Source organism: Mustela nivalis (assembly GCF_964662115.1).
Source record: "Mustela nivalis genome assembly, chromosome: 18".
Lineage (NCBI taxonomy): Eukaryota > Metazoa > Chordata > Mammalia > Carnivora > Mustelidae > Mustela > Mustela nivalis.
This window is the reverse complement of record NC_139037.1, coordinates 37,203,633-37,275,721: the sequence shown is the minus strand read 5'-3', so window position 1 is coordinate 37,275,721 and position 72,089 is coordinate 37,203,633. Positions and strand designations below refer to the sequence as shown.

At 44.2% G+C, this 72,089-nt stretch overlaps 1 protein-coding gene and 1 long non-coding RNA gene across 2 annotated transcripts; both read left to right on the top strand.

Annotated features, from left to right (window-relative positions):
• The first annotated feature begins 24,201 nt into the window (after positions 1-24,201).
• Positions 24,202-28,359, top strand: LOC309853195. Its single transcript, XR_014305561.1, has 2 exons — positions 24,202-24,521; positions 28,260-28,359. It is a non-coding gene; the product is annotated as an uncharacterized lncRNA (long non-coding RNA).
• A 20,447-nt stretch (positions 28,360-48,806) lies between these two features.
• Positions 48,807-58,171, top strand: LOC309853849 (uncharacterized protein). Its single transcript, XM_082712360.1, has 2 exons — positions 48,807-49,274; positions 57,171-58,171. The coding sequence occupies exons 1-2, from the start codon at positions 48,868-48,870 to the stop codon at positions 57,193-57,195; spliced, it is 432 nt and encodes a 143-aa protein (XP_082568486.1). The 5' UTR covers positions 48,807-48,867; the 3' UTR covers positions 57,196-58,171.
• The last annotated feature ends 13,918 nt before the right edge of the window (positions 58,172-72,089 follow it).

Below are 72,089 nucleotides of genomic sequence, written 5' to 3'. Positions count from 1 at the left end.
CCCTCTATAATACCCATCACCTGGTACCCCAACCTCCCACCTCCCCACCACTTCAAACCCCTCAGATTGTTTTTCAGAGTCCATAGTCTCTCATGATTCACCTCCCCTTCCAATTTACCCCAACTCCCTTCTTCTCTCTAACACCCCCTGTCCTCCATGATATTTGTTATGCTCCACAAATAAGTGAAACCATGTGATAATTGACTCTCTCTGCTTGACTTCTTTCACTCAGTATAATCTCTTCCAGTCCCATCCATGTTGCTACAAAAGTTGGGTATTCATCCTTTCTGATGGAGGCATAATACTCCATAGTGTATATGGACCACATCTTGCTTATCCATTCGTCCGTTGAAGGGTATCTTGGTTCTTTCCATAGTTGGCGACCGTGGGCATTGCTGCTATAAACATTGGGGTACAAATGGCCCTTCTTTTCACGACATCTTTGGGGTAAATACCCAGGAGTGAAATGGCAGGGTCATAGGGAAGCTCTATTTTTAATTTCTTGAGGAATGTCCACACTGTTCTCCAAAGAGGCTGCACCAACTTGCATTCCCACCAACAGTGCAAGAGGGTTCCCCTTTCTCCACATCTTCTCCAACACGTTTCCTGTTTTGTTAATTTTGGCCATTCTAACTGGTGTAAGGTGATATCTCAATGTGGTTTTAATTTGAATTTCCCTGAGGGCTAGTGATGATGAACATTTTTTCATGTGTCTGATAGCCATTTGTATGTCTTGATTGGAGAAGTATCTGTTCATATCTTCTGCCCATTTTTTGATACGTTTGCCTATTTCGTGTGTGTTGAATTTGAGGAGTTCATTATAGATCCTGGATATCAACCTTTTGTCTGTACTGTCATTTGCAAATATCTTCTCCCAATCCGTAGGTTGCTTCTTTGTTTTTTTGACTGTTTCCTTTGCTGTGCAGAAGATTTTGATTTTGATGAAGTCCCAAAAGTTTATCTTCTCTTTTGTTTCCTTTGCCTTTGGAGACATATCTTGAAAGAAGTTGCTGTGGCTGATATCGAAGAGATTACTGCCTATGTTCTCCTCTAGGATTCTGATGGATTCCTGTCTCACGTTGAGGTCTTTTATCCATTTTGAGTTTATCTTTGTGTACGGTGTAAGAGAATGGTCGAGTTTCGTTCTTCTACATATAGCTGTCCAGTTTTCCCAGCACCATTTATTGAAGAGACTTTCTTTTTTCCACTGTATATTTTTTCCTGTTTTGTCGAAGATTATTTGCCCGTAGAGTTGAGGGTCCATATCTGGGCTCTCTACTCTGTTCCAGTGGTCTATGTGTCTGTTTTTATGCCAGTACCATGCTGTCTTGGTGATCACAGCTTTGTAATAAAGCTTGAAATCAGGTAACGTGATGCCCCCAGCTTTATTTTTGTTTTTCAACATTTCCTTAGCGATTCTGGGTCTTTTCTGATTCCATACAAATTTTAGGATTATTTGCTCCAGCTCTTTGAAGAATACCGGTGGAATTTTGATCGGAATGGCATTAAAAGTATATATTGCTCTAGGCAGTATAGACATTTTAACAATGTTTATTCTTCCTATCCAAGAGCATGTACTGGTCTTCCATCTATTTGTGTCTTCTTCAATTTCTTTCATGAGTGTTCTGTAGTTCCTCGAGTACAGATCCTTTACCTCTTTGGTTAGGTTTATTCCCAGGTATCTTATGGCTCTTGGTGCTATAGTAAATGGAATCGATTCTCTAATTTCCTTTTCTGTATTTTCATTGTTAGTGTATAAGAAAGCCACTGATTTCTGTACATTGACTTTGTATCCTGCCATGTTGCTGAATTGCTGTATGAGTTCTAGTAGTTTGGGGGTAGAGTCTTTTGGGTTTTCCATATAAAGTATCATGTCATCTGCGAAGAAAGAGAGTTTGACTTCTTCATTGGCAATTTGGATACCTTTTATTTTTCTTTGTTGTCTGATTGCTGTTGCTAGGACTTCTAATACTATGTTGAACAAGAGTGGTGAGAGTGGGCATCCTTGTCGTGTTCCTGATCTCAACGGGAAGGATGCAAGCTTTTTCCCATTGAGGATGACATTTGCTGTGGGTCTTTCATAGATAGATTTGATGAAGTTCAGGAATGTTCCCCCTATCCCTATACTTTGAAGCATTTTAATCAGGAACGGATGCTGGATTTTGTCAAATGCATTTTCTGCATCGATTGAGAGGACCATGTGGTTCTTCTCTGTTTTAATATTAATTTGTTGTATCACATTGATTGATTTGCGAGTGCTGGACCATCCTTGTAGCCCAGGGATGAATCCCACCTGGTCATGGTGGATAATCTTTTTAATGTGCTGTTGGATCCTGTTTGCCAGGATCTTGTTGAGAATCTTAGCATCCACATTCATCAGTGATATTGGTCTGAAATTCTCCTTTTTGGTAGGGTCTTTGTTTTTTGGGGGGATCAGGGTAATTCTGGCTTCATAGAAAGAGTCTGGAAGTTTTCCTTCTGCTTCAATTTTTTGAAACAGCTTCTGGAGAACAGGTGTTATTTCTTCTTTGAAAGTTTGGTAGAATGCCACAAACCCACCAGCATTTGAATCTCAATTTTGCCACTGAGTAAGTATATGATTCTCAAAACCTTCTTTCTTCTGTAAAATGAAAATAATAATAGAGATGCTAAAGGATTATGTGAATGAAATTATCTAATAAACATAAAGTGCCTGGCACTTATGCATTTTATTATCTCCAGTTCTTGCTTTCTCTCTGGTATTCTGTGCTAACAAAATAGTCTGAAATATGAAAAAGTTATATCATCAAATGTTTTCATTGCTCTAGTATTCATAATATTGAAAAACAGGAAATAACCTGAATGTCCAGCCATAGGAGAATGGCTAAGAAACCAGAGGAGGAGAGAATACTAAACATCCATTAAAACTTAAAAAAATAATGAATACTGTTATGCTGAAAATAAATTTAATTAAAAAAACTTATGGTTGCAAAGTATTCTCAATACTATAGAAAAATACACATGGAAAACAACAGAATCAGGATGTAAGGGTCAGATACATTGTATATTCTCGACTGTATAAAAAGGGGGCAATGAAATATTAAAAGAAAATACTCAAAAAAAAAAAAAAAGAGTACCAACAAATTACGGGCCCTTGCTGTCAAACATTTAGATTTCAGTCATAGTTTGATCCAGGGGATTAAACAATATTGACAGGAATCTTTCTTGCTTTGTCTCTAGTTTTGTCTTTGCTGACTTCATTCTCAGGTAGAAGGTCCCCATGTTGTGGAAGAGATGCCATCAGCACTTTCAGACTTAACTTCCTGTTAGCTGAGGAAAGGTCTTTGCCCAGATGAGACTCCTTCTGGGAGTCCCAGAGGTAAGCCAGACCAAGAAAGAGGTGCTGTGGCTGAATTTGGGGATGTCCCTTTTGCTCACTGTCCTCTTTCCTTTAGACTAGGCAGTAGCTTCTGACAGAGCTCTGGAGACCACACCTGCAGTCCCTGCTTTCTCCACCCACCCCCCACCAAGGGGTACCCCCGTCTATTCTGGTTCTTTCTGCTAATGACCATACAGACCCTTGCCCAGAACCCCCTGCCACTCTGAGGGCCTGGCCAGTGTGGCTTCTGGGCATCCAGCACACACCCTGCCTGGGGAGCTGGCCCTGGGAACATGACATGCTCCTGTCTCACTGGGGACCAAGATTGTGTCAAGGCGCTCACAGTCCCACAGTAGAGGAGGTGTAATGTGGGGAAGTCACTTTATACACATACCCTAGCCTCTGTCCTACTTCTGCACTCCAGATTCTAGAAGCCATAGTGCTCTTTTGAGTCAGACCAGCATGCTCATCTAGAATGCAGGCTCTGGAGACAGATGACCCGAGGTGCTCGCTGTGTGACACTTTCTGTGCCACAGTATCCTCATCAGTGATGTGGGGCTACTGGTAGGGCTTCTGTGAAGACTAACTGAAGTAACTCATCAGGTGCCTGGGATGTAACGGGTGCTCCCCACACATAAGGTGTGACGAAGCGAGGGGCATACTGGGCTGAGGTTTGGTGACAGCTTATAGTAACGAACTCCACCATCCTAAAACATGTAAAACATGTACCAATTGGGGATTGGGACCAGGCTTTGAGCTGTGAGATTGTCTGAGTTCCTGGGGTCAAATCAACATCACACCTGGGGTCCCGGATCCACCTCCTCATCCTTCGCTGAGCTCCAGGCTCCAGGCTGAGCACATCCTTGCCCTTGATGAAGGCACACCGCTTAAGGAGTACGCCCACACGAGGAAGGGGAGAACACCCACCTTTCTCCTGGAGCATTTAGCCTCTGGGGCACATGGCACTTAGGGTGACCCCCATTTCCACTTGCACACTGGGAATGCAACAGCAGTTGGATGATGTGGGGGCCCCACACCATGAGTTCCAAGCATCATTGGAAAAGTCCCCAGGGACACTGTAAGTGATATCACTATTACGATTGACGCTAAAATTCTTGACAAATGACTGTGGATCTGCAGGTGAGGAGGAGTCTTCCTTCCTGAGGAGAGATTTGAGGGCTGGTTTAAGAGCCTTTAGGAGCCACTAGGCCCAACAGAGGGAGCAGGCTCTGCAGAAGCCTTCAGGAGCAGAGCAGTTGGGGCTGGGAAGTCTTTTGATTACCTACATCTGTTTGTATGGAAAATTCTGAGAGCTGCAGAGGGGAGAGGGAAGTGTAAACAGCCAGAGGCAGTGGCCTCCTCACCAGATTGTTGGTCAAGCATGGGCCACACAGACTTGGCCTGGGCTCTGCAGCAGGGGGTGCTAAGAGATCTGAGAGCAGAGAGCAGAGAGCAGGATGGGACCCAGGAGAGGAATCAGGACTTTATGCCCTTGCTTGTGCACAGCAATAGAAAATAACCCTGGGAAGTGTGAATTGATTGGCTTGGTCATTGTGCTTGGGACTGCCCCGGCCTCCTGGTGGGCTGGGGGATCCAAGGCCTGTCCACAGCAGCAGAGGCCATAGTCCTGTGGGCAGGGTGGAATTCCACGCAGGCCCACTCTACTGATGAAGCCCTTCCTGCTGTTCTGCACCCAGGGTGCTCTAAGCAGTGCTCTCTTTTGGCAGGTCCTGTCTGTAGCTGGCTGGGCTATCTGCCTGCCTGGCTCTAGGCTTCTCACCCTCTGTGGTTGGGGTGGGTGTGTCCTTGCTTCCATTGCATCTTGTTGCTGCTTCCTGCTGCAGGAGGCTGGGTCTTAGTGAGGGCTGTGGGACATGCACAAACCCATTTGCAACTGCCCCTAAGAACAGTGTACTACTTAAAATAAGACCCCTGGGAGCTTTTACTAGTTACCAAGCACATTTAGATACAGCCTTAAGAAAAGCACATACTGGCAACAGGCCTTTAGGGGAGAGGATGATATATGGCCTTGAAGCTGAGCACCTGGGGATGCCTAATTCACTCAGGGTGGAATGCCACCTGCTTTTTGGAAGCCCAGCAGCTGGGAATGCCTGGCCCACTCAGGGTAGAAAACTGCCTGCTTCATTTTTTCTGTTGTATCCCCTTTCTCCTCCCCAAAGCACCTATAGCTCATTAGATAAGTCCTTTGGATGTGCTTGTTTAACTATAAACTTTGCCCTCCTTCTTTTTTATCTACAAGGCTTATGATTAATGTTTGACCTTCAATGGCTCTTCTGTTGGTCATTGTTTCTAGCTAATAAAAGAGAGACTGAGGCCTTGTTCGGGCAACAGTCTTTTCTACTGTTGTCCCCTGCTCCCTTTCTCTTGCAGCTGACTTGTTTGTGCCTCACTCATTTCCCATTCACTGACTGGAAGTGGCAAGTGGCACCAGAACAGGGACCTGAAATGAAACCAGAGAAGAAGCCCCAAGGTGAGTTTTTGCACAGCTGTGCCTTTTTCCTGCTGGTGACTTGTGGGTACTTATTGCAGGGTATGGGTAATCTAGAGAGCACAAATGATTATTGCCCTTATGTTTGCTTACTGAGACAGCTCCTAACGGCAGAAGGAGCAAAAGTCAGCGAAGGCCAACTCATGGAGCTTTTAAAGGTAATTAAAGAACATTGTTCCTGGTTCCCCATATCAGGGACTTTAGATTTACAAACATGGGAAAAGGTAGGTCATGAGTTAAAACTTTTGTATACTGATGGAAAACCAATTCCAATTACTATATGGCCTACTTGGACCCTCATTCACTCCGTTTTGGAGTCTTTATGAACTCGATTCAGAGAGCGATAATGAATGTTCAGGAGAAACTAAAAAAGAAGAACCTGAACATGCCATCCAGGAGGAGAAAGAAATTACTAAGGCCATCATAAAGGAATATATAAAGGAGGAATCTCCTCCTCCTCCAACAACAGAACAAAAGGTGCAAATGGCAATGCCACCATCGGCTTCATCATTCTATAAGAAGGCACCATTTAATGAAAAAGATGAAAAATACATGCTATCAGCCATTCAAAAGACTTCCTTGAAGCACAGTGAGTGGGAGACCTGGATGCCTTACATTTTAATTCCTGGTTATTATTAAAGTACATGTCCTTCCAGGACATGATCCTATCAACCATAATGGTATCTATGAGGCCAAGCATGAGCCTTTTCCGTTCAAATTATTGAAGGAACTAAAACAAGCAGTACAAAACTATGGAGTTAATTCTCCATTTACAATGGGAATCATTCAAGGAATCACAGAAGGCAATCAACTTATTCCGACTGATTGGTCATTGTTAGCAGAAACAGTTCTATCTTCAAGTGAGTTCTTACAATTTAAAACATGGTGGCAAGATCATGCAGAAACAGCAGTTGCCCATAACAAGGCTAGTAATGTTCCTATTTCCATGGAACAACTCATGGGTGTTGGGCTGTGGGCCTGGGTGCAAGACCAGGTACTAATGAATGATCAAGCTATTGAGCAGCTCCAGTGTTGCTGTTTGAGAGCCTGGGAGAGAATAAAATACCACGGAGAGAAGTGCTCTTCTTTCCAAAAGGTGATACAAGGTCTAAAAGAACCCTATACTTATTTTATTGCAAGATTACAAGAGGCTATCAAAAGACAGATAAACAATCTGGAGACTGCTGATATCATTCTTTAGCTGTTGGCTTATGAGAATGCTAATTCTGATTGTAAGAAATTGACAGCACCCTTTAAAGGCAAGGGAACATTGACAGATTATATTAAGCTAGCCAAGGAGTAGGAACAGAGACCTATAAAGCTGATTTGTTAGCTCAAGCAATGACTGCTCTGACCACAGGAAAATTTAAAGGACAATGTTTCAACTGTGGGCAAGTAGGGCATCCTAAAGCTCAATGTAGGCAAAAAGGGAAATTCCTTCTGCAAAATGTAAAAAAGTAAAACACCTGGTTTCTGTCCCAAATATAAAAAGGGAAATCATAGGGCAAGTCAGTGCTATTCCAGATTTAGCAAGGATGTATCCCCCCTTTACAGAAACTTATTTTGGGGCAAACCCTCAGCCCCCAAAAACAAGGGGGCCAATTCTCCCATAACACCCAGCTTGTGGACAAATGTACTACTTTAAATTTATTACATGCCACAACTGGTAGTGCTGGATTAGATACCCCCATTCCCAAAGATTATCTTTTAATGCGTACCAAGCTTCCCATTAAAATTTCAACATATTTATGGCCATTTACCAAAGGGGGCCACTGGGTTACTTTTGGGGAGATCTAGTCTTACTTCAAAGGGAGTACTAGTTCACACTGGCATTATTGGTTCAGGTTATACTGGTGAAATTTCAGTGATCTTAACTACTGTGGCTCCATTCCATTTTCAGAAAGGAGACTGCATTGCCCAGTTGTTACTTTTACCCTATCTCCAGGGTCAATCTAAAAACAAAGAAACTCCAGTGTGTTTGGAAGTACTGGAAAAACTGGAGCATATTTAACTGAGAAAATTTATGAAGATAGACCAATTTGTCATCTTAAAATACAAGTAAGGGAATTTTCAGGTCTAATTGATACGGGAGCTGATGTCTCTATCATAAGCTCATTACATTGGGCTAAAAAATGGCCACATAATTTCTCTTCTGTTACTGTTACTGGATTAGGACAGGCTGGCAATGTGCGTCAAAGCTCCAATATTCTTTTCTGTGAAAGACCTGAGGGTCAAAAGGGTTATTTACAGCCATATATTGTAGACTTACCCATTAACCTTTGGGGGCGAGATTTACTAAGTCAATGGGAAGCCTCTCTGGTTATACCTTCTCCTAAGGAGGATTTCCAAATTTTTCACTGAGGGCCATGGCTCCTGAGCCCATTAAGTTAAATTGGAAGAATGACAAACCCATTTGGGTGGAACAGTGGCCCTTAACACAGGAGAAATTACTTACTTTGCTAACTCTAGTAGAGGAACAGATAAAAAGGGGACATATTGAAGAATCTCACAGTCCTTGAAATTTACCAGTTTTTGTTATTAAAAAAAAAAATCAGGAAAATGGAGACTTGTAACAGACCTGTGTGCAGTTAATTCTGCCATCCAACCCATGGGGTCTCTCCAACCTGGATTGCCTTTGCCTAATCTAGTCCCACGCAAATGGCGAATAATTATCATAGATTTATAGGATTCCCTTTATACTATACCACTTGCTAAGGAAACTGTCCCCATTTTGCTTTCACTATTCCAAGTGTAAATTTAAAAGAACCAGCTATAAGGGCCTACTAAGCCAGAGCAAGCCATTTTGTTGTTTATGCTGTAAACTTAGATTGACTCTGCCCTTCCTCCCCTCAGAGGAATTTACTTAGAAACAAGTCTGGGAAACCAGTAAAATATGACTGACCAGCCCCTGATAACAGAGCCCATATACCAGGACGTGTCAGGTCAGGGGGAGATAACAGAGCCTAGAATACAAGGATGAGTCAAGCCAGGTGGAGACATCCAATCAGGAAAGGCCCTGCCTTTTGGGTGCTTTTTTGGGTGCCAATTCTGACCAGAGTGATAGGCTAGGTCCAATAACTACTATAGGGTGAATTGTAATTCAATTGGCCACCTGTGTGTGTGGCCAGGCTCAACCACATGGCCTTTGCTCTATAAAATTTAGTCTGTGAGGCTGGGAGGGGTCACCTCTTTGCAAGAGATGGCCGTGGCCTGTCAGTTTGATTCTCGATGCTTGGTGCAAAATAAAGTTTTGCTTGACCTTTGCTTTGTATCAGTGTTGCTTCTTTGACCAGGGACCCAACACCAGCCAAACGATATCAATGGAAACTTCTTCCACAAGGAATGTTGAATAGCTCCACTATCTGTCAGGAGTATGTGGCAAGTAGAGACAAGATGGTGGGGAAGTAGGAGGAGGCGCTGCTTCAACCTGTACCCTAAGGTGAGCTGATTACCTACCAAAGAACTCCAATCACCCATGAAACCAGCCTGAGATCAGAATTTTACACGTCTGGATCTCTATGGAGGCAGAAGACACCAATGGGCAGGTAGAGTGGAGTGGGAATGTCGGACTGATATCGGAAGATAAACAAAAGGGGGAGGGAGCCACCAGAGGTGACTGAGTGGGAAGTAATACCCCTAATATGAGAGTGCCCAGCATCTGGGGACCAGCATTAACTTGGAGTCTGGTTGAAAGCACTCAAAAAGAGCAAAGGATTGTGGGGGGAAATTGTGGGAATTGGGAAGCTAGGGACAGGGGCTTAAGTCCTCGGACCCAGGAGAGCCTCCCCTGGCGCTGAGCCAGAGAGAATGTGGCAGAGAAACCAGGTCTTGGTCCTGAGCCACCAGCACGCCTGAGAACATGTGGAGTCCGGCTTTCATGAGGGGCTGGGAGCCGTGCCAGATGGCAGAACACCTCAACGTGCTATCAGCCTGAGGCGCACATACCCCACACCCTCCCCTGAGAGAAGTGCAAGAAGGCCCAGCCAGGCAATCTTAGACCCGCGCCGCACTATCAGAGCCTGAGACACGCACGACCCACACGCTCCCCTGAGAGAGGTGCATGAAGGCCCAGCCTGGTGCTCTCAGACCCCCGCTATCAGAGCCTGAGACGCACGCACCCCACACACGCCCCTGGGAGAGGTGCGCGCAAGCCCAGCTCTCTTAGACCTATAAAGACCAGGCATTCCAGCCCAGGCCAGTGGGAAAATCTCAGTGTGCAATCACTGCTTGGAACCTCTCTGGCAGTCTGGAGCTGACCAGACAGCCACCACTGCCGTGGTTCTAGATACAAGCAGGAGATCCTTGTGTCCCCAGGGACCGCGACTTAAAACCCGCCCTGCTAGGGACCAAAGGGGAATTTAGATGGGCTCTGCAGCACCAAGAGGGGAGCAGACTGAGGCCATTCTCTGAAAGGGAGGTCGGGGTGCAGTTTGCTTTCCTCTAAACCTCCGAAACCCATCAAAAGCTGTCATGGTGAGAGAAAAGAAGTGAACAAACATAAAAACCTCCAGAGAACAAAAGCCTGAAAAACTGGTTTCCTCAGAGCCCACCCCCAGAGGCAGGGGGGGGGGGGCAGGAGGACTTAACTCAGGGAACATCATTGACTGAAAACACACTTGGAAGGCCCCTTCCCCAGAAAACCAACCAGGAAAGGAAAAAAAAAAAAAAAAGACTCCAAGAGAACAACCACCACTGCTTCATAGATACAACATTTATTTTTAACTCGATCCCACTATTCTGGTTCATTTTCCCCCCTTTTTTTATATAGATAATTTTTTAACCTATTTACCATCACAGTGAGATGTCCAGTACATCAAATTCCATATTAACCTTCTAACCTGAACTATTTGATACATACACCTGTGTTTTTCTTTAAGTTTTCTATTTTTTTAGGCTTAAATAATGTATTTATTTATTTATTTATTTAATTTATTTTGATTTTTTTTCAGCATAACAGTATTCATTGTTTTTGCACCACAGCCAGTGCTCCATGCAATCCATGCCCTCTCTAATACCCACCACCTGGTTCCCCCAACCCCCCCACCCCCGCCCCTTCAAAACCGTCAGATTGTTTTTCAGAGTCCATAGTCTCTCATGGTTCACCTCCCCTTCCAATATCCCTCAACTCCCTTCTCCTCTCCTCCTCTTGTCCTCCATGCTATTTGCTATGCTCCACAAATAAGTGAAACCATATGATAATTGACTCTCTCTGCATGTCTATTCTATTTTTTTTTAATTTTAGTTTTGTTTGGTCTAGTTTATTCCTTTTTTATTTTTACTTTCTAATATTCATATAGAGTTAAACTTAAAGTAACCAACCCCCTTTCCCCAGTCAATGCTACCATTATAGGTAGCATTGGTGCTATAGTAAATGGAATCAATTCTCTAATTTCCCTTTCTGTATTTTCATTGTTGGTGTATAAGAAAGCCACTGATTTCTGTACATTGACTTTGTATCCTGCCACGTTACTGAATTGCTGTATGAGTTATAGAAGTTTGGGGGTGGAGTCTTTTGGGTTTTCCATATAAAGAATCATGTCATCTGCGAAGAAAGAGAGTTTGACTACTTCATTGCCAATTTGGATACATTTTATTTCTCTTTGTTGTCTGATTGCTGTTGCTAGGACTTCTAATACTATGTTGAACAAGAGTGGTGAGAGTGGGCATCATTGTCATGTTCCCAATCTCAATGGGAAGGCTGCAAGCTTTTTCCCATTGAGGATATTTGCTGTGGGTCTTTCATAGACTATATAAAGTTCAGCAATATTCCCTCTATCACTATACTTTGAAGCGTTTTAATCAGGAACCAATGCTGGATTTTGTCAAATGCTTCTTCTGCATCGATTGAGAGGACCATGTGGTTCTTCTCTCTTCTCTTATTAATTTCTTCTATCACATTGATTGATTTGCGAATGTTGAACCATCCTTGTAGCCCAGGGATGAATCCCACCTGATCATGGTGGATAATCTTTTTAATGTGCTGTTGGATCCTATTTGCTAGGAATTTGTTGAGAATCTTAGCATCCATATTCATCAGTGATGTTGGTCTGAAATTCTCCATTTTGGTAGGGTCTTTTCCTGGTTTGGGGATCAGGGTAATGCTGGCTTCAAAGAAAGAGTCTGGAAGTTTTCCTTCTGCTTCAATATTTTGAAACAGCTTCAGGAGAATAGGTGTTATTTCTTCTTTGAAAGTTTGATAGAATTCCCAGGGAATCCATCAGGTCAGGCTACCTGATTTCAAGCTTTACTACAAAGCTGTGATCACCAAGACAGCATGGTACTGGCATAAAAACAGACACATAGACCAGTGGAACAGAGGAGAGAGACCAGATATGGACCCTCAATTCTATGGTCAAATAATCTTTGACAAAACAGGAAAAAAATATACAGTGGAAAAAAGACAGTCTCTTTAATAAATGGTGCTGGGAAAACTAGACAGCTATATGCAGAAAAATGAAACTCGACCATTCTCTTACATCGTACACAAAGATAAACTCAAAATGGATAAAAGACCTCAATGTGAGACAGGAATCCATCAGAATCCTAGAGGAAAACATAGGCAGTAATCTCTTCGATATCAGCCACAGCAAGTTCTTTCAAGATATGTCCCCAAAGGCAAAAAGAGAACCCTCTTACGCTGTTGGTGGGAATGCAAGTTGGTGCAGCCTCCTTGGAGAACAGTGTGGAGATTCCTCAAGAAATTAAAAATAGAACTTCCCGGGGCGCCTGGGTGGCTCAGTGGGTTAAGCCGCTGCCTTCGGCTCAGGTCATGATCTCAGGGTCCTGGGATCGAGTCCTGCATCGGGCTCTCTGCTCGGCAGGGAGCCGGCTTCCTCCTCTTTCTCTCTGCCTGCCTCTCTGCCTCCTTGTGATCTCTCTCTATCAAATAAATAAATAAAATCTTAAAAAAAAATAGAACTTCCCTATGACCCCCCAATTGCACTCCTGGGTATTTACCCCAAAGATACAAATATAGTGAAAAGAAGGGCCATCTCTACCCCAATGTTTATAGCAGCAATGCCCATGGTCGCCAAACTATGGAAAGAACCAAGATGCCCTTCAACGGATGAATGGATAAGGAAGATGTTGTCCATAGACACGATGGAGTATTATGCCTCCATCAGAAAGAATGAATACCCAACTTTTGTAGCAACATGGATGGGACTGGAAGAGATTATGCTGAGTGAAAGAAGTCAAGCAGAGAGAGTCAATTATCCTATGGTTTCACTTATTTGTGGAGCATAACAAATATCATGGAGGACAAGGGGTATTAGAGAGGAGAAGGGAGTTGGGGTAAATTGGAAGGGGAGGTGAATCATGGAGACTATGGACTCTGAAAAACAATTTGAGTGGTTTGAAGTGGCGGGGGTGTGGGAGGTTGGAGTACCAGGTGGTGGATATTATAGAGGGCACGGATTGCATGGAGCTCTGGGTGTGGTGAAAAAATAATGAATACTGTTTTTCTGAAAATAAATAAATTGAAAAAATTAAAAAAATATATGTCTCCAAAGGCAAAGGAAACAAAAGCGAAGATGAACTTTTGGGACTTCATCAAAATCAAAAGCTTCTGTACAGCAAAGGAAACAGTCAACAAAGCAAAGCAAATAAGCACCCATGGTATGGGAGAAGATATTTTCAAATGACAGTACAGACAAAAGGTTGATATCCAGGATCTATAATGAACTCCTCAAACTCAACACACACAAAACAGACAATCATATCAAAAAATGGGCAGAAGGTATGAACAGATACTTCTCCAATGAAGACATACAAATGGCTATCAGACACATGAAAAAAATGTTCATCATCACTAGCCATCAGGGAGATTAAAATTAAAAACACATTGAGATATCACCTTACATCAGTTATAATGGCCAAAATTAGCAAGACAAGTACCAATATGTGTTGGAGGGGATGTGAAGAAAGGGGAACCCTCTTCCACTGTTGGTGGGAATGCAGGTTGTGCAGCCTCTTTGGAGAACAGTGTGCAGATTCTTCAAGAAATTAAAAATAGAGCTTCCCTATGACACTGCAATTGCACTATTGAGTATTTACTCCAAGGATACAGATGTAGTGACAGAAAGGGCCATCTGTACCCCAATGTTTATAGCAGCAATGGCCACGGTCGCCAAACTGTGGAAAGAACCAAGATGCCCTTCAACAGACAAATGGATAAGGAAACTGTGGTCCATATACACTATGGAGTATTATGCCTCCATCAGAGTGGATGAATACCCAAATTTGTAGCAACATGGACGGGACTGGAAGAGATTATGCTAAGTGAAATAAGTCAAGTAGAGAGAGTCCATTATCATATGGTTTCACTTATTTGTGGAGCATAACAAATAGCATGGAGGACATGGGGAGCTATGAGAAGGGAACTGAGGGAAATTGGAAGGGGAGGTGAACCATGAGAGACTATGGATTCTGAAAAACAATCTGAGGGGTTTGAAGTGGCGGGGAGGTAGGAGGTTGGGGTACCAGGTGGTGGGTATTTTAGAGGGCACGGATTGCATGGAGTACTGGGTGTAGTGCAAAAATAATGAATTCTGTTATGCTGAAAACAAATAAAAAATAAATTAAAAAAAGAAAGAGTCTGGAAGTTTCCCTTCTGCTTCAATTTTTGAAACACCTTCAACAGAATAGGTGTTATTTCTTCTTTGAAAGTTTGGTAGAATTCCCCAGGGAATCCATCACGTCCTGGGCTCCTTTTTGGGGGGAGGTTTTTGATCACTGCTACAATCTTGTTACTAGATATAAGTTTATTCAGATTGTCAATTTCTTCCTGGTTCACTTTTGGTAGTTTATAGTTTTCCAGGAATGCATCCATTTCATCTAGGTTGCTCATCTTATTGGCATAGAACTGTTGATAATAACTTCTGATGATTGTTTCTACTTCCTTGGTGTTAGTTGTGATCTCTCCCTTTTCACTCATAATTTTATGAATTTGGGCTTTCTCTCTTTTCTTTTGGATTAGTGTGGCTAATGGTTTATCGATCTTACTGATTCTTTAAAAAAAAAAGAAAAAACAGCTTCTGGGGCGCCTGGGTGGTTCAGTGGGTTAAGCCGCTGCCTTCGGCTCAGGTCAAGATCTCAGGGTCCTGGGATCGAGTCCCACATCGGGCTCTCTGCTCAGCGGGGAGCCTGCTTCCTCCTCTCTGTCTCTGCTTGCCTCTCTGCCTACTTGTGATCTCTCTCTGTCAAATAAATAAATAAATAAAAATCTTAAAAAAAAAGAGCTTCTAGTTTCATTGATATGTTGTACTGTATCTCTGGTTTCTACCTCATTGATCTCTGCTTAATCTTGATTATTTCCCTTCTTATGTTTGCAGTTGGTTTGATTTGTTGTTTATTCTCCAGTTCTTTAAGGTGTAGAGACAGCTGGTGTATTCTGGATTTTTCAATTTTTTGAGAGAGGCTTGGATGGCTATGTATTTCCCCCTTAGGACTGCCTTTGCTGTATCCCTTATGTTTTGGACCGAAGTGTCTTCATTCTCATTGATTTCCATGAATTGTTTAAGTTCTTTGATATGGTTTATCCAAGCATTCTTAAGCAAGGTGGTCTTTAGCTTCCAGGTGTTTGAGTTCCTTCTGAAGTTTTCCTTGTGATTTAACTCCAGTTTGAAAGCATTGTGATCTGAGAATATGCAGGGAACAATGTCAGTCTTTTGGTATCGGTTGAGTCCTGATTTGTGACCCAGTATGTGGTCTATTCTTGAGAAGGTTCCATGTCCACTTGAGAAGAACGTGTATTTTGTTGTTTTAGGGTGGAATGCTCTGTATATATCTATAAGGTCTATCCAATGTGTCATTCAATGCTCTTGTTTTTTTATTGATTTTCTGCTTCGATGATCTATTTCTGAAAAAGGCATGTTAAGATCTCCTACTATTAATGTATTCATATCAATATGACTCTTTATCTTGATTAATGGTTTCCTTATGTAATTGGCTGCTCCCATATTGGGGGCATAGATGTTTACAATCGTTAGATCATCTTGGTGGATAGTCCCTTTAAGAATTATGTAGTGATGGGGCGCCTGGGTGGCTCAGTGGGTTAAGCCACTGCCTTCGACTCACGTCATGATCTCAGGGTCTTGTGATCGAGTCCCGCATCGGGCTCTCTGCTCAGCAGGGAGCCTGCTTCCTCCTCTCTCTCTCTCTCTGCCTGCCTCTCTGCCTACTTGTGATCTCTCTCTGCCAAATAAATAAATAAAATCTTAAAAAAAAAGAATTATGTATTGATGATGAACATTTTTTCATGTGTCTTATAGCCATTTGTATGTCTTGATTGGAGAAGTGTCTGTTCATATCTTCTTCCCATTTTTTGATATGTTTGCCTATTTCATGTGTGTTCAGTTTGAGGAGTTCATTATAGATCCTGGATATCAATCTTTTGTCTGTACTGTCATTTTCAAATATCTTCTCCCATTCCGTGGGTTGCCTCTTTGTTTTCTTGACTGTTTCCCTTGCTGTGCAGAAGCTTTTGATTTTGATGAAATCCCAAAAGTTTATTTTCACTTTTGTTTCCTTTTCCTTTGGAGACATATCTTGAAAGAAGTTGCTGTGGCTGATATCAAAGATATTACTGCCTATGTTCTCCTCTAGGATTCTGATGGATTCCTGTCTCATGTTGAGGTCTTTTATCCATTTTGAGTTTATCTTTGTGTACGGCGTAAGAGAATGGTCGAGTTTCATTCTTCTACATATAGCTGTCCCGTTTTCCCAGCACTGTATATTTTTGTTCCACTGTATATTTTTTCCTGTTTTGTCAAAGATTATTTGACCATAGAGTTGAGGGTCCATATCTGGGCTCTCTACTCTGTTCATCATCATTAGCCCTCAGGGAGATTCAAATTAAAACCACATTGAGATATCACCTTACACCATTTAGAATGGCCAAAATTAACAAAACAGGAAACAACATGTGTTGGAGAGGATGTGGACAAAGGGTAACCCTCTTCCACTGTTGATGGGAATGCAAGTTGGTGTAGCCTCTTTGGAAAACAGTGTGAAGATTCCTCAAGAAATTAAAAATAGAACTTCCCTGTGACCCCCCAATTGCACTCCTGGGTATTTACCCCAAAGATACAGATGTAGTGAAAAGAAGGGCCATTTGTACCCCAATGTTTATAGCAGCAATGCCCACGGTCACCAAACTATGGAAAGAACCAAGATGCCCTTCAACGGACAAATGGATAAGGAAGATGTGGTCCATATACACTATGGAGTATTATGCCTCCATCAGAAAGGATGAATACCCAACTTTTGTAGCAACATGGACGGGACTGGAAGAGATTATGCTGAGTGAAATAAGTCAAGCAGAGAGAGTCAAGTATCATATGGTTTCACTTATTTGTGGAGCATAACAAATATCATGGAGGACAAGGGGTGTTAGAGAGGAGAAGGGAGTTGGGGTAAATTGGAAGGGGAGGTGAATCATGAGAGACTATGGACTCTAAAAAACAATCTGAGGGGTTTGAAGTGGCGGGGGTGTGGGAGGTTGGGGCACCAGGTTGTGGGTACTATAGAGGGCACGGATTGCATGGAGCACTGGGTGTGGTGAAAAAATAATGAATACTGTTTTTCTGAAAATAAATAAATTGAAAAAATTAAAAAAAAAGAATTATGTAGTGTCCTTCTGTGTCTCTGTCTACCGTCTTTAGTTTAAAATCTAATTTATTTGATATGAGAATCGCTACCCTGGCCTTCTTTTGAGCAAGGCCCATTGGCATGAGTGATGCTTCTCCATCCCTTCACTTTCAGTCTGGGTGTATTTTTAGGTTCAAAATGGGTCTCCTGTAGACAACATATGAATGAGTACTGTCGTTTTATCCAATCTGCAACCCTGTGTTGTTTTATGGGCGCATTTAGGCCATTCACATTGAGAGTCATTATTGATAGCAACGTTTTTATTGACATAGTGTTACCTTTGAAGTCTTTCTTTCTGTAGATTGTCTCTATATTTCTGTTCAATGCTATTCTTAGAATTTTTCCTCTTTTATAGAACCCCCCTAATCCCTCTGAAATTCTATTTAAGAACTTTTGGAAGCTTAGCCATTTTTACTTATTAAAATAAAAACCTTTTTGCGCACACACACACACACACACAGAACCCCCCCTTAGTATTTCCTGCATTGTCGGCCTGGTGGTTGCATAGTCTTTTAAGCCTTGCTGGTCTTGGAAACTCTTTATCTCTCCATCCATTTTGAATGTCAGTCTTGCTGGATAAAGTATTCTTGGCTGCATGTTCCTGTCACGTAGTTCCCTGAATATATCTTGCCAGCCCTTTCTGGCTTGCCAAGTCTCTGTGGACAGGTCTGACATTATTCTGATGGGCTTTCCTCTGTATTTAAAGTGTCTCTTTATCCTAGCGACTTTCAAGAGATTCTATCTACAATTATGATTTCTCAATTTTACTATCGGGCCTGAAGGTTTTTTTTGGAAGCCGTAATCTTTGGCAGAGACTGTTTGGACTCTAGTACATGAATGCTGGTTCCATTTGCAAGATTTAGAAAATTTTCATGTAGAACTTGTTCCACTATGTCTCTTAACACATCTTTCTTTCTACACCCCTTCAGGGATTCCAATAATTCATCTTTTTAAAAATTTTTAAATTTATTTTCAGCCTAACTGTATTCATTGCTTTTGTTTATTTTTTGTTGTTGTTTAGAAAGCATTTATCTTCCATTTCTTTATTCTTTCTAATTATCTAAAATTCAATAAAAGTTTATTCATATAAAACAAGTTGTCATTACTTATCATATATTTTTTTGAAATTTTTTCTGTTTAAATTTTTTAAATTTATTATTTATTTATTTCTTTAATTTTTAATTTATTTTAAGAAAAACAGTATTCATTATTTTTTCACCACACCCAGAGCTCCATGCAATCCATGCCCTCTATAATACCCACCACCTGGTACCCCAACCTCCCACCCCCCCACCAGTTCAAACCCTTCAGATTGTTTTTCAGAGTCCATAGTCTCTCATGATTCACCTCCCCTTCCAATTTACCCCAACTCCCTTCTCCTCTCTAACACCACTTGTCCTCCATGATATTCATTGTTTTTGCACCACACCCAGTGCTCCATGCAATCCATGCCCTCTCCAATACCCACCACCTGGTTCCCCCAACCTTCCACCCCCAGAAGCTTTTGATCTTGATGAAGTCCCAAAAGTTCATTTTTGCTTTTGTTTCCTTTGCCTTTGGAGACATATCTTGAAAGAAGTTGCTGTGGCTGATGTTGAAGAGATTACTGCCTGTGTTCTCTTCTAGGATTCTGATGAATTACTGTCTTACGTTGAGGTCTTTTATCCATTTCGAGTTTATCTCTGTGTATGGTGTAAGAGAATGGTCAAGTTTCATTCTTGTACATATAACTCCAATTTTCCCAGCACCATTTATTGAAGAGACTTTCTTTTTCCACTGTATATTTTTTCCTGCTTTGTCAAAGATTATTTGACCAAGATTGAGGGTCAATATCTGGGCTCTCTACTCTGTTCCACTTGTCTATGTGTCTGTAATCTTTTTATGCTTAGTCCTCAGATGCACACAAAAATCCCTCCAACGACTGAAGAATCAAGAAGTTTCAAAATCAACTTTTCTACTTCTTCACAAACAAAAAGGGGGAAATACAACTGCCCCTCAGAACAATGTATTACTTAAAATATAATTCTGGGAGATTTTACTAGTTACCAAGCACATTTAGATATAGCCTTAAGAAAAACACATGCTGGCAACAGGCCTTTGGGGGAGAGGAAGATATATGACCTTGAAGCTGAGCATCTGGGGATGCCTGGCCTGCTCAGCGGGGAATGCCACCTGCTTCGTGGAAGCCCAGCATCTAGGAATGCCCGACCACTCAGGGCCAAAAACTGCCTGCTTCCTTTTTCCATTGTCTCCTCTTTCTCCTCCCAAAAGCATCTGTGGCTAGTTAGATAAGTCCTTTGAATGTGCTTGTTTAACTCGAAACTTGGCCCTTCTTGTTTATCCGCAGGCTTATGACTGATGTTTGACCTTCACTGGCTCTTCTGTTGGTCATTGTTTCTAGCTAATAAAGTGAGACTGAGGAGTTGCTTGGTGCAGCAGTCTTTTCGACTGTTGTTCCCTGCTCCCTTTTCTTGCAGCTGACTTGTTTATGCCTCATTCTTCTCCCGTTTGCCAGCTGGAAGCAGCACACATTTATAACAGAAGAGATAAGAACTATAAGATTCTCTCAATTGATGCAGAAAAAGTATTTGACAAAACACAGCATTTTTTTAAAAGATTGATTTTATTTATTTATTTATTTATTTATTTATCTGATAGAGAGACACAGTGAGAGAAGGAACACAAGCAGGGAGAGTGGGAGAGGGGGAAGCAGGCCTCCCGCTCAGCAGGGAGCCCAACATAGGGCTTCACCCCACACCCAGGGATCATGACCTGAGCAGAAGGCAGACACATAAGGACTGATCCACCAAAGAGTCCCAAAACACAGCATCCCTTCAAGATTAAAACTCTCCAGATTGTAGGGATTTAGGGAACATTTCACAATTTCATAAAAACCATCTATGAAAAGCCCACAGTGAATATCATTCTAAATGGGGAAAAGCTGAGAGCCTTTTTTTCTTTCCTTCCTTCCTTCCTTCCTTCCTTCCTTCCTTCCTTCCTTCCTTCTATTTTTATTAACATATAAGCCTTTTCCATAAGATCAGGAACACCACAAGGATATCCACTCTCACACTGTTGTTCATCATAGTACTAGAAGTCCTAATAACAGCAATCAGACAACAAAAAGAAATAAAAGGTATTCAAATTGGCAAGGAAGAAGTTAAACTCTCTCTCTTCACAGATGACATGGTGTTTTATGTGGAAAACGCAAAAGACTCCAACTAGAACTCATACAGCAATTCAGTAATGTGGCAGGACACAAAATCATTGCACAGAAATCAGTTGTTTTCCCATTCACTAACAATGTAACTGTAGGAAGGAAAATTAGGGAATAGATTCCATTTACTAAAGCACCAAAATCCCTTAGATACCTCAAAATAAACCTAGCCAAAGCAGTAAAGAATTTATACTCGAGGAACTATAGAACACTTATGAAAGAAATAGAAGAAGACACAAAAAGATAGACAAATATTCCATGCTCATGGATCAGCAGAATGAACATTGTTAAAATGTCTATGCTGCCCAGGGCAATCTATACTTTCAATGCCATCCCAATCTAAAACCAATGACATTTTTCTAAGTGCTGGAACAAACAATCCTAAAATTTGTATGGAACCAGAAAAGACCCCAAATCACCAAGGAAATGTTGATAAAGAAAAACAAAGCTGGGGGCATCACATTGCTTGATTTTAAGCTTTATTACAAAGCTGTGATCACCAAGACAGCATGGTACTGGTGCAAAAGTAGACACACAGACCAATGGAACAGAGTAAATGGCCCAGATATGGACCCTCAACTCTGTGGTCAGATAATCTTCAATGAAGGAAGGAAAAATTATTTAATGGAAAAAAGACAGTCTCTTCAGTAAATGGTGCAGGGAAAATTGGACAGCTACATAGAGAAGAATGAATCTCAACCATTCCCTTACACCATACACAAAGATAAACTCACAATGGATGAAATACCTCAATATTAGACAGGAATCCATCAAAATTCTAGAGAAGAACATAGGCAATACCTCTCTGACATCAGCTACAACAACTCCTTTCAAGACACATTTCCAAAGGCAAGGGAATCAAGGCAAAAATGAACTTTCAGGACTTCATCAAGATCAAAGGCTTCTGCACAACAAAGGAAACAGTCAACAAAACAAAGAGGCAGTCACAGAATGAGAGAAAATTTTTGCAAATGGCACTACAGACAAAGAGCTGATATCCAAGATCTATAAAGAACTCCTCGAACTCAGCACCCAAAAGACAGATAATCAAGTAAAAAAATGGGCAGAAGACATGAACAGATACTTCTCCAATGAAGACAAAAAATGCGATGAACATTTTTTCACATGTCTGCTAGCCATTTTTTGTCTTCATTGGAGAAATATCTGAGGGTTGCTGGGGGAGGGGGGTTGGGAGAAAGGGGGGTGGGGTTATGGACATTGGGGAGGGTATGTGCTTTGGTGAGTGCTGTGAAGTGTGTAAACCTGGCGATTCACAGACCTGTACCACTGGGGATAAAAATACATGTTTATAAAAAAATAAAAAATTTAAAAAAAAGTTCATCATCATTAGCCCTTAGGGAAACTGAAATAAAAAAATCACATTGAGATACCACCTTACACCAGTTAGGCAAAAATTAACAAGGCAGGAAACAACGAATGTTGGAGAGGATGTGGGGAAAGAGGAACCCTCTTACACTGTTGGAGGGAATGCAATTTGGTGCAGCCACTTTGGAAAACAGTGTGGAGATTCCACAAAAATTAAAGCTAGCTACCCTATGACCCTGCAATTGCACTACTGGGTTTTAACCCCATCCCAATGTTCACAGAAGCAATGTCCACAATAGCCAAACTATGAAAGCAGCTGAGATGCCCTTTAACAGATGAATGGATGAGAAGATGTGGTCCATATATGCAACGGAATATTACTCAGCCTCCAGAAAGGATGAATACCCAACTTTTGCATCACTATGGATGGGACTGGAGGATATTATACTGAGTGAAATAAGTCAAGCAGAAAAAGTCAATTATCATATGGTTTCACTTACTTGTGGAACATAAGGAAGAACATGGAAAACATTAGGAGAAAGAAAGGAGGACATTAGGAGAAGGAAAGGAAAAGTGAAGGGAGAACTGGAGGGGATATGAACCATGAGAGATTGTGGACTCCAAGAAACAAACTGAGAATTTTAGAGGGGAGGGGGTGGGAAGAGTAGGTGAGCCTGGTTGTGGGTATTAAGGAGGGCACGGATTGTATGGAGCTCTGGGTATTATACGTAAACAATGAATCTTAGAACACGGCATCAAAAACTAATGATGTATGGTGACTAACATAACACATTAAAAAATAAAAGTAGTGGAAAAAAAGAATACTACAAAGATGTTCAGTGTCACTACTGTTGTTCAACTTAGTACCAAAAATTCTATCCTCAGCAATCAGATAACAAAAAGCAATAAAATGCACCCAAATAAGCAAAGAAGTCAAACTCTCACTCTTCGCAGATACATGTATGTATGTAGAAAACCCAAAAGACTCTATCCCCAAATTGCTAGAACTGATACAGGAATTCAGCAATGTGTGTGTGTATTTAAAGATTTTATTTATTATTTATTAATTAATTTATTTATTTGTCAGAGAGAGAGATAGAGGGAGAACACAAGCAGGCAGAGTGGCAGGCAGAGGCAGAGAGAGAAGCAGGCTCCCCACTGAACAAGGAGCCCGATGCGGGACTCTATCCCAGGACTCCGGGATCATGACCCAAGCCGAAGGCAGCAGCCCAACCAGCTGAGCCACCCAGGCGTCCTGTGTGTGTATATTTATATGTTGAATATTATGGTGTATACATATGTGTGTATATATGGCATATATACTCCCAAAGTACTTTCCCGTTCAAAGGAGGAAAGAGAAGAAAATGAAACAAAAAGACTGTGTGAAAGAGGCCCAGTAAGGGCTTTGAGCCAGGTGGACCCAGGTTAGAGTGTGGTCCCTGATACTCCCTACCTGGGTGGCCGTGGGCAGACCAAGCTCTTGCGCCTATCTGTAATAGAGCAGCTGTAATACAGCCTAGGTGGGAGGATAGTGTCAGGATTCAATGGGCTGGTCCATAGAAAGCCCCCAGAGCCCTTTTACAGATTTCAGATGGTTCAAGGCCAGCCTGTGTGTGTATGTGTGTGTGTGTGTGTGTGTGTGCGCGCGCGTGCGCTTGCCCATGTGTTTTGGGGTGGGGGTGTGTGGGGCAAATCTTCTTCATGCTCCCTGTGAGGGATTCCCTGCAAGCCCACCACACACAGCTCTGCCCCCTCTCAAGAAGTTCCCTGACCTCAGCTCTGTCCTGGAAGCTGGTCTCCCCCTTCTGTTGGAACCCTAGGAGTGAAGCCTTTCAAACCCCTGACGCAGAGGCCCGCGCTGCTGCAGTGGATGGGGGACAGCCTATGTTGGACTTTGGCCCATATATTCAGAAAAGATTAACTTAGCACCTTGAGCTTCTGTGTGTTGCTGGGCTCTCCCTCAAGCCCAGTGAAGGTGGGGAGGAGCTTCCTTAGGCCCAAGGGTAAGAGATACCGAATCAAAGACCAAAGAGGGAGGCCTCGCCCAGCTTGAGGAAGGTGTGAAGGAAGCCCAGATAAAACGTGTGTGGTTAGCAAGCAGAAGCCAGAGAGGCATCTTGTGAAGGTGAAAGTGCCAAAGCAGTACAGCATGTCTGTGAGGGCAGTGGTGATAGTGGCCATAGTGGTGGCAGTAGTGGTGGTAGTGGCTGTGGTGGTAGCTGCCGGGACCATGGGATCAGAGTCCACGGAAGAGAGGATGAAGGCGGCGATTGCAGCAGCAGTGAAGCCAGGACCAGAGAAAAAGAAGCCATGGCCGCAGCAGCTGCGGCAGCTGCACCAGGGGCAGCAGAAGCAGCAGCTGCGCCAGCGGCAGCAGCAGCGGCAGCAGCAGCGGCAGGCACAGCTGGGGCAGGTGCAGCAGCAGCGGCCGCGGCGGTGATAGTGGTGGCGTTGGTGCCATGGTGAATGGGGACCAGAATTCCCTCCCGCGTGGGTGAGCCAGAAGGCGTCAGGGGGCGGGTCTGCACGCTGGGGCGGACGCGGGGCTAGGAGACCCTGGGTGGGGCCAGAGAAGCCAGTCCTTAGGTCTCCCTGGCGCCAGGGGTCTCGTCCCAGCAGGTGAAGGGTTTGGTGCACGGATGTGGTGCAGGTGAGGTGGGGTGTTGAGCCGGATCCACGTCGCTAAGGTATTCATTGCCCACATGAAGACACTGAGACAGAGAGAGGCTGATGTCACTCCAGAAGTAAGCAGAAGCAGCCCCGCTGGGGTTACAACCCAGACAGCAGGACTCAGGGCCCTGGCACCCAACAGAGTGTGTAAGACCTCTTGAGTTACCCGCATGTACGTGCCATCTTCAGTAACCCAGGGTGTGCCTCACCTTCGTCTGCTTCCCAGGTGCGTGGGTGGGGCGGCAGGTGTTACAAATCCGGGAGAGAGCCCTGGGATACTCTGTCACCACCCCTGGCCTCGCCCTGCAGATAAAGTTTAGAGATGATCAGGAATGGATGTTAGGGATCTCGGAAGGGACAATTCCTGTGTTGGGGACTGGAGGCTTCTTTAGCCTTTAAAAGAGGAAGCAGAGTGACTTTGAGAGGTTGCAAATGACCTGTTTAAGGACCTCTGCTCAGGTAAGGTCGCCCTGCCAGAACTTGCTTAACTTTGGCCTCTGAGTCTGTGGGGAGGTGTTCTTTTGATTTTTCAAGAGAACTCAGAACTCTGATATATGTTAACTCTGGTTTTTAAATACTGGCGACACTTCAGTTATTAAAAAGTCTGTGGGCATATCTGAAAGTGCTAGTAGGGTCCCACATGGGATGTTTGGAGCAGACCTACAGAAGTGGGGACACAAGGCTTGCAAGAGCCAGGCCACACAGAGGAGTTTCATAAATTCCAACAGAGAAGTAGAAAGTACTGAGGATGACAGGTGAGCAAGATCACTCTGACTCCTTAAGGGGCTCTGCTTTTCTACTTTTTTTTTTTTTTTTAAACATGGTGCACGGAAGTCTGTGTTAGCTCTGAGGCCTTCCTCTCCCTGCTCTTTCACAATCTGGTCCATCTCAAAAAGCCAGGCTGCAGTCCCAGGGATGGGCTCATCTCCCTCTTCCCCAGAACCTTGCTGTCACCAGCAGACCAGCCTGGTGCTTGCAAGAAACCAGGGCTTCAAGTTGGCATTTGCCTTCTCTGTGGCTGGCAGATGGGCTTTCTGTGACCAGAGCCAGTGTTGTGGACAAATCTGATTCTGAAATAGGTGTGATATGGGGAGGGGAGACCCCATTCCCACCCTCTGAGGTCTGTCCCCATCAGAGTACTCTTCCTCCCTCCTCCCTCCTTACTGGCTTCCTTGCTGCTTACCAACAAAGGCAAGCTTGGAGTGGGAGGGGAAGCAGGACTGGCTTCCTTCCTCAATCTGGCAGTCCCCAAGAAGTCAGGATTCTGGGCTTTCCAGCAAGGACTCAGGAGATGGGGTGACAAACCTTTCTTCCACAAGAGTCTACTGATGCTTTAAACTCTAAAATGATTCTCACATGGAAATTAAACCAGCTCTGTCTTGCATTGAGGCAGCCATAGTGCCACATCTTGCTGTGGTGTGAAGCTGTTGAACCCAGCCAGAGGTGAGCCACATCCTCTCATGCCCTCCCACACACCGGGACACCAGCTAGCCCTCTAGGTCCACAGCTCCAGGTCCCTGAGCTCCTGCCTTGGACTGGTCTGCCTGTGCTGAAAGGAGGTTAGAAGTAAGTAGTCTTTGCATGATGATGCTTTATTAGCCCCTCTGGATTTGTATGAAGTCATTCAGAGCAGGTGGGAAGCTTGGTTCTTTGATGGACCAGAGTGTGAAATGGCTGTTTCCTGCTTCCTTGTACACATTTTCTTGCCCTGCAGAAGTGTTTCCACGTGCAGGTCAATAATTGTGAAGAAACCCCGTTTTAGGAGTGGGGTCTGGGCAGAGTGCCCTGGCCAGGGAGCCAGCCTTAAAGACCATGCTTGGGATCTTCATGTGCCTGGAAATGGGAAGCTCAGTGCAGCCCCCAGAGGGGCCTTTCCAGGTCTAAGCTTCATCTCCCTTTTCTTCAGGATAATGGACAGATATTCTATTCCCTGCAAGGGGTTTCCAGTAGTGAGCAAAAGGGCAGGATGCTCAGAGGTGTGCTGGCACATCCAGGACACACGATGCCAGAGCGGGCAGGGGGCAGGCACTCCTGACTTCTCCTACAGTCCCTTGAGAATCCCTGCAGGGCCTGCCCCTTCAATGCCTCCATACATCACATGGTCCAACAGACACTTTTGTGGGGTGCTTGTTTGTACTTTCTGAACTCAAGGACTAAGTAGCCGATGTCAGATGTCTGGGTCATGCTCTCTTCGAGTTTTGCTGTCCAAAGTGGGGTGCACTTATGGAGAATCACTGTTTTAGAACATGGTAGGGGCCAGAGCCCAGGACACTAGTTTAATCTCTTTTGGAATGGCAGAGAGGTTCTGAACCCCGACTGTGTGATCCAGTAGACCTACAGACTTGTTCTCGGGGCTCAAAATTCTCCCCCAGGATTGAGGATGATTTCTACAGGAGTGTCTGGTTCTGGATTTTCCTTGGGTCAAAAGGAGATGTAACCAAGAGTTCTTGAGCAAAGGGTCTGTCCCAGACTGTGTCAAGATCCTTTAGGCACTGCTTGCATGAAAAGGGGAGTGAAGGAAAGAAAGCGCCCTTCCAGCTTTGGGTCCAGCTGAAGCCAAAAGAAGTACCAGCTCATGGCCACTTTGATTTGGGTTCTGGGTCCTGTCAGGGGTCCCCTCAGTGTTGTGGCTCTCTATGCCCACCCTTCCTTTGCCCTGTGTGCCTGTCCATTTCCCACCAGCATGGATAACAGTTTGCTAACCACAGAGAGTTGTTCTTAGATCATTGTTCCAAAGGTCTGTCTGTCTGTCTATGCAAACACCTGAAAACTTCTGGAATTCTTTGGTTTCTTTTATTCTCTGTTTGTTCCATCTTACTGGTCATCCTTAGGGCCATCCTGTCCCTGCCTTTATTATCCCCCATGCAGAACTGGATGAGGGTTAGGAGCAGTTGCTTACAGAAATGCCAGTGGTGTGTGTCAGTAACAGAACAGTCATTTAGAGCCATCAGGTCTCAGGGCCGCGTGTTCCAGACTCACAACAGGTACTTTGCATCCATTCCCCTCCGACCTTCCCAGAATCCAGCTTGTAGGTGACTTATCTCCCTTTACAGGTGAGGCAGGTGTTGGCACAGGCCAAGGTGGTCATGGAGCCCAGTACTTTCCCCTGCTCAGGGTTGGCATGGCTCTGTTGCCCTGTCACATGACAGAGGACGCGAGGCTGGGACATTCTGCCATCAGCCAGGCTCTGTGTACTAGGGGTGCCTGGGCTGGCAGAAGGCCATAAATGTGAGACAGGGCATGCTTGCCTCACTTGTGATGAACAGATGCAGCTTGTGGCTAGGCCTGTTCCATAATCTGTCATGAATGAGAAGTTACACAGAGGGCAAGGAAGACCTCTGGTGCATTCTGCGGGTTCTCTGTGCTTATTCACTAGCGGCTCCCTGACTTCCTCTGTGCTATCAGTTCCGCATACAGCAGAGCTCCTGTTCTCTGCATGAGGCTGTCCTCCAAACTCTAGCAAGAGTGACACTTGGGTGCAAATACTCTGACACTCATTAGAACTCTCCCTTTGAAATGCTTCCTTCGAGGCTCGCCAAGAAACCCCTCAAGGTGGAAGACATCATGAAGCTGCTGTGCTGCATCGCTGAAGGAGATGAAAGAGAAGGGGAGCTTGGAGCAAGCTGTGGGTGGAATGATCATTGGTCAGGTTGGAGGCCCATCTGGAGCTGCTGTTTGTAAGCCTTGCAGGGGTGTTGTAATAAAAGACTTTGAAACCACAGAGACCTCACAAAGTCTCTGTCCTTTGGGACATGTTTGCTGAGTTGCAGTTGCTTCTGTGATATGATCTTTGTGTCCCTAATTCATCCTATTGAAAACACGGGGGCACCTGGGTGGCTCAGTGGGTTAAGCCTCTGCCTTTGGCTCAGGTCATGATTTCAGGGTCCTGGGATCGAGCCCCACATTGGGCTCCCTTCTCTGCAGGGGGCCTGCTTCTCCCTGTCCCACTCCCTCTGCTGTGTTCCTTCTCTAGCTGTTTCTTTCTCTGTCAAATAAATAAATAAAAATAACCTAAAAAAGAAAACATATAGAAATGGCTAGCAGACCCATGAGAAACATGTTTAATATCATTAGCCATCAGCGAAATTCAAATCAAAACCACCCTCAAGAAGCCACCTTACCCCAGTTAGACTGGCAAAAATTAGCAGGGCAAGGCACCTGGGTGGCTCAGTGGGTTAAAGCCTCTGCCTTCGGGGTGCCTGGGTGGCTCAGTGGGTTAAGCCTCTGCCTTCGGCTCAGGTCATGATCCCAGGGTCCTGGGATCGAGCCCCGCATTAGGCTCTCTGCTTGGCAGGGAGCCTACTTCCTCCTCTCTCTCTCTCTGCCTGCCTCTCTGCCTACTTGTGATCTCTCTGTCAAATAAATAAATAAAATCTTAAAAAAAAAAAGCCACCCGAATGTTTATAGCAGCAATGTCCACAATAGCCAAACTATGGAAAGAACCTAGATGTCCATCAACAGATGAATGGATCAAGAAGATGTGGTATATATACACAATGGAATACTATGCAGCCATCAAAAGAAATGAAATCTTGCCATTTGCGACAACATGGATGGAACTAGAGCGTATCATGCTTAGCGAAATAAGTCAAGCAGAGAAAGACAACTATCATATTATCTCCCTGATATGAGGAAGTGGTGATGCAACATGGGGGCTTAAGTGGGTACGAGAAGAATCAATGAAACAAGATGGGATTGGGAGGGAGACAAACCATAAGTGACTCTTAATCTCACAAAACAAACTGAGGGTTGCTGGGGGGAGGGGGTTTGGGAGAAGGGGGTGGGATTATGGACATTGGGGAGGGTATGTGCTTTGGTGAGTGCTGTGAAGTGTGTAAACCTGGTGATTCACAGACCTGTACCCCTGGGGATAAAAATATATGTTTATAAAAAAAATAAAAATTTAAAATCATAAAAAAAAAAATCCTCTGCCTTCGGCTCAAGTCATGATCTCAGGGTCCTGGGATCGAGTCCCGCATTGGGCTCTCTGTTCAGCAGGGATCCTGCTTCTCCATTTCTCTCTGCCTGCCTCTCTGCCTACTTGTGATCTCTGTCTGTCAAATAAATAAATTAAATCTTTAAAAAATGTAACACGCAGGAAACAGTGTTGGAGAGGATATGGGGAAAGAGGAACCCTCTTACACTGTTGGTGGGAATACAAGTTGGTGCAGCCACTTTGGAAAACAGTGTGGAGTTTCCTCAAAAACTTAAAAATAGAGCTACCCAGATACAGATGTAGTGAAAAGAAGGGCCATCTGTATCCCAAAATTTATAACAGCAATGGCCACAGTTGCCAAAATGTGGAAAGAACCAAGATGTCCTTCAACGGATGAATGGATAAGGCAGATGTGGTCCATATACACTATGGAGTATTATGCCTCCCATCAGAAAGGATGAATACCCAACTTTTGTAGCAACATGGACGGGACTGGAAGAGATTATGCTGAGTGAAATAAGTCAAGCAGAGAGAGCCAGTTATCATATGGTTTCACTTATTTGTGGAGCATAACAAATATCATGGAGGACATGGGGAGATGGAGAGGAGAAGGGAGTTGGGGGAAATTGGGAGGGGAGGAGAACCATGAGAAACTATGGACACTGAAAATCAATCTGAGGGTTTTGAAGGGGCAGGGGGTGGGAGGTTGGGGGAACCAGGTGGTGGATATTATGGAGGGCACATATGGCATGGAGCACTGGGTGTGGTGCATAAACAATGAATTCTGTTACACTGAAAAGAAATTAATAAAAAATTAAAAAAACTAATGATGTATTCTATGGCGACTAACGTAAGACAATTTAAAAAATAAATCTTCTTAGAAGAAAAAAAAAAGAAAACACAGGCTTCTGAGTGTGAAGGTCTCAGAAATGCAGGGCATTCTTGTAAATGGTATGTGAGTGATGCAGACCTGGAGGGCACCTCTCCCCTCAGGAATATGTCCCAGCTTCTGAAGACATCAGGGTGTCCTGGGTCTTGGATGGTCTCCTTCCCCTGTCACCATTACATGTCGCTGCAGAAGGGAAGCAGAGAGGAAGCTGGGAGTTGCTGAGCACTGCCTAGGAGCAGATTCTGTCTGGCCATTTTATGAGCTCATCCATGGAGACAACCCCATTCTGAAACCAACAGTCTAATGCAGAAAAAGCAGCAAACTCTCCTAGGATGGTCATCCCTATCCCCCGTTTTTGCCACCTGCTTCTACTTGAGAGCCAGTTTTTGTATATGAATGGAGGTTTGGCAGATTTTTCCCATCATTTCTTGAAGCTAGGAAGGGTTGCTTCCTTTGTCTTAGGAGTAGGGAGGATTCTGGTGTGGTCTCCCCCTTGGGCCAGGTGGCATCAGAGAGCGGGCTGCTGTGTGGGTCTGGCGTGAGGAGGGGCTGGATTACACCTCCTGTGAGGTGCCTCTGATGGACCCCGTAGCACAGGGGAGTGACAAAGGCATGGTCTGCTGCATTGGACTCAGCAGATACATCACTGAATGCCTGCTCTGTGCTGGGCAGCCTGTGCTAGGGATGTGGGAGAGCTCACAGCACTGCCTGCAGTCCTCCCATGAACACAGGCTGGAGAGGTGACTGCCTGTCTGCTTCTGTTTCCAGCTCCCGGCATGACTTCCTGCCCTGTTCTGCCTTTCTGTGGCAGGACTGGCGTTCAAGGACATTTTATGGTGCAGAGCTCACACTGGGGAGTAAATCAGTGTGTGGGTGGCCCCAGACCTTCCACCTGTACATGTCCCTTTCCCACCTGTGAATTAGGGAGTCCTGACTTCAGCCTCTCACCATCCAAGGAGCATCCAGTGAGGGAGGAGAAGTGGCCATGGCCTCCTTCCTCAGTGACATTCTACATCTTTGTCCCCCAGCCCCACCTAATGTGTTCAGGGGAGGGCTTGATGGGCTCATTTATCCTAGAGCTGTTCCCAGATGCCATTGTGGGAGCACATATCTTATTCAGATTCTGTCAGAGCTGGTAGAGAACAGGACGTCTGCCAGGAGAACCCGGGGATTTGCTACCTGAAGCCACTAGTCATGGGCGGAGCATCATTTTATCCAGAAAACCAGGGAATTTTCTTTTGTGCAAAGAGCTAGTAATTTGCTGGTCGATATTCCTGGTGACTTTTTGCATGAAGTGTTGTTCTAAATCAAATATTGGTTTAGTGCATATGAGTGTATCTCTTGTTGGCAAAGGGTGCTTCATGGGTGTCGTGGGGAAAGTTCAGTAAAATTTGTAAATGACTGGTTTTCCCTCCCCAAATCCTTCCTTCTTTTGGAACAGAGGGAAGGTGACCAGGGGCAGTGTTCAGTCTCCTGGGCCCAATGCTGGCCTGGGCTCAGCCCCAGGGGAGCTGTATGTTTCCAAAAGCCTCCACACTTGGCTTCCTGAGTGGGTGCAGGGTCCAGCCCATAACAGGGTTCTCTCTGGCCTGGGTTCTATTCTCTCAGATAAACCTTTAATTTTGCAAAAGTAGTAGAATTACAGACACATTGGTGACTGTGCTGAGAATGCCCAGATATCCCTCACCATGTTACCACCATGGTGCACTTGAGAAAAGTATGAAGTTAACACTGATGGATTACTATTAACTGGTCTCCAGGCTTTATTTGTACTTTTCCAGTTTAGGCATTAAGATATTTTCATTTGTCTTAAGATCTTTCCCAGAATCCAGCTCAAAAGATCACAATGCATTTAATCCTCAGGATAATCTCAGGATTAATCTTCAGAAACTGCAACAGTTTCTCAGACTTGGCTTGTTTTATGATCTGGGTACTGTTGAGGAGTACTGGGAAGGTATTTGTAGAATGATTCTCCTTTTGGGTCTGTCTGATGCTTTCTCATGCTTAGCCTGGGGTTGTGGACCCCCAGGAAGCATACCACAGACAGAGGCAGAGCACCTGTCTCATAGTGCCATTTTAGGGACATGTGACACCCACAGTCCTCCCTGGCGATGTCCAACTTGATTACATGGTAAAGGTGGTCTTTGCCAGGTTTGTCCATTTTGAAGTCAATGTCTCCCCTTTCCATACTCTGCTCTTTCAAAGAGAGTCCCTAAGTCTATCTGGGCTGCATCTATTAATATCTTATCATCAATATTTAATAATCATGAGACTTCTCAGGATATACATCTTGCATTCCGTGTGGTAGCAATGAACTGTCAAGGGGTAGCCACTGCTCTTTTATTTTTTATTTATATTTAAATTCAATTATCCAACAAATAGTACATCATTATCTTCAGATGTAGTGTTCAACAATTAATCAGTTGCATGTAACACCTAGTGCTCATCACAACCTGTACCCTTGTTAATGCCCATCACCTAGTTACCTCACACCCTAACTAACTCCCCTTTAGTAACACTTCATTTGTTTCCCATAATTAAGAGTTTCTCCTGGTTTGCTCCCTCTCTTTTTTTTTCCCTGTTCGGGTTTCACTACCTTCCCTTATGGTTCTCTGTACTGTTTTTTTATAGCCCACATATGTGTTAAACCATATGATATATGTCTTTCTCTAATTCACTTATTTCATTTCGCATAATACCCTGCAGTTCCATCCATGTGGGTGTAAATAGTAAGTATTCATCCTCTCTGATGGCTAATATTCCATTGCATATATATGTATGTATGTGTATATATATGTAAACATATATATACACACACACATTGCTACTATGAACATTGGGGTGCAGGTGCTCTTTCATTTCATTACATCTGTATCTTTGGGATAAATACCCAGTGGTGCAATTCCTGGGTCATATTGGAGCTCTATTTTTAAAATTTATTCTTTATTTATTTTCAGCATAACAGTATTCATTATTTTTGCACCACACCCAGTGCTCCATGCAATCCGTGCCCTCTATAACACCTGGTACCCCGACCTCCCACCCCCTGGCCCTTCAAAACCCTCAGATTGTTTTTCAGAGTCCATAGTCTCTCATGATTCACCTCCCCTTCCAATTTACCCCAACTCCCTTCTCCTCTCCATCTTCCCATGTCCTCCATGATATTTGTTATGCTCCACAAATAAGTGAAACCATATGATAATTGACTCTCTCTGCTTGACTTATTTCACTCAGCATAATCTCTTCCAGAGATTTTGTTGCTACAAAAGTTGGGTATTCATCCTTTCTGATGGAGGCATAATACTCTATAGTGTCTATGGACCACATCTTTCTTATCCATTCGTCCATTGAAGGACATCTTGGTTCTTTCCATAGTTTGGCGACCGTGGCCATTGCTGCTATAAACATTGGGGTACAGATGGCCCTTCTTTTCACTACATCTGTATCTTTGGGATAAATACCCAGGAGTGCAATTGGGGGGTAATAGGGAAGTTCTATTTTTAATTTCTTGAGGAATCTCCACACTGTTCTCCAAGGAGGCTGCACCAACTTGCATTCCCACCAACAGTGGAAGAGGGTTCCCCTTTTGCCTTTGGAGACATATCTTGAAAGAACTTGCTGTGGCTGATATCGAAGAGATTACTGCCTATGTTTTTCTCTAGTATTCTGATGGATTCCTGTCTCACATTGATGTCTTTTATCCATTTTAAGTATCCATTTTCAGCTCTGAAGCATGATGAAAATCCAGCAAGAATTACTGTGAAGAAGTAGCTGAGACAGAGAGAACAGTATGTGCAAAGGCCCTGAGGTGGGAATGAGCTAGTGCTTTAGTGGAACTGCAAGAATCCTAAAGTAGAGTGAGAGAGGGAGAGTTGGTTAAGATAACAAGATAGCTGGGAGACAGAGGCATCAAGGTCTTTTGGACTTGTAGGGAGTTTGAGTTTTACTCTGGTGCTATTAGAAGACCCTGAAGCATTTGAAGTGGAAGAGTGAGTACTCTGATTTACATGCTTTTCTAAAGATTATTTATTTATTTACTTGACAGACAGAGACCAAAAGTAGGCAGAGAAGCAGTCAGATAGAGAGTGGGGGAAGCAGGCTCCCTGATTAGCAGAGAACCCACCACAGGGCCTTTGCACATACTGTTCTCTCTGTCTCAGCTACTTCTTCACAGTAATTCTTGCTGGATTTTCATCATGCTTCAGAGCTTGGCTCTACTGTCTCCTCCTGAGAAAGGTCTTCCTGAAGCCACCTTATCCTTAGTCGTAGGCATCTGCTCCACTTCCTATCCCATTGCCCTGTTACTTTTCAGGAGTTCTCATAACTGGAGGTGATAATCGTGTCTTTCTCATGTGTTTTGCTTACCTATGTCCTGACCCTTTCTCCCTCCCTGAGGACAGACCTCTGTCTGTCTTGGTTCCCCTGTCCTGGTGAGGGAACACTTCCTGGTTCTTGACAGGAATTCAAAGAATATTTGATGAATGAATGAATGAATGAATGAAATGAATGGATGGATAAATGAATGGATGGATGGGTGGAAGCCAGCTGGCCTTGACTGGGACACACAGGCCAGAGGAGCCCCTGGCCCTCGCTTGCAGAGGCAGCTCTTCAGACAAAGGCAGAGATGATACACGTCTGTTGCCTTCCGTCCCGTGTTTTCGCCATATGGCTTGCTGCACAATGGGATGAATTGCACATGCTCTAACTTGGAGCTTTCTTGCTTTTGTGTGTTAATAACAAAAAGATGGAACATAGCTTACCACACATTTTGTGTTTGCTAACTATCTATATGTATATAAAACAGATGTTGGTGCTACTAGCCAACCCACATGTGAAGTGGAAGGGAAACAGAGCGATTAGAGAGGGAGAGAGGGGCAGGTGCTGCCTGAGACTGTGGCCAAGTCTCCAGAATTATGTGTGCCTCCCGTGGAGGGCGGGGTCGATCCAAAAGGTCATGGGCAAGGCAAAGCTGGACACAGAGATTTTACAGCCCCACGGCCCCTGGGAGAGGGTCCAGTTCCTCATGAAGCATGACACAGAATGTGCTCCCTGCGTTCCTGTCCAAGTCTTCCTCAGCCTCAGTGCTTTCCTTTCCCACCTCCGCTCACTCCCAGACATACCTGATGACTGTCACTTCCAGGATGGACCACTCCATCTCTAGCCTCTGAACCCTCCCTCTACATACCCCACCTCTGACCACGGCCTGCTCATCCCTCCTGGCCTTCACTCAGCAATCTTTCACTCAAATGTTTGAGACTGAGTGCCTCTGACGTGCCTTTGTGTAGCTACCTTCTGAAGCAAGGAAGACCCCAACAAACAAACAAATGCACAATGAAAAAATGTCTCACATGAGATGAAGGACAAAATATGGGACTTAATTAAAAAGACAGAATTAAGCATTCATGCCACCATAGTAGCCACTTTGCAGGGCAACTAAATAGCCCTAATTGATATAGAGTATTTCTTTAAAGAAGATTCCAGTGAGTAGACTCTGAAGAGTGGTATGTCAAGGCAGGGGTGAAGCAGAGGTCCTGGGGTCCAGGGAGGAGCAGTATTCCATCACGGACATTGTTTGGAATGGCAAAGCTGTGGGAATGATACAAACGGATGACTCTTAGGAGGACCCTGAGATCATGACTTGAGCTGAAGGCAGAGGCTTAACCCACTGAGCCACACAGTTGCCCCTCTGATTTACATGTATATGGATCACTCTGCTGTTGAGGTAAGTGCGGATGGGGAAGCAGGCATATCCTGGTCTTAGAGGCCAGTTGCCCAAGCCAGGCAAGATGGCAGCCTGGCCAAAGTTGGCAGGATGGGGGTGGTCACAGGGGTCAGATGTGTTTGAAAATAGGTGGAGAAGGGTTGCCTATTGTCTTCTGAGAATGCAGACCCATGATCTTGGGTCCATGGTGGCTGACAAGGACCAGGGCCATGTAGCTGGGCAAAGACGTGAAAATACAGCTTCCCTGCTCTCTGCAGGTGAGGAGCCCCATCTGTGTCACTCCCCATGGAAGGCCTGATTTTCCTTTCCTGTCCCCTCACCTCCATGGTCATAAGCATAGCGACACACCACTGGCATTCTCCTGCCAGGTGGAAGTGTACGGAGAGGAAGTCACTGCCTAGGATTACACAGGACAAGGGGCACCTCAGGAGGACTCTTCTCGATAGATTGCATGAAGCATCAGGGTGTTAGCCAGCCCTTTCCAAAGTTTGCCTGACTGTATTTCACCAGAGCTGGCAGAGGAAGGGTTGAGCTGCCCATACCAGAAAGGACACACATTCCCATGTAGCCTGCAGTGACATGGCTTTTCATCTTCATCATGAGAGCAGACTGTTGCCTTCCCCTAGAATAGGGGGAAACTTCACATGGCAGTATGCAGACCCCAGAAGCAGAGTGGAGCATGTGGGAGGTGAGGAAGGTCTGCCAAGAAGCCATGACCTAAGAACAGGAGAGTGTAGAAGTAGGAGTGGGCAGAGGGCCCTGGAGCGGACATGGCTGAGGGCTGTCCTGCTTTGGCTAAAGTGACCAGGCATTTCTATCTCTGCCTCCATCAGCCACTGTGTGGCAGCATATGGCCCTGCATGGCTGAGGCAATCCTGGAAGGCTGGCAGCTGGAGGCTGAGTGCTGGCGACACCCCCGCAGCTGAGGCACTAGCACCTTCTACAGGGGCCTTGAGGGATGCATCTCCCACCACAGTCCATCCCACTAGCTCTGCCATGACCCATGTATAAACCAGCAGTTGGGGTTGTGCTAACGTGACATCTTCCTTTCCCTAAAGCAGGAATAGCCAAATGTCCATGACCATGAGCTGACAGCTATGAGACTTGGTAGGCTCTTTCTAGGCCAGAACCATAGGGACAAAGATAAATGGTCTTTTTCCTCCATCCAGATAGATCAGTATTATATATTGTCATTTGATATCTAATCCTTGTCAAATTTTCCCATTATCCTAGATACCTGTTTTCAGTCAGGATCCAATCAAAGTCCTTGCCTTGATTTAGCTTCTTTTTTTAAATTAATTTATTTTCAGCATAAGAGTATTCTTCATTATTTTTTCACCACACCCAGTGCTCCATGAAATCCGTGCCCTCTATAAAACCCACCACCTGGTACCCCATCCTCCCACCCCCCACCACTTCAAACCTTCATATTGTTTTTAAGAGTCCATAGTCTCTCATGATTCACCTCTCCTTCCAATTTATCCCAATTCTTGCACAGCAAAGGAAACAGTAAAAAAAAAAAAAAAAAAAAAAAAAAAAAAAAGAGGCAACCCACGGAATGAGAGAAGATATTTGCAAATGACAGTATAGACAAAAGGTTGATAACCAGGATCTATAATGAACTCCTCAAACTCAACACACACAAAACAGACAATCATATAAAAAAATGGGCAGAAGATATGAACAGACACTTCTCCAATAAAGACATACAAATGGCTATCAGAAACATGAAAAAATGTTCATCATCACTAGCCATCAGGGAGATTCAAATTAAAACTACATTGAGATATCAACTTACACCAGTTAGAATGGCCCAAATTGACAAGACAGGAAACAACATGTGTTGGAGGGGATGTGGAGAAAGGGGAACCCTCTTCCACTGTTGGTGGGAATGCAAGTTGGTGCAGCCTCTTTGGAGAACAGTGTGGGGATTCCTCAAGAAATTAAAAATAGAACTTTCCTATGACCCTGCCATTGCACTCCTGGGTATTTACCCCAAAGATACAGATGGAGTGAAAAGAAGGGCCATCTGTACCCCAATGTTTATAGCAGCAATGGTCACGGTCGCCAAACTATGGAAAGAACCAAGATGCCCTTCAACGGACGAATGGATAAGGAAAATGTGGTCCATATACACTATGGGGTATTATGCCTCTATCAAAAAGGATGAATACCCAACTTTTGTAGCAACATGGACGGGACTGGAAGAGATTATGCTGAGTGAAATAAGTCAAGCAGAGAGAGTCAATTATCATATGGTTTCACTTATTTGTGGAGCATAACAAATAGCATGATTTTGCTTCTTCGGTCTACTCTTTTGTCTCCTTCTGTATAGAACCCCCAATTCCTCTCATCTCCACCCCCTTTCTTCTCATGATTTTGGTTCTTTGACAAGTCCAGGACAGCTGTCTTGTAGGACTTTGTCCACTCTAGATTTGTCTGATGTCTGGAATTCCTTAACTTCTTCTTCTTTTAGCTTTATTTAGCCATAATTTTCCCATGTAAAGTGAACAATTCCATGACTTTTAACACATTCACAGATATGTATGGCCACCACCATAGCTGGTTCTATGACATTGTCATATCCTCAAAACCCATTAGCTATTATCCTCCTAAGCTCCTCTCCCCAGCCCTAAGCAACCACTAATCTACTTTCTCTCTCTTTGGCTTTTCCTAATCTGGCTTCTCATAGAATGGAATCGTGTGGTATTCTGTCTTTGGTAACTGGCTTCTTTCTCTTAGCATAATGTTTTCAGTTTGTTCATGTGGTGGCATTTCTTTTATGACTGAAGAGTATTCATCTGTGTGGAGATAGCACATTTTGTTTATCCACTTGTCCACTGAGGGGCATTTGGGCTGTTTCCACCTCTTAGTACGAATATGTTACTTTCCACACATGTGTACAAGTCTTTGTGGGGATGTATGCTTTCATCTCTTGGGTAGATGCTGGGTAAATTGCTGGGTTAATTTATGTTTAATGTTGGAGGTGCTGCCAGACTGCTTCACAAAGCTGCTGAAATACTTTTATTCCTGTCAGCAGTGTATGAGGCTGTCTTCTCCACAGCCTGACCACCCTGACTAGTGGGCGTCATTCTTTGACATTTTTTTAAATTTTTTATTTTCTATAAACATATATTTTTATCCCCAGGGGTACAGGTCTGTGGGGGCTTAAGTGGGTAGGAGAAGAATAAATTCTTTGACTTAAAAATTTTTTTTAAATTTATTTATTTTCAGCATAACAGTATCATTATTTTTTCACCACACCCAGTGCTCCATGCAATCCGTGCCCTCTACAATACCCACCACCTGGTACCCTGACCTCCCACCCCCCCACCACTTCAAACCCCTCAGATTGTTTTTCAGAGTCCATAGTCTCCCATGGTTCATCTCCCCTTCCAATTTACCCCAACCCCCTTCTCTCTAACTCCCCATGTCCTACATGCTTCTTGTTATGCTACACAAATAAGTAAAACCATATGATAATTGACTCTCTCTGCTTGACTTATTTCACTCAGCATAATCTCTTCCAGTCCCATCCATGTTGCTACAAAAGTTGGGTATATGTCCTTTCTGATGGAGGCATAATACTCCATAGTGTATATGGACCACATCTTCCTTATCCATTCGTCCGTTGAAGGGCATCTTGGTTCTTTCCATAGTTTGGCGACCGTGGCCATTGCTGTTATAAACATTGGGGTGCAGATGGCCCTTCTTTTCACTCCATCTGTATCTTTGGGGTAAATACCCAGGAGTGCAATGGCAGGGTCATAGGGAAGTTCTATTTTTAATTTCTTGAGGAATCCCCACACTGTTCTCCAAAGAGGCTGCACCAACTTGCATTCCCACCAACAGTGGAAGAGGGTTCCCCTTTCTCCACATCCCCTCCAACACATGTTGTTTCCTGTCTTGTCAATTTGGGCCATTCTAACTGGTGTAAGTTGATATCTCAATGTAGTTTTAATTTGAATCTCCCTGATGGCTAGTGATGATGAACATTTTTTCATGTTTCTGATAGCCATTTGTATGTCTTTATTGGAGAAGTGTCTGTTCATATCTTCTGCCCATTTTTTTATATGATTGTCTGTTTTGTGTGTGTTGAGTTTGAGGAGTTCATTATAGATCCTGGTTATCAACCTTTTGTCTATACTGTCATTTTCAAATATCTTCTCTCATTCCGTGGGTTACCTCTTTGTTTTATTGACTGGTTCTTTGCTGTGCAGAAGCTTTTTATCTTGATGAAGTCCCAAAAGTTCATTTTTGCTTTTGTTTCCTTTGCCTTTGGAGACATATCTTGAAAGAAGTTGCTGTGGCTGATATTGAAGAGGTTACTGCCTACATTCTCCTCTAGGGTTCTGATGGATTCCTGTCTCACATTGAGGTCTTTTATCCCTTTTGAGTTTATCTTTGTGTATGGTGTAAGAGAATGGTCGAGTTTCATTCTTCTACATATAGCTTCCCAGTTTTCCCAGCACCATTTATTGAAGAGACTGTCTTTTTTCCACTATATATTTTTTTCTTGTTTTGTCGAAGATTATTTGACCATAGAGTTGAGGGTCCATATCTGGACTCTCTACGCTGTTCCACTGGTCTATGTGTCTGTTTTTATGCCAGTACCATGCTGTTTTGGTGATCACAGCTTTGTAGTAAAGCTTGAAATCAGGTAACATGATGCCCCCAGTTTTATTTTTGTTTTTTAACATTTCCTTAGCGATTCGGGGTCTCTTCTGATTCCATACAAATTTTAGGATCATTTGCTCCAGCTCTTTAAAGAATACCAGTGGAATTTTGATCGGAATGGCATTAAAAGTATAGATTGCTCTAGGCAGTATAGACATTTTATCATTGTTTATTCTTCCGATCCAAGAGCATGGAATGGTCTTCCATCTTTTTGTGTCTTCTTCAATTTCTTTCATGACTGTTCTGTAGTTCCTTGAGTACAGATTCTTTACCTCTTTGGTTGGGTTTGTTCTCAGGTATCTTATGGTTCTTGGTGCTATAGTAAATGAAATCTATTCTCTAATATCCCTTTCTGTATTTTCATTGTTAGTGTATAAGAAAGCCACTGATTTCTGCACATTGACTTTGTATCCTGCCACGTTGCTGAATTGCTGTATGAGTTCTAGTAGTTTGGGGGTGGAGTCTTTTGGGTTTTCCATATAAAGAATCATGTTATCTGCAAAGAGAGAGAGTTTGACTTCTTCATTACCAATTTGGATACCTTTTATTTCTCTTTGATTGCTGTTACTAGGACTTCTAATACTATGTTGAACAAGAGTGGTGAGAGTGGGCATCCCTGTCGTGTTCCTGATCTCAATGGGAAGGATGCAAGCTTTTTCCCATTGAGGATGATATTTGCTGTGGGCCTTTCATAGATAGATTTGATGAATTTCAAGAATATTCCCTCTATCCCTATACTTTGATGTGTTTTAATTAGGAATGGATGCTGGATTTTGTCAAATGCTTTTTCTGCATCAATTGAGAGGACCACGTGGTTCTTCTCTCTTCTCTTATTAATTTTTTCTATCACATTGATTGATTTGCAAATGTTGAACCATCCTTGTAGCCCAGGGATGAATCCCACCTGGACATGGTGGATAATAGTTTTAATGTGTTATTAGATCCTGTTTGCTAGGATCTTGTTGAGAATCTTAGCATCCATAATCATCAGTGATATTGGTCTGAAATTCTCCTTTTTGGTAGAGTCTTTGCCTGGTTTGGGGATCAGGGTAATGCTGGCTTCATAGAAAGAGTCTGGAAGTTTTCTTTCTGCTTCAATTTTTTGTTACAGCTTCAGGAGAATAGGTGTTATTTCTTCTTTGAAAGTTTGGTAGAATTCCCCAGGGAATCTGTCAGGTCCTGGGCTCTTGTTTTTTGGGAGGTTTTTGATCACTGCTTCAATCTCATTACTAGATATTGGTCTATTCAGGTTGTCAATTTCTTCCTGATTCAATTTTGGGAGTTTATAGTTTTCCAGGAACGCATCCATTTCATCTAGGTTGCTAAGCTTATTGGCATAGAACTGTTGATAATAACTTCTGATGATTGTTTCTACTTCCTTGGTGTTCGTTGTGATCTCTCCCTTTTCAATCATAATTTTATGTATTTGAGCCTTCTCTCTTTTCTTTTGGATTAGTGTGGCCAATGGTTTATCTATCTTATTGATTCTTTCAAAAAACCAGCTTCTAGTTTCATTGATACGTTCTACTGTATCTCTGGTTTCTACCTCATCGATCTCAGCTCTAATCTTGATTATTTCCCTTATGTGTGGAGTTGGTTTGATTTGTTTTTGATTATCCAGTTCTTTAAGGTGTAGAGACAGCTGGTGTATTCTGGATTTTTCAATTTTTTTTAGGTAGGCTTGTATTTCCCCCTTAGGACTGCCTTTGCTGTATCCCATAGGTTTTGGATCAAAGCGTCTTCATTGTCATTGGTTTCCATGAATTGTTTCAGTTCTTCCTTGATCTCCTTGTTGATCCAACCATTCTCAAGCAAGGTGTTCTTTAGCTTCCAGGTGTTTGAGTTCCTTCGGAACTTTTCCTTGTGATTGAGCTCCAGTTTCAAAGCATTGTGATCTGAGAATGTGCAGGGAATAATCTCAGTCTTTTGGTATCGGTTGAGTCCTGATTTGTGACCCAGTATGTGGTCTATTCTGGGGAAAGTTCCATGTGCACTTGAGAAGAATGAGTATTCTGTAGTTTTAGGGTGGAATGTTCTGTATATATCTATGAGGTCCATCTGGTCCAATATGACATTCATCCATCTGTCCACCCTCCTTCCATCTACCCATCCTTCTGTCCACCCATCTGTCCATCTGTGCCTCTTCTATCCATCTGTTCATCTTTTAATCTGTCTGTATTTGTACGTCCTTTCATCCATCCATTCATCCGTGCATGCATTTTTCCTTTCTTCTGTCCATCAACTGGTTCACCCATCCATCATCCATCCATCCATCCATGCATTCACTCATCTATATATCCATCCTTCCAACGATCTCTGCATCCTTCCACCCACTCATTCATCCATGCATCCATCCATCCATCCAGCTATCTATCCATCCATCCATCTTCCAACCCCTCTCCATCCATGCACACATCCATCCATCCATCCATCCATTTGACTACCTTCATCTTTCTACCCATTCATTCACACATTCATTCATCTATTTACCAGTCCGTTGGCCTCCATCCATTTTTCTACCTATCCAGGCATCCATCCATCCATCCATCCATCCATCCATTTGACTACCTTCATCTTTCTACCCATTCATTCACACATTCATTCATCTATTTACCAGTCCGTTGGCCTCCATCCATTTTTCTACCTATCCAGGCATCCATCCATCCATCCATCCATCCATCAATTTATCCATCCTTTCACCCATACCTACATAATTTCGTAAATCAGTACATCCATCTAAACATCCATTCATTCATTTATCGATCATCCACCCATCTATCCTTCTGGCCAGCTATCCATCCACCTGTCCAACCATCCATCCCTCCATCCCTCCATCTCTACATACAAATATACATACTTTTATCCATCTATTCATCCATCCATCCACTCACCCATCCATCTGTTCATCTATCCATTTGTCAACCCATTCATCTATCCATCTGTCCATCCATCAATTCATGCATTCATCTGTCTTTTTTTTTTTTAAGATGTTATTTACTTACTTGACAAAGAGATCACAAGTAGGCAGAGGGGCAGGCAGAAAGAGAGAGGGAAGAAGGCGCCTTCCTCAGCAGAGAGCCTGATGCGGGGCTCGATCCCAGGACCCCGGGATCATGACCTGAGCCAAAGGCAGAAGCTTCAACCCACTGAGCCACACAGGCACCCCCATTCATTTGTCTTTACCTCTCTGCCATCTAACCATCCATCCACCCCTCCACATGTCCATCCATCTGCCCACCAGTCTCTCTATCAACTATTTATCCATTCATCTGTCTCCAGTTGAATGGATGTCCATGCATCCATCACCCATTATCTATCTATCCATCCATCCATCCACCCATCCATCATTCCATAGCCATCCATCCATCAATGACCCATGCACACAATCCTCCATCTATGCAACATCCATCTGCCCATCCATCTATCTGTCTACATCCTTTTGTCCATCCTCCCATCCATGCATTCATCCTTTCATCTGTCCATCAACCTGCCCACCCATCCTTCACCCACCCTTCCGTTCATCCATCCATCCATCCATCCATAAATATATCCATCCATCCATCCATCCATCCATCATCTATCCATCCATTAATTCATCTATCCACCCATCTACTCATCCATCCATCTATCTATCCATCCATATACACATCCATCCCACCATCCATCCATCCATCCATCCATTTATTGACCCATCTGTCTACTGACCCATCCAGCTACCATCAATCCATTCACATAATCATCCATCCATCCTTCCTTCCATCCTTCCATCCACTCATGCATGCATGCCGTCATCCATCTAACCATCCACCCATCCATTTGTTCATCTGTCAACCCATCTTTCCATCCTCTCATGTCTCCATCCATCCATCCTTCCATCCATCCACTACACGTGCACTGTCCCTCAATGAATATGACACAAGAGGCTGTGTGGTGGGTGGAGGAATAAATCAAATGTACCCATAGATGCAATGTTAATTGGAGACTACAAGCTCAAGTATTGGTAGCAAGAGACACAAGGCATGGTGTCTGTAGTGGTAAAGAACAGCTCAACCCATCAGTCTTATATCACAAATTATCTCCCTTGCCTGCTAATGGTCTGCTGGCTGCTGGTCTGTATATCTGACCTGAAACTTGTATCAGGAATCTTAGCTAAGGGATATCCTATGTGGCTATGGGAAGGAATGAGGGTTTTAGGCAGGGCTTCTAAGTGAGGATGTTTGAACTTGGCCTGAAGGCTGAATAGAGTCCATATGCCCAGGACACATGGAAGCAGCTTTGCAAAGAGAGAAAAAGGCCTGATGTCATCCCATTTCCTGGCCGATATGTGATTTTCATACTCTCTGGGACTATTTGCTGTTTGGACTATTTGCTATTAGCCTATTTGCTGTTCCCTTTCTTCTTCACCCGTCCTTCCATTCAAGGGTGAGTGACAACAACTGCCATTGTTCCTTTCCACTCTCTCCAGGTTGCCAGTGGGACTATAGAGGAGACACACATATGCAAATGTGTATGTGCATATATGCACATGGATGTGAAATCGTAGGGTGGAGACCTTATTATTTTGTTCTCTGCTGCAGTGCAGAACCTAGAGTGGGTGCTCAGTAAATACTTGTTGGGATGTATAAATGACAGAAAAATGGTAAATATTGAATGCATGCATGCATGGATGAATGAATGAATGAAATAGATATAAAGAGCTTCAAAATGGTTTGGGTTGGGTGGACTGTCCCACCTCGGACTATGATCAGGAATGTGATGGCAGAGACCAGTTTAGTTTGTATTTCATTTCTTTTATACAGATTAATAATTTTATTTATTTATTTTACTTTTTAAAAATTAAATTAATTTATTTTCAGAAAAAACAGTATTCATTATTTTTTCACCACACCCAGTGCTCCATGCAATCCGTGCCCTCTATAATACCCATCACCTGGTACCCCAGCCTACCACGCCCCCGCCACTTCAAACCCCTCAGATTGTTTTTCAGAGTCCATAGTCTCTCATTATTCACCTCCCCTTCCAATTTACCCCAACTCCCTTCTCCTCTCTAACACCCATTGTCCTCCATGATATTTGTTATGCTCCACAAATAAGTGAAACCATATGATAGTTGACTCTCTCTGCTTGACTTATTTCACTCAGCATAATCTCTTCCAGTCCCATCCATGTTACTACAAAAATTGGGTATTCATCCTTTCTGATGGAGGCATAATACTCCATAGTGTATATGGACCACATCTTCTTATCCATTTGTCTGTTGAAGGGCAGCTTGGTTATTTCCACAGTTTGGTGACCGTGGCCATTGCTGCTATAAACATTGGGGTACAGATGGCCCTTCTTTTCACTCCATCTGTATCTTTGGGGTAAATACCCAGGAGTGCAATGGCAGGGTCATAGGGAAGTTCTATTTTTAATTTCTTGAGGAATGTCCACACTGTTCTCCAAAGAGGCTGCACCAACTTGCATTCCCACCAACAGTGGAAGAGGGTTCCCCTTTCTCCACATCCCCTCCAACACATGTTGTTGCCTATCTTGCTAATTTTGGCCATTCTAACTGGTGTAAGGTGATATCTCAATGTGGTTTTAATTTGAATCTCCTAGCAACAGCAATCAGACAACAAAGAGAAATAAAAGGTATCCAAATTGGCAATGAAGAAGTCAAACTCTCTTTCTTCGCAGATGACATGATTCTAAATATAGAAAACCCAAAAGACTCCACCCCTAAACTACTAGAACTCATACAGCAATTCAGCAACCTGGCAGGATACAAAGTCAATGTGCAGAAATCAGTGGCTTTCTTATACACTAACAATGAAAATACAGAAAGGGAAATTAGAGAATCGATTCCATTTACGATAGCACCAAGAACCATAAGATACATGGGAATAAACCTAACAAAAGAGGTAAAGGATCTGTACTTGAGGAACTACAAAACAGTCATGAAAGAAATTGAAGAAGACACAAAAAGATGGAAGACCATTCCATGCTCTTGGATCGGAAGAATAAACATTGTTAAAATGTCTATACTGCCTAGAGCAATCTATACTTTTAATGCCATTCTGATCAAAATTCCACTGGTATTCTTCAAAGAGCTGGAGCAAATGATCCTAAAATTTGTATGGAATCAGAAGAGACCCCGAATAGCTAAGGAAATGTTGAAAAACAAAAATAAAGCTGGGGGCATCACGTCATCTGATTTCAAGCTTTATTACAAACTGTGATCACCAAGACAGCATGGTACTAGCATAAAAACAGACACATAGACCAGTGGAACAAAGTAGAGAGTCCTACGATTTCACATCCATGTGCATATATGCACATACACATTTGCATATGTGTGTCTCCTCCATAGTCCCACTGGCAACCTGGAGAGAGTGGAAAGGAACAATGGCAGGTCAATTAATCTTCGAGAAAACAGGAACAAATATACAGTGGAAAAAAGTCTCTTCAATAAATGGTGCTGGGAAAACTGGACAGCTATAAGTAGAAGAATGAAACAGATTAATAATTTTAATTACAGAAGCATGCATGGACTCCCCGTTCTGTTGGAACCCTAGGAGTGAACCAGTGCTTAGCCTCTCAAACCCCCCACCCAGAGGCACGCGCTGCTGCAGCGGATGGGGAACAACCTATGTTGGACTTTGGCCCATACATCCAGAAAACATTAACTTAGTACCTTGAGCTTCCTGGGGTTGTGGGGCTCTTCCTCAAGCCCAATGAAGGGATGGGGGGAGGAGCTTCCTTAGGCCCAAGGGTGAGAGATACTGAATACATGCATGAATACATCTCGTCATGGTAAGAGTAATGCAAACATTATAGATAAGGCTAACACACCCATTTCTCACTAGCTCCTCTCCTCACCCCAGAGGGGGACATAGTTGGTGCTGTGAGATGTTCCCTTCCACAGGTTTCTCTGTGCATTTCACATATATATGATCAGATCACAAAAAGCAACAAAATGCATCCAAAAAAGCAAAGAAGTCAAACTCTCACTCTTTGGAGATACATGATGTGTATGTAGAAAACCCAAAAGACTCTACTCAAAAATTGCTAGAACCTGATACAGGAATTGAGCAATGTGTGGGCATATTTATATGTTGAATATTATGGTATATACATGTGTGTGTATATATGGCATATATACTCCCAAAGTACTTTCCCATTCAAAGGAGAGAAGAGAAGAAAACGAAACAAAAAGGCTGTGTGTGAAAGAGGCCTAGTGAGGACTTTGAGCCAGGTGGACCCAGGTTAGAGTGTGGACCTTGATACTCCCTACCTGGGTGGCCTTGGGCAGACCAACCTCTTGTAGCTATCTGTAATAGAGCAGTGGCAACCATGCCTAGGTGGGAGGACAGTGTCAGGATTAAGTGGGCTTGTTCATAGAAAGCCTCCAGAGCCTTTTTAGGATTTCAGATGGTTCAAGGCCAACCTGTGTGTGTGTGTGTGTGTGTGTGTGTGTGTGTGTATGTTTCGGGGTGCGGATGAGGAGGGAATCTTCTCCACGCTCTCTCTGAAGGGAGCCTGCAAGCCCAACCACATACACCTCTGCCCCCACCAAGAGGTTCCCCAGCCTCAGCTCTGTCCTGGAAGCTGGACTCCCCGTTCTGTTGGAACCCTAGGAGTGAAGCCAGTGCTTAGCCTCTCAAACCCCCCACCCGGAGGCACGCACTGCTGCAGCGGACGGGGAACAACCTATGTTGGACTTTGGCCCATACATCCAGAAAACATTAACTTAGTACCTTGAGCTTCCCGGGGTTGTGGGGCTCTTCCTCAAGCCCAATGAAGGGAGGGGGGAGGAGCTTCCTTAGGCCCAAGGGTCAGAGATACTGAATCAAAACAAAGAGAGAGGCCTCCCTCAGCTTGAGGAAGGTGCAAGGGAAGCCCAGATAAAACGTGTGTGGTAGAGGGCTGGAGATGGACCCTCAGGAGAAGCTCCCCAGGAGCCCTCAGTCTCCAGGTCCTAGGCAACACCTGGCCAGCAAGCCGAAGTCAGAGAAGCATAGCATGAAGGTGAAGGCGCCAAAGCAGCACAGCCTGTCTGTGAGGGCAGTGGTGCTGGTGGCCATAGTGGTGGCAGTGGTGGCGGTAGTGGCTGTGGTGGTAGCCGTGAGGAGGACCATGGTAGCGGAGGCGGCAGCAGAGAGGATGCAGGCGGCTGCGGCAGCGGAGATAGCGGCAGAGAAGATGAAGGCGGCTGCGGCAGCGGAGGTAGCGGCAGAGAAGATGAAGGCGGCGGTGGCGGCGGAGATAGCGGCAGAGAGGCTGAAGGCGGCAGTGGCAGCGGCAGTGGTGGTGATAGTAGTGGTGGCATTGGTGCCACGGTGAGTGGGGACCAGAAGGCCCTCCTGTGTGGGTGAGCCAGAAGGCGTCAGGGAGTGGGTCTGCGCGCTGGGGTGGCCGCGGAGCTAGGAGACCCTGGGTGGGGCCGGAGAAGTCGGTGGTTAGGTCTCCCTGGCGCCAGGGGCTGCATCCCAGCAGGTGAAGGGCTTGGTGCGCGGGTGTGGCGCAGGTAAGGTGGGGCGTGACCGGATCCACATTGCTAAGGTATTCATTTCCCACTTGAAGACATTGAGACAGAGAGAGGTTGATGTCACACCAAAAGTAAGCAGAAGCAGCCCTGCTGGGGTTAAACCCAGGCAGCGGGACTCAGGGCCCTGGCACCCAGCAGAGTGACCCCAGTGTGTGTATGACCTCTTGAGTTACCCTCATGTATGTGCCATCTTCAGTAACCCGGGGTGTGCGTCACCCTCGTCTGCCTCCCAGGTGCGTGGGTGGGGCGGCAGGTGTTATAAATCCGGGACAGAGTCCTCGGATACCCCGTGAGTCACCACCCCTGGCCTCGCCCTGAAGATAAAGTTTAGAGATGATCAGGAATGGATGTTAGGGATCTCAGAGGGGACAATTCCTGTGGTGGGGACTGGTGGCTTCTTTAGCCTCTAGGAGAGGAAGCAGGGGGACTTTGAGAGGTTGCAGATGACCTATTTATGGGCCTCTGCTCAGGTAAGGTCGCCCTGCCAGGACCTGCTTAGCTTTGGCCTCTGCCTCTATGGGAAGGTGTTCTTTTGATTTTTCAAGAGAAATCAGGAATCTGATGTATGTTAAATCTGGTTTTTAAATATCGGCAACACTTCAGTCCTTAAAAAGTCTGTGGGCAGGGGCGCCTGGGTGGCTTAGTGGATTAAGCCTCTGCCTTCGGGTCAGGTAATGATCCCAGGGTCTTGGGATTGAGCCCCAAATCGGGCTTTCTGCTCAGCGGGGAGCCTGCTTCCCCCCCTCTCTCTACCTGCCTCTCTGCTTACTTGTGATCTCCCTCTCTCTGTCAAATAAATAAATAAAATCTTAAAAAAAAAAAAGTCTGTGGGCATATCCGAAAGTGCTAAGTGGGGTCCCACATGGGACCTTTGGACCAGACCTACAGAAATGGGGACACAAGGCTTGCAAGAGCCAGACCCCACAGAGGAGTTTCATAAATTCCAACAGAAAAGTAGAAAGTACTAAGGATGGCAGGTGAGCAAGATCACTGTGACTCCTTAAGGGGCTCTGCTTTTCTAATTTTTTTTTTTTTTAAACATGGTGCACAGAAGTCTGTGTTAGCTCTGAAGCCCTCCTCTCCCTGCTCTTTCACAATCTGGTCCATCTCAAAAAGCCAGGCTGCAGTCCCAGGAATGGGCTCATCTCCCTCTTCCCCAGAACCTTGCTGGCACCAGCAGACCAGCCTGGTGCTTGCAAGAAACCAGGGGTTCAAGTTGGCATTTGCCTTCCCTGTGGCTGGCAGATGGGCTTTCTGTGACCAGAGCCCATGTTGTGGACAAATCTGATTCTGAAATAGGTGTGATATGGGGAGGGGAGACCCCATTCCCAGCCTCTGAGGTCTGTCCCCATCAGAGTACTCTTCCTCCCTCCTGCCTCCTTACTGGCTTCCTTGCTGCTCACCAACAAAGGCAAGCTTGGAGTGGGAGGGGAAGCAGGTCTGGGTTCTGTCCTCAATCTGGCAATCTTCAAGAAGTCAGGAGGCTGGCTTTCCAGCAAGGACTCAGGAGATGGGGTGACAAACCTTTCTTCCACAAGAGTCTATTGATGCTCTGAAGTCTAAAATGATTCTCACATGGAAATTAAACCAGCTCTGTCTTGCATTGAGGCAGCTATAATGCTATGTCTTGCTGTGGTGTGAAGCTGTTGAACCCAGCCAGAGGTGAGCCACATACTCTCATGCCCTCCCACACACTGGGACACCTGCTGGCCCTCCATATCTGCAGAGCCCTGGGCTCCTGCCTTGGGCTGGTCTGCCTGGGCTGAGAGGAGGTTGGAAGTAAGTATTCTTTGCATGAAGATGTTTTATAGCCCCTCTGGGTTTGTATGAAGTCATTCAGAGCAGGTGGGAAGCTAGGTTCTTTGATGGACCAGAGTGTGAAATGGCTATTTCCTGCTTCCTTTCCACACATTTTCTTGCCCTGCAGAAAGTGTTTCCAAGTGCCAGTCAATAATTGTGCAGAAACTCTGTTTTAGGAGTGGTGTCTGAGCAGAGTGCCTGGCCAGGGAGCCAGCCTTAAAGACCATGCTTGGGATCTTCATGTGCCTGGAAATGGGAAACTCACTGCAGCCCTCAGAGGGGCCTTCCCAGGTCCAAGTTTCATCTCCCTTTTCCCAGGATAATAGACAGATATTCCATTCCCTGCAAGGGGTTTCGATAGTGAGAAAAGGGACAGGAAGCTTAGAGGTGTGCTGGCAGGTCCAGGACACATGGTGCCCAAGTGGGGGCAGGCACTCCTGACTTCTCCTCCAGTCCGTCGAGCACCCCTGCAGGTCTGGCCCCTTCATGGCTTCTACACCCCACATGGTCAAACAGACACTTTTGGGGGATGCTTGTTTGCACTTTCTGAACTCAAAGACTAAGTAGCCGATGTCAGATGTCTGCGTCATACTCTCTTAGAGTTGCTGTCCGAAGTGGGGTGCACTTATGGAGAATCACTGATTTAGAACATGATAGGGGCCAGAGCCCAGGACACTAATTATCTTTCTGTAATGGAAGAGAGGTTCTGAACCCCGATTGTGGTGATCCAGCACACCCACAGACTTGTTCTAGGGGCTCAAAATTCTCCCCCATGATTGAGAGGATGATTTCTACAGGAGTGTCTGGTTTGGGATTTTCCTTGGGTCAAAAGGAGACGTAACCAAGTCTTTTTGAGCAAAGGGTCTGCCCCAAACTGTGTCGAGATCCTTTAGGGACTGCTTGCATGAAAAGGGGAGTGAATAAAAGAAGGCGCCCTTCTAGCCTTGGGTCCAGTTGAAGCCAAGAGGAGAAGCACCAGCTCATGGCCACTTTGATTTGGGTTCCGGATCCTGTCAGGTCCCGTCAGTGTTGTGGCTCTCCATGCCCACTGACCCTGGGGCAGAGCCCATCCTTCCTTTGCCCTGTGTGCCTGTCAGTCTCCCACTAGTGTGGATAACAGTTTCCTGACCACAGAAAATTGTTCAAAGGACTTTGTTCCAAAAGTCCATCTGTCTGTCTATACAACACAAACCTCTGGAATTCTTTGGTTTATTTTATTCTCTGGTTGTTCCATCTTACTAGTCATCCTTAAGGCCATCCTGTCCCTACTTTTACTATGCCCCACACAGAACTGGATGGGCATTAGGAGCGGTTGCTTACAGAAAAGCCAGTGGTGTGTATCAGTAACAAACATTCATTTAGAGCCATCCTGTCTCAGGGCTGCGTGTTCCAGACTCACAACAGGTACTTTGCATCCATTCCCCTCAGACCTTTCCAGAATCCAGCTTGTAGGTGACTTATCTCCCTTTACAGGTGAGGAGTCTGACACTCGGCTTAGGGTCATGGGGCAGGCAGGTGGGGGCACAGCCCAGGGTGGTCACAGAGCCCAGTACTTTCCCCTTCTCAGGCTTGGCATGTGCTCTGTTGCCCTGTCACATGACAGAGGACTCAAGGCTGGGATGTTCTGCCCTCTGCCAGGCTCTGTGCACTGGGGCTGCCTGAGCCAGCAGGAAGGCCATAGACGTGAGAGAGGGCACAGAGACGTGTAGCTTGTGCCTGTACTTGTTCCGTAATCTGTCATGAGAAGTTACACAGAGGGCAAGGAAGACCTCTGTCCCTCTGCGGGTTCTCTGTGCTTATTAACTATTGACTCCCCGACTTCCTCTGTGATAAGGAACTCATCACATTGCTGGGGTCTATTCTCTCAGATAAACCTTCAATTTTGCAATAGTAGTAGAATTACAGACACATTGGTGAGACTGTGCTGAGAATGCCCAGATATCCCTCACCCAGATCCCATAATGTTACCACCATGGTGCACTTATTAAAAGTATGAAGTCAACACTCATGGATCACTATTAACTCCTCTCCAGACTTTATTTGTACTTTTTCCGTTTTGGCCTTAAAATATTTTCATTTGTTTTAAGATCTTTCCCAGAATCCAGCTCAAGAGATCACAGAGCATTTAATCCTCAGGTCTCCTTAGTCTCCCAGGCTCTGTGACAGTTCTCAGACTTGGCTTGTTTTAATGATCTGGTACTGTTGAGGAGTACTGGGCAGGTACTTGTAGAATGCTTCTCTGTTTGGGTCAGCCTGATGCTTTCTCATGCTTAGCCTGGGGTTGTGGACCTTGGGAAATCATACCACAGACAGAGGCCGAGCACCTGTCTCATAGTGCCATTTTAGGGACATGTGACATCCACAGTCCTCCCCGGCGATGGCCACCTTGATCACCTGGTTAAGGTGGTCTTTGCCGGGTGTCTATTTTGAAGTCAATGTCTCCCCTTTCCACACTCTGCTCTTTCAAAGAGAGTCCCTAAGTCCAGCTGGGCTGCATCTATTAGTATCTGATCATCAATATTTAATAGTCATGAGACTTTTCAGGATATACATCTTGCATTCTGTGTGGTAGCAATGAACTGTCAGGAGGTAGCCACTGCTCCTTTATTTTTTATTTCTATTTAAATTCAATTATCCAACAGATAGTACATCATTATCTTCAGATGTAGTGTTCAACAATTAATCAGTTGCGTATAACACCCAGTGCTCATCACAACCTCTGCCCTTGTTAATGCCCATCACCTAGTTACCTCATACCCTAACTACCTCCCCTTTAGTAATACTTCATTTGTTTCCCATAATTAAGAGTCTCTCCTGGTTTGCTCCCTCTCTTTTTTTTTTTCCTGTTCAGATTTCACTACCTTCCCTTATGGCTCTCTGCACTGTTTTTTATAGCCCGCATATGTGTTTACGATATATGTCTTTCTCTAATTCACTTATTTCACTTAACATAATACCCTGTATTAGTTCCATCCATGTAGGTGTAAATAGTAAGTATTCATCCTCTCTGATGGCTAATATTCCATTGTGTGTGTGTGTGTGTGTATTGCTGCTATGAACATTGGGGTGCAGCCGCTCCTTATTTTCAGTACATCTGTAGCTTTGGGATAAATACCCAGTGGTGCAATTTCTGGGTCATATTGTAGCTCTAGTTTTAACTTCTTTGGGAACCTCCATACTGTTTTCCAGAGTGGCTTTAACAGATTGCCTTGCCACCAACAGTGTAGAAAGTTTCCCCTTTCTCCTCATCGTCTCAAACATTTGTTGTTTCCTGCCTTGTTAATTTTAGCCATTCTGACTGGTCTTGATATCTCATTTTAGTTTCGATTTCTATTTCCCTGGTGCCACGTGATGTGGAACATTTCTTCATGTGTCTGTTGGCCATTTGTATACTTTCTTTTGAGAAATATCTGCTCATGCCTTCTGCCCATTTCTTTTTTTAATTATTTATTTCTTTTCAGCGTAACAGTATTCATTGTTTTTTGCACCACACCCAGTGCTCCATGCAATCCGTGCCTTCTCTAATACCCCCCACCTGGTTCCCCCAACCTCCCATCCTCCACCCCTTCACAACCCTCTGTTGTTTTTCAGAGTCCATAGTCTCTCATGGTTCACCTCCCCTTCCAATTTCCCTCAACTCCCTTCTCCTCTCCATCTCCCCTTGTCCTCCATGCTATTTGTTATGCTCCACAAATAAGTGAAACCATATGATAATTGACTCTCTCTGCTTGACTTCTTTCACTCAGCATAATCTCTTCCAGTCCTGTCCAATAAAAGTTGGGTATTCATCCTTTCTGATGGAGGCATAATACTCCATAGAGTATATGGACCACATCTTCCTGTCCATTTCTTTTGAGTGGATTGTATTTGTTCTTTAGGTGTTGAGTTTGAGAAGTACTTTATAGATCTTGGATATCAGCTCTTTGTCTGTAGTGTCATATATAAATATTCTCTACCATTCTGTAGGTTGTCTTTTCGTTTTGTTGATGGTTTCCTTTGCTGTGCAGAAGCTCTTTATATTGATGAATTCCCAAGACTTCATTTCTGCTTTTGTTTCCTTTGACATTGGAGATGCATCTAGGAAGAAGTTGACATGTTTGAGGTCAAAGAGTTTCCTGCCTATGTTCTTCTCTAAGATTTTGATGGATTCTTGTCTCACATTGAGGTCTTTCATCTGTTTTGAGTTTTCCTTTGGGTAGGGTTAAGAAAATTTTTCATTTTCATTCTTCTACATGTGGGTATCCAATTTTCCCATCACTGTTTATTTAAGAGACTATATGTTTTCCTTTGAGTTCTTTCCCACTTTGACAAATATTAGTTGACCATAGAGTTGAGGATTCATTTCTGGGCTCTCTGTTCTATCCCATTAGTCTATGTATTCCCCCCCCCCCACAGGATCATGCAGTCTTGATGATCCCAGCTTTGTAATATAGTTTGAAGCCAGACATTCTGATGCCCCCAGCATTGGCATTCTTTGCAGTGTTCCTCTGGATATCCAGGGTCTTTTCTGGTTCCATAAAAATTTTGGGATTGTTTGTTCCACCTCTGTGAACAATGTCGATGGTATTTTGATAGGGGTTGCATTGAATATGTAGATTTCTCTGGGCAGCATAGACATTTTAACAATACTTATTCTTCTAATCCATGAGTGTGAGATGTTTTTCCATCTTTCTGTGTATTCCTCAATTTCTTTCATTAGTGTTATGTAGTTTTTAGAGTACAGTCCTTTACCTCTTTGGTTCAGTTTATTCCTAGGTGTCTTATGGTTTTGGTGCAATTGTATATGGGATTGATTCCTTAATTCCTATTTCTTCAGGCTCATTGTTGGTGTAGAGACATGAAACTATTTCCTGTGCATTGATTTTGTATTCTTCCATGTTGCTGAACAGCTGTATAAGTCCTAGCAATTTGGGGGGGTGCCATCTTTTGGGTTTTTCCACGTAAGTTATCATGTCATCCTGAATGAGTGAGAGTTTGACTTTTTCTTTGCCAATTTGAATGTCTCCTCTTTCTTTTTGTTGTCTGAGCCTAGGACTTTCTAGCATTCTGTTGAACAGCAGTGCCCTGCCCATTTAGATAGGGAGCCAGTTCACCATCACCCCCAGGATCACTCATCCTTCTTCATTCCTTTCATCTACTGCCTGCCCCCTGAAGGCACTTGAGTTGGAGATTCCTGCCCCAGGGCACCTTCCTATAGCAAACCTACATCCCACCTGCTCAGAAAGAAGTTTCCACTGACATAAGGGCCTTAAGTCCCAAAATCATACACCTTAAATCGATATAAATTTACACTTAAATATAATGGTTATGCCCTTTTAGGATCACGGGAGGAGAAATAGTTGAGTAAGCTCTATTTGATAGTTATCATCATACCACTCTGGAGGGATGGCATTAAAAACAGTTGCCTCCAGAATAAAGGTCTCCTTTTCTGCCCATGGGGTCCTTTAACCATAGGATTTCACTGAAAATTTCCAAAATTCAGGGGCAAAGTGCACATTATGAAGAAACTCAGCCTCACCACTGAGATGATTCTCCTTGTAAAGGCACTGGCTTCTCAGCTCTGTCTTTTAAGATGAGAGATTTTGTGGGAAGCAGGAAACCTGCAGGCCCTGGAGAAGATTTCAGGTCTCTGATCTGTGTGGTGGGAAATGCTTTGTACTGCGTCTGTGAGTGCACGGCATAGGGAAGGGCACGTTGGGTGTCAGTTATCTGAGCCAAATGGAACAAGGACCCCAGAAGCCCTTGCCCCTTCACCAAGGGGTGGAACAGGCATGAAGCTGAGCCCTTTCTGGCCTGTGAGTGCATGTGCTCACTCGTCATGGCAGTGGACATGCTCCCAGTAAGAGCACACATTGAACCTACTAATTGAACCTTCCTTGTTTTCTAGGAGGGGACTGTTGGGGGCCTCTTAGATACATGGATGATAAGCGGAGGGTTCAAGCTGATTCCTGAGACCATAATGAAGCTGCCGCCTGATAAGAAGCAAAAGCTCTATAATGAATCTCCAGTCATCCTCAAGGACATGAAGTGGAGGGACACTGAAGACCTGACCACATTGGTCATGGGCAGTGAGGCCCTAAAGAAGCAGCTGCTGGCCACGCTGGAAAAGTGCCTCAAAGGCTGAAGTCCAGTACATTGATTTCAAAGCTATTTCTGGAAAGCAGGGGTCTCATTTAGATGATTCTCCACAGGGTGGTGGGCCATTTAGATGGTTTTCCTAACTCATAGATGTGATTAGGAGTTGGGGGAAGCCTCACCCATTCATTGCTCATGGGTTGGGTCCAACTCTCCTAGACCCAAGGAACATGGGGTCCTAGTCAGAGGTCCTGCCCTGGTGCCCATTGAAGTCCCTCCCCTGGCTGGCCTAACTTCATTCCTGGGAAAAACCCTGACCCAACTTCTGAGCAGTTTTGGGTCAGATGGAGCAGATCTTGCTGAGTGAACTCAGTGTGGACTAGCTGGGTTCTGGAGTGACTGTAATGGGTGTTGGGCCTGAGAGGACAGGCTGGACCTCAAGTCCTGTCTCCCCCAGGAGGTGAAAACCCTTTCCTGGCTTTCCTCTCAGGCTCTCCTCTTGGCTCCTGTGGTTTTACTATTCTTACTTTGTCTTACATTGTCTGTGAAGAACTTAAAAAAAGAGAAATGGAATAAGAGTTATCAGTTTGCATCATTCCCATAGCTTTGCCATTCCAAACAATGTCCATGATGGAATACTGCTCCTACCCGGGTCCCAGGACCCCTACATTGCCCCAGCCTCAACACACTGCGTTTCAGGGTCAACTCACTGGAATCTTCTTTAAAGAAATATTCTATATCATAAGGGCTATTGGTTGCCCTGCAATGTGGCTACTATTGTGGCATGAATGCTTAATTCTGTCTTTTTAATTAAACCCCATATTTTGTTCTTCATCGCATGTGAGACTTTTTTTTAATTAAATTTATTTATTTATTTTCAGAAAAACAGTATTCATTATTTTTTCACCACACCCAGAGCTCCATGCAATCCGTGCCCTCTATAATACCCACCACCTGGTACCCCAACCTCCCACCCCCCCCGCCACTTCAAACCCTTCAGATTGTTTTTCAGAGTCCATGGTCTCTCATGATTCACCTCCCCCTCCAATTTACCCCAACTCCCTTCTCCTCTCTAACACCCCTTGTCCTCCATGATATTTGTTATGCTCCACAAATAAGTGAAACCATATGATACTTGACTCTCTCTGCTTGACTTATTTCACTCAGCATAATCTCTTCCAGTCCCGTCCATGTTGCTACAAAAGTTGGGTATTCATCCTTTCTGATGGAGGCATAATACTCCATAGTGTATATGGACCACATCTTTCTTATCCATTCGTCCATTGAAGGGCATCTTGGTTCTTTCCATAGTTTGGCGACCATGGCCATTGCTGCTATAAACATTGGGGTACAGATGGCCCTGACATTTTGTCATTGTGCGCTTGTTCATTTGTTTGGGGCCCTCCTTCCTTCAGAAGGTAGCTACACAAAGGCACGTGGGAGGCACTCAGTCTCAAACATTTGAGTGAAAGATTGCTGAGTGACACCAGGAGGAGTGAGTGGGCTGTGGTCTGAGGTGGGGTGTGCAGAGGGAGGGTTCAGAGGCTAGAGATAGGGTGGTCCCTCCTGGAAGTGACAGTCATCAAGTGTGTCTGTGGCTGAGTGGAGGTGGGAAAGGAAAGAACTGAGGCTGAGGAAGACTCAGAGTGCAGGGAGCACACACTGTGTCATGCTTCATAAGGAGCTGGACCATATCCTGGGGGCCATGGGGCCATAAAATCTCTGTGCCCGGCCTTTCCCTGCCCATGACCTTCTGGATAGAGCCTGCCCTGCATGGGCACACATAATTCTGGACACTTGGCCATGGTCTCAGGCAGAACCCACCTCCTCCCTCCCTCTCTAATTTCTCTGTTTTCCTTCCACTTCACATGAGGGTTGGCTAGTAACACCAGAGTCTGTTTTATACACATATAGATAGTCAGTAAACATAAAATGTGTGGTAAGCTATGTTCCGCCTTTATGTTTTGAACACACAAAAGCAAGAAAGCTCTAACTTAGAGCATCTGCAATTCAGTCCAATGTGCAGCAGGCCATATGGCGAAAACACGGGAAGGAAGGCAACAGACGTGCATAATCTCTGCCTTCGTCTAGAGAGCTGCCTCTGCAAGCCAGGGCCATGGGCTCCTCCAGCCTGCGTGTCCCAGCCAAGGCCAGCTCACTTCCACCATCCATCCATCCATCCATCCATCCATTCATTCATTCCATTCATTCATTCATCAAATATTCTTTGAATTCCTGTCATGGGCCAGGAAGTGTTCCCTCACCAGGAAAGAGAAACCAAGACAGGCAGAGGTCTGTCCTCAGGGAAGGAGAAGGGGTCAGGACATAAGTAAGCAAAACACATGAGAAAGACACCATGATTTCCTCCACTTACGAGAACTCCTGAAATGTAACAGGGTGATGTGATAGCAAGTGGAGCAGAGGCCTATCACTAAGGATAAGGTGGCTTTAGGAAGGCCTTTCTCAGGAGGAGACAGTAAAGCCAAGCTCTGAAGCTTGATGAAAATCCAGCAAGAATTGCTGTGAAGAAAGTATCCCAGGCAGAGGGAACAGTATGTGCAAAGGCCCTGAGGTGGGAATGAACTAGTGCTTTAGTGGAACTGCAAGAAGGCTGGAGTAGAGTGAGGGAGGGAGAGTGGGACAAGATAACAAGATAGCTGGGAGACAGAGACATCAGGGTCTTCTAGACTTGTAGGGAGTTTGAGATATACTCTGGTGCTATTAGAAGACCCTGAAGTGTTTGAAGTGAAAGAGTGACTACTCTGATCTACACACTTTCTTTAATATTATTTGTTTATTTATTTGACAGACAGAGAACACAAGTAGGCAGAGAAACAGGCAGAGAGAGAGAGTGGGGGAAGTGGGCTCCCTGCTGAGCAGAGAGCCTGATGCAGGGCTTGATCCCAAGACCCTGAGATCATGACCTGAGCTGAAGGCGAGGCTTAACCCACTGAGCCACACAGGTGCCCCTCTGATTTACATGTATATGGATCACTCTGCTGCTGAGGCGAGTGTGGCTGGGGAAGCAGGCATATCTTAGTGTCTTAGAGGCCAGTCGCCAAAGCCAGGCAAGATGGCAGCTTGGCCAAAGTTGGGGCAGGATGGCGGTGGTCACAGGGGTCAGATGTGTTTTCAAATAGAGTGGGGGAGGGCTGCCCATTGCCTGCTGAGAATGCAGACCCATGACCTTCGGTCCATGGTGGCTGACAAGGATCAGGGCAGTGTAGCTGGGCAGAGATGTGAAAATATAGCTTCCCTGCTCTCTGCAGGTGAGGAACTCCATGTCTGTCACTCCTCATGAAAGGCTTGATTTATCTTTTCTGTAACCTCATCTCCATGGTCATAAGCATAGCGACACATCACTGGAATTCTCCTGCCAGGTGGAAGTCTAGGGAGAAGAAGTCACTGCCTAGGATGACACAGGTCAAGGGGCACTTCAGGAAGACCCTTCTCCATTGAAGCCTGGGAGTGTTAGCCAGCCCTTTCCAATGTCCATATGACTGTCAACTGTCCATATGACCATATGACTATGGTGGCAGAGGAATAGTGGTGTTTCCCATACCAGCAAAGACACATATTCCCATGTAGCCCGCAGTGGCATGGCTTTTCTTCTTCATTGTGAGTGCGGCCCTTTCCCTTCTCCTAGAATAGTGGGAAACTGCACATGGCAGTGTGCAGACCCCAGAAGCAGAGAGGAGCATGTGGGAGGCGAAGAGGGACTGCTGAGAATCCATGGCTAAGGACAGGGGAGTGTAGAAATAGGAGTGGGCAGAGGGCCCTGGAGCAGATATGGCTGGAAGGCTGTCCTGCTTTGGCTAAAGTGAACAGGCCTTTCTATCTCTGCCTCCATCAGCCACTGTGTGGCAGCATGTGGCTGCAAGGCAGAGGCAGTCCAGGAAGGCTGGCAGCTGGAGGCTGAATGCTGGTGATACCCCCGCAACTGAGGCACTACCACCTCTGACCAGGGACCTTGAAGGCTGCATCTCCATATCCACCAAATCCCATCCCACTAACTCAGCCATGACCCACTTATAAACCAGAAGTTGGGTTGTGCTAACGTGACATCTTCCTTTCTCTAAAGCAGGAATTGCCAAATGTCCATGACCGTGAGCTGACAGCTTTGAGACTCCATAGGCTCTTTCTAGGCCACCAGCCAAAGGGGCAAAGATAAATGGTTTTTCTCCTCCATCCAGACATATCAGAATTAGATGATGTCATTTGACAGCTAATCCTTGTCAAATTTTCTCATTATCCCAGATACCTGTTTTCAGTCAGGATCGCATCAAATCCCTTCCTTGCTTTTGGTTCTTGGGTCTACTCTTTGGTCTCCTTCTGTATAGAAACCCCAACTCCTCTCATCCCCATCCCATTTCCTCTCATGATTTGGTTTTTGACAAGTCCAGGCCAATTGTCTTGTAGGACATTGTGTACTTGAGATTTGTCTATGATTGGAATTCTTTAACTTCGTCTTCTTTTAGCTGTATTTAGCTATAGTTTTCCCATGTAAAGTGAACAATTCTGAGACTTTTAACACATTCACAGATATGTATGGCCATTACCATACCTCGTTCTATAACATTGTCATCTCCTCAAAACTCATTAGCTACTATCCTCCTAAGCCCCTCTCCCCAGCCCTAAGCAACCACTAATCTAATTTCACTCTTTTTGAGTTTTCCTAATCTGGCTTTTCATATAATGGAATCATGTGGTATTCTGTCTTTGGAAACTGGCTTCTTTCTCATAGCATAATGTTTTCAGTTTGTTCATGTGGTCACATTTCTTTTTATGACTGAAGAGTATTCCTCTATGTGGGGATGGCACATTTTGTTTATCCACTTGTCCACTGAGGGACATTTGGGCTGTTTCCAGCTCTTAGTACGAATATGTGACTTTCCACACTTGTGTACAATCCTTGTGGGGACGTATGCTTTCATCTCTTGGGTAGATGTTGGGTAAATTGCTGGGTTACTTTACGTTTAATGTTGGAGGAACTGGAGACTGCTTCACAAAGCTGCTGAAATATTTTCTATTCCCGTCAGCAGTGTATGAGGCTGACTTCTCCACAGCCTGACTAGCCTGACTAGTGCATGTCACTCTCTGACTTTTTGATGCAGTTCTTCTCAGTGTTCCACGGTGGAGGCTTATCTCTAAGGCAGGTGGCCTTCAACTCCCGCAGCCTCACCCCAGCAGACTGGGCCTCCTAGACCCAGATCATGAAGGATACAAATGACACACTTATTTTTGTAGTTGGTCAGATCCTGCAATTTCCTACCAAGTTTCACTAAGTGCCCTAATAAGATCCTCAGGAAGCAGCCAGGGTAGAGCTGTAAGGTGAAGACATTTAGGCCTCTGAGAGGTGAAGGTTGCTCAAGTGAGCTGGTGCTGGAGATGGGGCCAGGGTTCCTGGGAGCTGCAGCGTGTAGTACTGGGGAAAGAGGCAGGAAGGAGGAGTTTCCTGAGAGCAGGTGACTCATAGAAACAAGCCTCCATTCTAAACTGCATGCTAGGCTCCCTGTCCAGGATGCTTCTGTTCCCCATTACTGTTTACCAAAGAGGTGCTGTTGCTGTGGGAAACTCAGCATCTCTGGAAACAGACAGGCCAGGCTGTAACAGCCCATGTTCCCAGCCTGGAAGGCTGGTTTGAAGAGGCTGGGACCAGCATGGCACTTGCAACCTCTGCCAACTCATCTAGATTGCAGTCGGTCCCTCCTCTGGGGATAATGCCCCAGGCAGAGCTAAGCATCCTCCTTGGGGGTGGCTCTTTCTGTGGAGTTGCAGGGTTTGGGCATTTGCTCTCTATGACCAGGTGAGGCCAGGGCAGGCAGGTGTTTACCCAGGCAAGGACAGCCTCTCCTAAGGCCCACATCTTCCAGCCCACCCTGCACCAACCCTCTGCTTCTTGGGAGACAGATTCCTCTGGGATTCTAACCTCTTCTATTCTCTTGCTATTTTCTTTCCTGCCTTATACATCTGTCCATCTTCAACTGCCAACATCAGATTCAAGGCCTAGCCAGATATCACCTCCTCTCTGGAGCCATCTTTCTCTGCCCTCCTCTGAATGTCTGTGTAGTAGCACATCTGCACCTCCTTTAGACACTAACCTAGGGTCTTAAGGCTCTGTGTTCTAGGTGATCAGAGCTGTGGCTCTGGTCCTAACAGATACTACAAGTTCTGCTTAAGGGCTGGGTCCGAGTCCTGCTCACCTTTGTCTTTTTTAAGGATTTGTTCAGAATTATTTTAGTCACCAATAACAGACTCTTAGCGCAAATTGACCTAAGGGAAAGGATCCCCTGGTACATGTTACTGAAACTATAGTGGCTTCAGGTACAGCTGGGTCCAGGGCCCATTTGTTTCGGCTGTGCCCATCTCTTGGTCCTGCTGCCAGGAGCCTCTTGGTTGATGGCAAAGGTAGCTAACTCAGCTATCCTGGTGGAATCCCATAGTGGAGGTCCATTGGTCTGTCTTGGGTCACATGCTCACTCCTGCATCAGTGGCTGTCCAAGGAGAAGATTTCTGATCGTCCAGGTCTGTGTCATGGTCTCATTTCAGGATTAGGGGTTTGTCATGGACCAGTTTTCAGGGAGGAGGTGCTTTCCAAGGGAAATCCTGGTCACTGAGCCGGCAGAACAGCAGCAACTCTGTGGAGATGATTTTCCTTGACTCCTTCCTCCCTCTCAGGGCCCTATTCAGAGGTCTATAGGTCTGATTAACCTCCCCCCCTGGGTATTTCTACACTTGCCCCTTGTTCTCAGGAACTTGCCCCCTATTCTTCTCCTTCCCCTGGCCCATCAATGTTTATTCTTCATGTAACAGTCCGAGGGGCTTTCCTAAAACATATGCAGATCCCATACTAATTAAAATTCTTGATAGTGCCCCATTGCCCTTTGGGTGAAATTCATTCTTCTGAGCAAAGCATGTGCACCCCTTGGTGATCTAGCCCTCCAGCCCTGTCTCTCTCTGCTACATCTCCCTCTGGGGCTTATGTCCATGTTCCTCAAATCATCCAGAGTTGTCCTGTGCTTCTGCCTGGAATGGCCTTTCCCAGCTTCTCTGATTGGCAGACTTTTCCTTTTTAATATTCAGCTCAGGCATCTCCTTCTCCAGGAAGGCCTCTGGGACTTCTGTGAACATATAGGAAGACCTTCTAATTGGTGCCCATATTTGCTCACCTCTCTGAGCTAGGCTGATTCTGATGATCAAATGTTCTGGCCCCTGCTTGCCCTTCAGGTGCTTCTTCCCATCTACCCTCCTAGTGCCTAGCTTGGTACTAGGCCCAGTTATACATTGTGAGCAGTGGCTACTGACAAATCAGTAGACCCAGGGGAGCAAGGATCCTGGTGGGCCCTGCATGCCCTGGGCAAAAGAGTTGCAATCTTCCTGCCTGGATATGTTCAGCCCTGGGTTTATATGGCCTTCCTCCACCTGCCCTCCCCACCATGAAGGGTTGCCCTCTAGTCACCTTACTGTAGGCCTGCTTTTTATTTTCTTCCTAGCATTTGCCTGGCTGTTGTTCTTCTGTGTGTTTATTATTATCTCTCTCCCAGCCCTCATGACTATGATCTATCAGCTCCAACAGACCAAATTTCAGTACTGACCATATCCTAAGTACTGGGAACAGCATCCCACATTAAAGGGGATCAATAAATATTCACTAAATGAATGGACTCCAGGTCACCCTGAGTGGGCCATTTGATCTACCTTTGGGAAGAATTGCCATTGTTCCTGGGTTCAATGAGCCAATGTGAACTGTAAAGTTCCAGTATGGTTGGTGATCCCCAGGTGCCATTGTTCCTGGGTTCAACGAGCCGATGTGAACTGTGAAGTTCCAGTATGGTTGGTGATCCTCTCCCCCTGGGGACACCTATCTACTCTAAGCCTTTGGATGGCAGAGGCTATTCCAGAGAAAGAAGAAATGCTTCATTCTAGGTTGGGCATCTCAAGATTTAATTCTCAGTAAAAGCACCAATAATGACAAAGCAGATGAATCTGAAGGTTGAAGTGGGAAGGGTGAGCTTTCTCAGTCCTGTCTTCCTTTTTGCTGAGCTGCTAGGCTTGCTCACAGTCATCCCCACCTTCACCATCCTCTCCTTGCAGACTTGGGTCTTGCCTTTTCTTTCCAGTCCTCTATCCCTGCTCTGTTCTCTTTCATTATCTTTTCCCCCTTTTCCCTTTCATCTTCCTCATCCACTGCACAGCAGGTGGCATACAGTAAGTGCACTAGCTATCCACAGGCTGATTCCACTTACAACATTTTCCTTTTCTTGGGAATGAGAAGGAGATGCAAACCTCAAACACTTACTGATTATTTTCTTCTAGTTTCAAGGTTCCTGTTGCAGAGTATCTTGAAACTTCTGAGTCATGTGTTGGTTCTATTTGATTTGACTCATTTATCCATCCACTAATCAACCCATCAATGCATCAGTCTGTCCGTCCATCCATCCACCCATCCATCCATTCACCCATCCATTTATCCACAAACTCTTTCCACTATCCATTCACCTCTCTTTCAGGCCATACATCCCTTATACATCTGCCTCCATCCATATGACTGCCCATTTAAGTATCCATCAAGAATTCTTTTTTTTATAAATCCTTGTTCTCTTTAGTTTTTTAAATTTTTAATTTTTTTAATTGTACACTTTATTTTTTATTGTGTTATATTAGTCACCATGCAGTATACCATTAATTTTTTATATAGTCTTCCAAAAATCCAGTGTTCCATAAAATATGTGCCCTGCTTAATAACCCACCACTAGGCTCACTCATCCCTCCACCTACTCTCCCCTTAAAACCCTCAATTTGCTTCTTGGAGTCCACAGCCTGTCATGGTTTATCTCCCCCTCTGATTTCCCCCTCCTTCTCTTTTTCTTTCCTTCTCCTAATGTCTTCCATGTTATTCCTTATATTCTACAAGTAAGTGAAACCATATGATAACTGACTTTCTCTGCTTGATTTATTTCACTCAGCATAATTTCCAGTTCCATCTCTGTTGATGCAAACTTTGGGTAATCATCCTTTCTGATGGCTAAGTAATATTCCATTGTATATATGGACCTCATCTTCTTTTTTTTAATTTTTTATTTATTTTCAGCATAACAGTATTCATTATTTTTTCACCACACCCAGTGCTCATAAACGTATAATGTATTTTTATCCCCATGGGTACAGTTCTGTGAATCGCCAGGTTTATACACTTCACAGCACTTACCATAGCACATACCCTCTCCAATGTCCATAACCCCACCATCCTCTCCCAACTCCCCTCCCCCCAGCAACCCTCAGTTTGTTTTGTGAGATTGAGTCTCTTATGGTTTGTCTCCCTCCTGATCCCATCTTGTTTCATTTATCCTTTCCCACCCCCCAAGACCCCCATGTTGCATCTCCACTTCCTCATATCACGGAGATTATATGATAGTTGTCTTTCTCCAACTGACTTATTTCACTAAGCATAATACCCTCTAGTTCCATCCATGTCATTGCAAATGGCAAGATTTCATTTCTTTTGATGGCTGCATAGTATTCCATTATATATATATATGTATATATATATATATATATGTATATATATATGTATATATATATATCACCTCTTCTTTATCCATTCATCTGCTGATGGACATCTAGGTTCTCTCCATAGTTTGTCCATTGTGGACATTGCTCCTGGAAACATTTGTGTGCACGTGCCCCTTCAGATCACTACGTTTGTAACCTTAGGGTAAATATCCAGTAGTGCAATTGCTGGGTCATAGGGTAGCTCTATTTTCAGCTTTTTGAGGAAACTCCATGCTGTTTTCCAGAGTGGTTGCACCAGCTTTCATTCCCACCAACAGTGTAGGAGGGTTCCCCTTTCTCCGCATTCTTGCCAGCATCTGTCATTTCCTGACTTGTTAATTTTAGCCATTCTGACTGGTGTGAGGTGATATCTTTCACCAGTGGATTTGTATTTCCCTGATGCTGAGTGATGTGGAGCATTTTTTCATGTGCCTGTTGGTCATCTGGATATCTTCTTTGCAATAATGTCTTTTCATGTCTTCTGCCCATTTCTTGATTAGATTATTTGTTCTTTGGGTGTTGAGATTGCTAAACTCTTTATAGATTTTGGATACTAGCCCTTTATCTGATATGTCATTTGCAAATATCTTCTCCCATTCCGTGAGTTGTCTTTTGGTTTTGTTAACTGTTTCCTTTGCTGTGCAAAAGCTTTTGATCTTGATGAAATCCCAATAGTTCACTTTTTCCCTTGCTTCTCTCTTTGGCGATGTTCCTAGGAAGAGGTTGGTATGGCTGAAGTTGAAGAGGTTGCTGCCTGTGTTCTCCTCAAGGATTTTGATGGATACCTTTCTCACATTGAGGTCCTTCATCCATTCTGAGTCTATTTTCGTGAGTGGTGTAAGGAACTGGTCCAATTTAATTTTTATGCATGTGGCTTTCCAATTTTCCCAACACCATTTGCTGAATAGGCTGTCTTTTTTCCATTGGACATTCCTTCCTGCTTTGTCGAAGACGAGTTGGCCATAGAGTTGAGGGTCTATTTCTAGGCTCTCTATTCTGTTCCATTGATCTATAAGTCTGTTTTTGTGCCAGTACCGTACTGTCTTGATGATGACAGCTTTGTAATAGAGCTTGAAGTCTGGAATTGTGATGCCACCAAATTTGGCTTTCTTTTTCAATATTCCTTTGGCTATTCGAGGTCTTTTCTGGTTCCATATAATTTTAGAATAATTTGTTCCATGTCTTTGAAAAAATAAAAAGGATGGGATTTTGTTAGGGATTACATTAAATGTGTAGATTGCTTTAGGTATCATAAACATTTTCACAGTATTTGTTCTTCCAATCCAGGAGCATGGAACATTTTTCCATTTCTTTGTGTCTTTCTCCATTTCTTTCATGAGTACTTTATAGTTTTCTGAGTATAGATTCTTTGCCTCTTTGGTTACATTTATTCCTAGGTATCTTATGGTTTTGGGTGCAATTGTAAATGGGATTGATTCCTTAATTTCTCTTTATCCTGTCTTGTTGTTGGTGGAAAGAAATGCAACAGATTTCTGTACATTGATTTTATATCCTGACATTTTACTGAATTCCTGTACAAGTTCTAGCAGTTTAGGAGTGGAGTCTTTTGTGTTTTCCACATAAAGTATTATATCATCTGCAAAGAGTGATAGTTTGACTTCTTTGCTGATTTGGATGCCTTTAATTAATATTTGTTGTCTGATTGCTCAGGCTAGGACTTCTAGTACTATGTTGAATAGCAGGGGTGATAATGGACATCCTGCCATGTTCCTGACCTTAGCAGAAAAGCTTTCAGTTTTTCTCCATTGAGAATGATATGTGTGGTGGGTTTTTCATAAATGGCTTTGATAAAATTGAGGTATGTGCCCTCTATCCCTACACTTTGAAGAGTTTTGATAAGGAAGGGATGTTGTACTTTGTCAGATGCTTTTCCAGCATCTATTGAGAGTATCATATGTTTCTTGTTCTTTCTTTTATTAAGGTATTATATCACATTGATTTGCAGATGTTGAACCAACCTTGCAGGTCTGGAATAAATCCCACTTGGTTGTGGTGAATAATCCTTTTAATGCACTGTTGGATCCTATTGGCGTATTTTGGTAAGAATTTTTGCATCTGTGTTCATCAGGGATATTGGTTTGTAATTCTCTTTTTTGATGTAATCCTTGTCTGGTTTTGGGATCAAGGTGATGAGGTGATGCTGGCCTCATAAAATGAGTTTGGAAGTTTTCCTTCCATTTCTATTTTTTGGAACAGTTTCAAGAGAATAGGAATTAATTCTTCTTTAAATGTTTGGTAGAATTTCCCTGGGAAGCCGTTTGACCCTGGGCTTTTGTTTGGACATTTTTTTTTAATTTTTTTTTTTTTATTCCTTTGACAGAGACAGATCAGAAGTAGGCAGAGAGGAAGGCAGAGAGTGGAAGAGAAGCAGGCTCCCCACGGAGCAGAGAGCTCAATGCGGGGCTCGATCTCAGGACCCCGGGATCATGACTTGTGCCGAAGGCAGAGGCTTTAACCCACTGAGCCACCCTGTTTGGAGATTTTTGATGACTGTTTGGAGATTTTTTTCCAATTTATTTATTTTCAGAAAAACAGTATTCATTATTTTTTCACCACACCCAGCGCTCCATGCAATCTGTGCCCTCTATTATACTCACCACCTGGTACCCCAACCTCCCACACCCCCGCCACTTCAATTTCCTCAAATTGTTTTTCAGAGTCCATAGTCTCTCGTGATTCATCTCCCCTTCCAATTTACCCCAACTCCCTTCTCCTCTATAACACCCCTTGTCCTCAATGATATTTGTTATGCTCCACAAATAAGTGAAACCATATGATAATTGACTCTCTCTGCTTGACTTCTTTCACTCAGCATAATCTCTTCCAGTCCCATCCATGTTGCTACAAAAGTTGGGTATTCATCATTTCTGATGGAGGCATAATACTCCATAGTGTATATGGACCACATCTTCCTTATCTATTTGTCCATTGAAGGGCATCTTGGTTCTTTCCACAGTTTGGCGACCGTGGGCATTGCTGCTATAAACATTGGGGTACAGATGGCCCTTCTTTTCACTCCATCTGTATCTTTGGGGTAAATACCCAGGAATGCAATTGCAGGGTCATAGGGAAGTTCTATTTTTAATTTCTTGAGGAATCTCCACAGGGTTCTCCAAAGAGGCTGCACCAACTTGCATTCCCACCAACAGTGTAAGAGGGTTCCCCTTTCTCCACATCCTCTCCAACACATGTTGTTTCCTGTTTTGTTTATTTTGGCCATTCTAACTGGTGTGAGGTGATATCTCAATGTGGTTTTAATTTGAATCTCCCTGAGGGCTAATGATGATGAACATTTTTTCATGTGTCTGATAGCCATTTGTATGTCTTCATTGGAGAAGTGTCTGTTCATATCTTCTGCCCATTTTTTTTTTTATAGGATTGTCTGTTTTGTGTGCGTTGAGTTTGAGGAGATCTTTATAGATCCAGGATATCAACCTTTTGTCTGTACTGTCATTTGCAAATATTTTCTCCCAATCCGTGGCTTGCCTCTTTGTTTTGTTGACTGTTTCCTTTGCTGTGCAGAAGCTATTTGTCTTGATGAAGTCCCAAAATTTCATCTTCGCTTTTGTTTCCTTTGCCTTTGGAGACATATCTTGAAAGAAGTTTCTGTGGCTGATATCGAAGAGGTTACTGCCTATGTTCTCCTCTATGATTCTGATGGATTCCTGTCTCACATTGAGGTCTTTTAACCATTTTGAGTTTATCTTTGTGTACAGCATAAGAGGATGGTCAAGTTTCATTGTTCTACATATAGCTGTCCAATTTTCCCAGCATCATTTATTGAAGAGACTGTCTTTTTTTCCACTTATATTTTTTCCTGCTTTGTTGAAGATTATTTGACCATAGAGTTAAGGGTCCATATCTGGGCTCTCTACTCAAACCCAACACACACAAAACAGATAATCATATCAAAAAATTGGCAGAAGGTTGATATCCAGGATCTATAATGAACTCCTCAAACTCAACACACACAAAACAGACAATCATATTAAAAATGGGCAGAAGATATGGACAGAAACTTCTCCAATAAAGACATACAAATGGCTATCAGGCACATGAAAAAATGTTCATCATCACTAGCCATCAGGGAGATTAAAATTAAAACTACATTGAGATATCACCTTACACCAGTTAGAATGGCCAAAATGAGCAAGACAGGAAACAACATGTGTTGGAGAGGATGTGGAGAAAGGGGAACCCTCTTCCACTGTTGGTGGCAATGTTAGTTTGCAGCCTCTTTGGAGAAAAGTGTGGAGATTCCTCAAGAAATTAAAAATAGAGCTTCCCTAGGACCCTGAAATTGCACTCCTGGGTATTTACTCCAAAGATACAGATGGAGTGAAAAGAAGGGCCATCTGTACCCCAGTGTTTATAGCAGCAATGGCCACGGTCGCCAAACTGTGGAAAGAACCAAGATGTTCTTCAACGGACGAATGGATAAGGAAGATGTGGTCCATATACACTACGGAGTATTATGCCTCCATCAGAAAGGATGAATACCCAACTTTTGTAGCAACATGGACAGGACTGGAAGAGATTATTCTAAGTGAAATAAGTCAAGCAGAGAGAGTCAAGTATCATATGGTTTCACTTATTTGTGGAGCATAACAAATAGCATGGAGGACAAGGGGAGTTAGAGAGGAGAAGGGATTTGGGGGAAATTGGAAGGGGAGGTGAACCATGAGAGACTATGGACTCTGGAAAACAACCTGAGGGGTTTGAAGCAGCGGGGTGTGGAAGGTTGGGGGATCCAGGTGGTGGGTATTAGAGAAAACAGGGATTGCATGGAGCACTGGATGTGGTGAAAAAATAATGATACTGTTATGATGAAAATAAATAAATGAAAAAAATAATGAATACGGTTATGCTGAGTATAAATTAAAAATTAATTTTAAAAAATGGGCAGAAGATATGAACAGACACTTCTTCAATGAAGACATATAAATGGCTATCAGACACATGAAAAAATGTTCATTTCACTAGCCCTCAGGGAGATTCAAATTAAAACCACTTTGAGATACCACCTTACATCAGTTAGAATGGCCAAAATTAGAAAGACAGGAAACAGCGTGTGTTGGAGAGGATGTGGAGAAAGGGAGCCCTCTTCCACTGTTGGTGGCAATGCAAGTTGGTGCAGCCTCTTTGGAGAACAGTGTGG

Coding starts and splice junctions, on each gene's coding strand:
- LOC309853849 (XM_082712360.1), top strand. CDS start 48,868: ATGGACCCTCAGGAGAAGCTCCCCAGGAGCCCTCAGTCTCCAGGTCCT. Junction 49,275..57,170: donor GTGGTGGCATTGGTGCCACG/GTGAGTGGGGAC, acceptor CTTGTTTTCTAG/GAGGGGACTGTTGGGGGCCT.